We start from the raw sequence: 72,089 nt of genomic DNA, 5'->3' as shown, positions 1-72,089 counted from the left end.
CAAATCTGCAAGGCTGCCCTAGTAACTTGCCTATAAAGCACCATTTCTTGCCTTTCAAGGCAGACCCAAGAGTTAAGAAAAACCTAAAATCCTGAACTCTGAAAATATGAACAACGAAAATAGGGAAGAAATCCATAGAAGGACCGTGCTATCGAAATCCTTCTTTGATTTTCTTAGTTTTCAATTGTTGAAGGTCGAATGAAACTGATGTTGTTTGCTTGGTTTTAATTCTCTGAGCCATTTTGTTGGTTTTAAATTTTTGGAAAACTTCTGAAAGCTAAGAATCTGGTTAAAATGAATTGAGATTGGGCTTGTAGAGGTTTGGTTTGAAGTTGTCGAGGTCATAGTTTAGTCGAATTGGTTTTCTGGTTTGGCTGGTTTCTTCCTAGTTGTTGGGCTCTGCTGCTTTGCTGTTTGACTACTGACCTCCTCCTGTTTCTTTCATTTCATATTTCAGGTACATGTTTCTAGACTCACCTCATATGAGGCCTGATATTGAAGTAAAATGAAATCTGGAGGTCCAAATATGACTTCTACATGTTCAGATCCTTTAGTTTATTTTCAGTTTCTTTGAGTTAATTGATGCATTGTATGTTCGATATGAGAATCCATAGCTAGTTTGCATCTGTTTGAAATTAATAAGGCCTTGTAGTTAAATGTTGTTTGCCTTTGAAATTCCTGTTATTATAGCTGGTCTTGAACTGTTGAGAAACGTGAACTTGACAAAGTATTGATCATTAGTTAAATTTTGTAATTAAGCAGTGTTATATCCTTTATGCCCTTGTAGCTCATTTGAATGTTGAGGCCTAATGTATACCCAGGATTTCATGTTACCGTTTGATAGGTTGAGTTGTATGATATGAATATTAGTTGGGTGTTTTATGTTAAAAATCAACTGCTGGTTTGGAGTTGTCTGAGAATGATGGTCAGGAAAATAAGATAAAGTGAGAGTAGCTATTAACATACTAATACTGAGTTTGGAAATCATGTTAGCATGAACTTGAATAATTTGTTTAGGAATCGTAACAGCAGCCTAATTTGAACAACCATGCTCGTTCGTCGTGATTCTGCAATAGTCATTTGGAGTCTAACTTCCTTACTCGAATTGGGTGACGAGACTCTATCTAGACTCGATGCCGAGTCGTCCAAAAGAAACTTGGGCTCGCCCAGGCCCAAGTCTAAGGCCCTTTTACAAGCAGGACTTGTACATGCATGAAGCTCACATTTTTTTATTTTGTTTGTTTTATTCGAATCGGCTCTCAATTAATGGGTGCATTGGCCCAAACCTCCTCATGTAGTCTAGAATAGGTTCAAACCTCTCAAGCTCGTCTAACTAAGTATCGTTTTTTTAATAAATCAAGATGCGTCTTGACGAACAAATGCCAATTGCATGGCCTTCGTATTAATTTAGATATAAAAATTGACAAATGTACAGAGTTTGCTTATGTACGTTTAATATACTATCCTAATTATGGACACGTTCGCATGACATGATTACGGTTTCTAAAAACGAAAACCGGAGTATGCGTTCGCGCAACTTCGGCTGAACTTTCTTAATAATAATAAAGGGTCAATAATTGTGGACACGTCTGCGTGACATGGTTTTTGACGCGCCAAACAAATGGGTACACATACGCGTGACCCGTTTTCAAGATATTTTATTTAATTTAAAAGTGGTTGAGAGGTGAAAGCACATAGGTTCCAAAATGAGTAAGTAAACAATTTAGTAAGCAGAGTATGATCAAAGCGATCGTGCTAGAACCACGGAACTCGGGAATGCCTAACACCTTCTCCCGGGTTAACAGAATTCCTTACCTAGATTTCTGTGTTCGCAAACCATAAATAGAGTCAAGCTTTTCCTCGATTCGGGATTCAACCGGTGACTTGGGACACCATAAATCTCCCAAGTGGCGACTCTGAATCTTTTTTATAATAAATCTCGTTTCAATTGTCCTTTAATTGGAAAAACTCCCTTATACTTATACACCCTTCCGGGGGTGTAGGTAAAAAGGAGGTGTAACAGCTCTGGCGACTCTATTGGGGATCGAACCCAGAATCTCTGGTTCAGGGTTCAAGAATTCAAGCTTGTTAATGATTTTTACTTGGCTTCATTTATTGCTAATATACTGTATTTTGTGAGTCTTTTGTGCAAAATGTTATTTGTTTACTGCTTTATTATTGTTTGAATTGTATATAAAATGTTTTCTTACGCCACCTCTCTCAGTCTTCTGAAAATGGTGCACACGTTCGCGTGACCCGCTTTTTCTGTAAAAATTATACCAAATAGAATGAGGCTGGCAAGCGACAAGGCCGGGTAGACTTTAGTGCTCCCAAAACGTCGCCCCCTCTTCGGCCCCAATTTTCTGCTCGGGTACCCAAGTCTAGACCAAAACCCCAGGAGTTAAACCTAGAAAAACACAGCTTCATGCCGGATCCCTAATAGGAGCGTTTGTTTGCATCATGTGCATTTGACTTAGGGGACTTAACACAGGGGTTGAGTCCGTCTAGGACAGGTGTTCCCGAAACAACAAACCATCCTGATGCATTCTATGTGCTATGTGTACATTTATTTGTTTTGGCTTGCATGCTGACCGCTAGGGAAAATAAAGCAGAAAGAAAAACCAAGAGTGATGTAGGGAAGGAAATAAAGCTCGATTCTAAAGAAAACCCCGGTATTTGAAAAATGTCCCGAAGCTCTGCCAAAATCTTTCAAAAAAGAAAGTTATTTCAAAAGAGTCAAACACTGTGTTCTTCCAAATGTGTCAAAACTAATCGAACTACACAGATCTGATTCTCACCGGATGTGGGATACGTAGGCAACCTACATAAGGCTCGGCCTTATTTTGAAAAAAAAGAAAGAAAAACAAGAAAAGAAAGTCGGCGGTCGAGTGAATGCAGTCTGGATTCTTGATCAAAATAAGCCGATCCAGCTTCGGCAATGTCTTAAACCATTTTTGCCGAGATAGCCTGAGAGTATTTTTCAGTTGTCGAAAGGCTATTTTCGTAAAAGAATGGACAAGTTTGTGAAGGGTCATAAAATAATCCTCCCCGGCCTCAAAATTCAAGTGAAATTGGGAAGGGGCCGCATTTGTAAAAATAGTCACTTGGCTAAAATTGGCATATAGGGGGAGAAATCATGGTCCTTTGATTTGTTTTTTTTCTTTTCTTCTTTTCTTTTCTCTCTCTTTTTTCTTTTCTTCTTCAAAAACCTATTTACAAAAGGGTCCACTCGAGTCAACCCTAAACTTAACCTTCCACATGAACAGAATGAATACCATCCAGGATCCGCCAGAAGTGGTCAGGGAACATGCTTAGTTGCACTTGTGTATGTGGTGGAATGATCTAGATGAAGATGGTTATAAATGGGTGAAAAAGCAATTGGGTGCTCTTATAAACATTTTTGACATCAAACCATGGGAAGATCTGATCAAGGCTTTGGTAACTTTCTGGGATCCTGTCCACAATGTCTTTCGTTTCTCGGATTTTGAGATCACCCCTACTTTGGAGGAGATAGCCGGGTACATTGAATTCAGACGGGATTTGAGGAAGCAACAACTTATATTTCCAAGGGCTTCATTGGTGCACAAGTTCTTTGACCTCCTGAATATCAGTAAACAGACGAATAAAGAACGTGTGAGCAATGGGTGTTGTGCTTTCCATTTCTTATACTTCAGTTTCGGGCACTCTGCTAGTTTTGAAATGCATGAAAAAGGTCTGAGCAACAAACAAGACAAGGGCCTTTGGCAAATTCATCGTCGGTTCGCATTTATTGTGGCATTCTTGGGGATCATGGTTTTTCCAAATGAGAAAGGGACGGTAGATATTCATATGGCTAGAATTTCACAAATCCTCACTACCAAGGAAGATCATACACTTGCCCCGTTGGTGCTGGCAGATATTTATCGAGCATTGACTTTATGCAAAGCAGGGGCTCAATTTTTTGAAGGTCACAACATCCTTCTGCAAATGTGGTTGATCGAGCACCTTCACCATCATCCCAGATTCATGAGTTATGGTTCGAGCCCGAATAACTTCATCACTAGTTACGAGGAGAGGGTAAACGATTACAACGCACCAGAAGGGTTTGAAGCATGGATCTCTCACTTGAAAGTTCTTAACGCAGGTCAGGTCGAGTGGACTATAGGATGGCTCCCGAGGACATAAGCCATCTATATGACTGCTACCAAAGGCTACCTGAGGTTAATGGGCGTAAGGAGTATTCAGCCATATGCACCGCAGAGGGTCTTGAGGCAATTGGGAAGGTATTAGATTGTGCCTGAAGATGAAGATCTAAGCACCCATGTCATAGAGTTACATCCAGAAGTTGCATTACCCGAGGCTGTAGTTCAGCAGGATTGGAATAGCTGCCAGTATCTAAAAAATGGCACCCAGGTACCAGATATCGCCAAAGGGGAAGCAGATCCAAATTGTGCTGCTTGGTTTGAGAAAATGTCTTATGTAAATAACGAGCCAGAGTCCGAGAGGCCCGCCAAAAGGTCTCATGTTCAAGCCTTTGATGATAAAATTCAGGAGAGGTTAGCCTGGGGGGAGAAGGAAAAGGAATATAAGGCCATCATCCATAATCTATGAGAAGAGTTGAGAAATGTCACCTTCAACAATGATTTGCAGGCACAAGAGGCTGAAGGTGAGAGGAGAAGATTGGTGCGAGAAAATGAAGCTCTCAGAGCTCAGGTTCGACAGTTGAAAATTGAGGCCGAGAACCCAGGCCGAAGCATGAAAGATGAAAGGCTCATTTATAACCTTACTCAAAAGGTACGTGACTATGAAGATGACCTACAGAAAGCTGAGTCTGAACTATCAAAAACACAGGCGAGGTTGGCTAAAAGCACCGAAAGGCGTGCAACTTCCGTTCAACAGATGAAAGAAAGATATGAAAAAGGGGTCACAGGTTGGGAAAAAGCATTTGGCAACCTCGAAGGTGAAATTGCTAAACAAGCCAAAAATTTTAAGGCTGAAAGAGAACATTGATACGCCTTAATGGCATGGCTAGAAAAACACTTGCAACAACTCCAAGAGCAGAACCAGGTAGCCGAATAAACTTTGGAAGCCAGAACCGAACATATTGGGTATTTGTTGCAAGAGAAGGGCGTCATAAGAGAGCGAGTCAAAAGGGTCGCCAACTACATCGCGATGAAGTGCAGTAGCTGTGAGGATATGACTAGATCTATGTTCTTCGCTACTGTGATGATTTTTGTTCGCCGGGTAATGGAAGATCTTTACCACCTCCAAGGGGATTTAGCGAGTCGGCCCGCGGTGAGGCCGAATGATGCCCCGCGGGTCCTGGGGGCAATTGAGGCACTGATGTATTCGTGATTTCTTGTGTCTGTATTTTCTTTCTGTTAAAGTCTGCCAGTTTGTCTCGGAGTCTGTATTTCTTTTATATGTGGGTTGTTTGTTTTCGAGTCTATATTTTGTCTTTCATTAGAGTCTGTTAGTTTTTGTTTAAGTTTATTTCTGAATCCTATTATGAAAAAATTTGAAAATTCCAAAAATGTTTTATTATTTTTATCTCCAAGAACTACGCTTGGTTTGATTCATGCGGGGTCATGATACGTAGGCAATCTCCATAGGATTCAACCGTAACCAAATGAGAAAGAAAGAAATAAAATAAGAGGAAAAACAAGAGAGTAAGAAAAGAAAAAGTGAGGAAAAACAAGAAAGAAAAGAGAGAAAATAAGAAATTAAGAGAGAATAAAAACAAAGAGAGAACAGTTAACTGTTTAGGTGCATTCATGCCCAATGTGCGGTTACCAATCTGTTAAAGACTAATCGCTAACAAGGTTATTGTTTGATATGTTGAGATCAGGCAGGTGGTTAGTTGATTGGCATTCTGGCAACTCACTCATACAATACCTGATCAAAAGACAGGCTGAATATGGCCAACCATGAACCGGAGACAAGTATTGTTGACCCGTCAAAAGAGGTGGAAGAACTAGATGTTAATGCAATGAAGGAAGAGATGTATAAGATAAAGCAGCAGATGGCTAAAATGTACCAAGTCTGGGCAAAGGGGCATCCACCACCAGTTTATCCCGCCAACCCTTCTTATATCCCACCATCAGCCCAACCTCCGGAGCCTCCCACTGTGAACTCATCTCCAGCCTTTCCCCTCTACCAACAATGCTATGGCACCACTTCCCATACTTCTCAAGCTCCACCACCCAAACAAGTCCCATACCCTCCCCCACCAATTACACATGTTTTTGTGGCCCCTCCACCTACTACATTACATCGATCTTCCAGTGAACCTCTGTTCCAAACTCACGACAATCAGTACTATCCCCCTGAACCTACCTTCAAAGTTCCAGAACCATATTCTTGCACCCCTCATCTTGATCTCCCGGCAGAGACCAAGAAGCCACCTAAAAATCCCGAGCATGAAGAGATGATCAAAAAGGTCAAAAACTTAGAACAATCGTTCAGAGATATGAGGGGGTTGGGTGGTCACGTAAGTGTGGCCTATAAAGATTTATGTCTGTTCCCAGATGTTCAGTTACCAGCAGGGTTCAAAATGCTCAAGTTTGATCTGTAGGACGGGCATGGTGACCCAATAGCAAACTTAAGAGGATTTTGTAGCAAGATGAGAGGGGCAGGTGGAAAAGATGAGTTGTTGATGGCATATTTCAACCAAAGTTTGAGCGAATCGGCATTAGAATGGTATACCAGACAAGATCACAGCAGGTGGTACACATGGAATAATTTGGCCCAAGCCTTTGCCTGCCATTTTCAGTACAACCTCAAAATTATCCCAGATCGTCTGTCATTGACAAAAATTTAGAAGAAGCCCGGTGAGAGCTTCATGGAATATGGATTCCGGTGGAGAGAGCAAGCAACGAGGGTTGACCCTCCGATGAAAGAGAGTGAGATGGTTGATTATATCTTGCAGGCTTTGGAACCTACTTATTTTGGTCACTTGGTGTCAGCAGTGGGTAAGTCCTTTAATGAAGTTGTAAAAATGGGAGGCATGGTTGAGGAGGGACTCAAGTCCAACAAGATCATGAGTTATTCAGCAATCAAAGCAACCACCCAGGTCATTCAAAACGGTATTGAAGGTGTACTCGGGAAGAAGAAGAAAAAGGATGTTGCTACAATTGAGTCAGGAGCTTGGGTTGGATCCAGGAACCTTCCACGTTACTAAAACCCGCCTCGACCCTACCACCAAATTTACCCCCACACTACATATTGTCCACCACAACACTACTACCCACCGCCCGATCCCTATTTTTCCGTCCATCACACACAAACCTATACCCAACCTCCCGCTCACGCACAATAGCGTGCGCCAGCTCCACAAAGTCCATACCTGGTTCCACAAAATGCCCATACACCCCCGAGAGCCTACAGAAATCCATCTGGAATAGGTTTTCGGCCAAATTAATCCTTTAAGAATGAGAGGTTGTAGAAACAGAAGACCTTCACTCCTTTGGGAGAATCATATGCTAGTCTTTTCCATCGACTGAGACAGTTGGGTATGTTGAATCCGATCGAGGCTAAACTACCAAATCCCCCTCCCAGAAATCTTGACCGCTCGGTGAGTTGCGAGTATTGTTCAGGGACCCCGGGTCACGACACAGAGAAATGCTGGAAGTTGAAAACAGCTATTCAAGATCTCAATGATACTAATCGGATTGAGGTCCAAACCCCGGAGGCACCCAATATCAACCAGAACCCGTTGCCGGCCCATCATGAGACCAATATGATTGAGATAGTGCATAAGGGAGGGGAGCCTAAGAAGCCTTCGCAAACCGTCATGATGATTCGGGCTAGTGAAGCCAAGCCATTTGAAAAGTCAACAAGTGAGAAGTCTGTGATCAAGTTGAATGGGGCAAATAACGAACCATCTGTAGAGGTCAAGAAGGGGTCCTCAAGTGACGTTGTAGGAAAACATCAAAGAGGAAAAGTGGTTGTGCCAGGAGTGACGAACAAGCCTGTGGTAATTGTGAAGGGTGCCCCCACAGATCCAGTTGTTATCAAACCGGTAACTCAATTACTGATAGTCAACAACAAGGCAGTCCCATGGAATTATGAACGAGTGACAGTGACTTACAAGGGGAAAGAGGTTAAAGAAGAAGTGTGTGAGACTCATGGTTTGACTCGATTGGGGAGATGCTTTGCCCCCGAAGAGTTGAGAAAAGCTAAGACCGCAAAAGATAATCCAGTGTTCGTGAAGAAAGTGGTGACCGAGGAAGAAGCAGAAGAATTTCTGAGAAAGATGAAAGTACAGGACTATTCCATTGTGGAGCAGTTAAGGAAGACACCGGCTCAGATCTCGCTCCTATCATTATTGATCCATTCAGACGAGCAGCATCGGGCTTTGATGAAGATCTTGAACGAGGCCCACGTTCCTGACAAAATCTCAGTAAACCATTTGGAAAAGATAGCTAACAAGATATTTGAGGTAAACCGAGTCACTTTTTCTGATGATGAGTTGCCCGTGGAGGGTACTGAGCACAATAGAGCCCTCTATCTGACGGTGAAATATGAAGATTCCGTGGTTACTCGGGTACTAGTTGACAATGGTTCTAGTGCAAATATTTGCCCTCTTTCCACTCTGAACAAGTTGAAGGTGGATGATGGAATTCATAAGAATAGTATCTGTGTTCGAGGATTCGATGGTGGAGGGAAAGATTCAGTCGGGGACTCGATGTGGCTGTTTCTTACAATATATTGTTAGGACGACCCTGGATTCATGCTGCCAAAGCGGTCTTGTCCACTCTACATCAAATTGTTAAGTTTGAATGGGATAGACATGAAAATATTGTGCATGGCGAAGACAATTTGTGTGTTCCCAGTGATGCCATTGTTCCATTCATAGAGTTTAAAGACGACAAGGGGTCATGGGTTTATCAGGTTGTTGACACGGTATCGATAGAGAAAATCCCTGAAGGGAAGTGCGTGCCGACTCCAAGGGTAGCTGCTGCATCAGTCATGGTAGCCATTGAAATGTTGAAAAATGGTTTTGTACCGGGCAAAGTTTTGGGAGCATCTCTGCAAGGTATCGTACAGCCGGTTTCTCTTCCTTAAAACTTGGATACATTTGGTTTGGGGTTCAAGCCCACAGTCGCAGACGTGAGAAGAGATAGAAAAATGAAACAGAGAGCATGGGCCCTTTCAAATCCAGTCCCGCTTCTTTCTCGATCATTTGTCAAGCCCGGTACTAGAAAGCGCCCAGTGACGGCGGTTCCCATTTCGGTGGTTGATGTGGATGAAGATTTGATGGAGAGGTTCGAGAGGATATTCACCAATGTGAACATGTTGGAAGCTGGAGAGGGTTCTAGCAAGGCGAATGTGCAATTTGTTGGGCCCGGTACAAAGATTAACAATTGGGAAGCTACTCATCTCCCCACTAGGAGGGAGTTTTGGTAGTTTGCTTTGATTTTCTTTCAATTTATCTGGAGTATTCTAGGGTTGTAATTCAGATTCTATGTTCCGTCCGTTTGGATGTATAAACCCCGTTGTCTTTAATTTCAATGAAATGCAATTTCTCTTTTCCTTTCTTCCTGATAGTTTTATTTTTGTTTTCCTTTCTTCCTTGTACAGTTCTTTTTATGCTGGCCTCAATGATATGACATGCATGCGGAATCTCCGGCCAAGTATTAAAAGCCAATCTAATTCTGAAATAGTAATTCAAGAAATAGAGTGTGATGTTGAATCAGAATATGACGAGGATGAAGCCTTTGAAGAGATTAGTAAGGAATTAAGCCATTTTGAAGAAAAACCCAAGCCTAACCTGAGTGATACAGAAGCAATCAATTTAGGGGACCAAGATAATGTCCGGGAAACTAAAATAAGTGTCCATCTTGAACCACGACTCAGAGAGGAGATAATTAAAACACTGTTCGAGTATAAAGATGTTTTTGCATGGTCCTATGATGACATGCTAGGTCTAAGCACTGGTTTGGTGATTCACAAATTTCCCACTGATCCGACATTCCCCCTGTCAAGCAGAAGCTGAGGAAATTTAAAACTGATATGAGTGTAAAAATTAAGGAAGAGGTCACCAAACAGTTTGAGGCCAAGGTCATTGGGGTCACTCGATATCCCACTTGGTTAGCCAATGTAGTGCCTGTGCCGAAGAAGGATGGCAAGACCAGGGTATGTGTTGATTATCGAGACCTCAACAAGACAAGTCTCAAAGATAACTTCTCACTGCCGAACATCCATATATTGATCGATAATTGTGCCAAACATGAGTTTGGTTCTTTTGTGGATTGTTATGCGGGCTACCACCAGATCTTAATAGATGAAGAAGACGCAGAAAAGACAATATTCATCACGCCATGGGGAACGTACTGCTATCGAGTCATGCCATTTGGTTTGAAAAATGTCGGGGCAACGTACATGAGGGCAATGACGACCATATTCCACGACATGATACACAGGGAGATTGAGGTTTATGTGGATGATGTGATTGTAAAGTCTAGAAAGTAGTCTGACCATGTCAGAGATCTGAGAAAGTTCTTCCAAAGGCTTCGCAGGTACAATATCAAACTCAATCCTGCAAAATGCGCGTTCGGTGTTCCGTCTGGAAAGTTGTTGGGATTCATAGTCAGCCGACGAGGTATTGAATTAGACCCATCAAAGATCAAAGCTATCCAGGAGTTGTCGCTCCCAAAGAACAAGACTGAGGTGATGAGTCTATTGGGAATATTGAATTACATCAGCAGGTTTATTGCTCAGCTCACGACAACTTGTGAGCCCATCTTCAAACTGTTAAAGAAAGATGTTGCGGTTAAGTGGACAGATGAATGTCAGGAAGCATTTGATAGGATAAAGGGGTACTTGTCAAACCCACCTGTGTTGGTCCCACCAGAACCATGGAGACCTTTGATTTTATATTTGACAGTCTTGGACAATTCATTTGGATATGTGTTGCGACAGCATGACATCACTGGCAGAAAGGAGCAGGCCATATATTATCTCAGCAAGAAGTTCACATCTTACGAGGTTATGTACACTCATCTTGAGAGGACATGTTGCGCCCTAACTTGGGTAGCCTAGAAGCTGAAACATGATTTGTCCTCTTATACTACTTACCTCATCTCTCGCTTGGATCCATTGAAGTATATCTTCCAGAAGCCTATGCCAATGGGAAGGCTCGCAAAGTGGCAGATCTTGCTCACAGAATTCGACATTGTCTATGTGACTAGGACTGCGATGAAAGCACAAGCATTGGCCGACCACTTGGCTGAGAATCCTGTGGATGAAGAATACAAACCTTTGAAGACTTACTTCCCTGATGAAGAGGTAATGCACATTGATGAGTTGGAATAGATTGAAAGGCCAGGATGGAAACTTTTCTTTGATGGAGCTGCTAACATGAAAGGCGTTGGGATAAGAGCGGTGCTTGTTTCTGAAACAGGGCATCATTACCCTGTTATGGCTCAACTTCGGTTCTACTGTACTAACAACATGGCGGAATACGAGGCATGCATTTTGGGTTTGAGGATGGCTGTGGATATAGGTGTCCAGGAAGTCTTGGTCTTGGGTGACTCGGACCTTCTGGTACACCAGATTTAGGGAGAATGGGAAACATGAGATGTAAAACTCATACCGTACTGGTAATGCTTGCAAGATCTCTGCCAACGGTTTCAATCAATAGAGTTCAGGCATATTCCGAGGATCCACAATGAGGTCGCTGATGCTTTGGCTACTTTGACGTCAATCTTACATCATCCGGATAAGGCCTATGTTGACCCGTTGCATATTCAGGTTCATGATCAACATGCTTATTGTAACATGGTGGAGGAAGAGCTCGATGGGGAGCCTTGGTTTCACGACATAAAGGAATACATCCGAAGGGGAGTATATCTGTTACAAGCAACAGGTGATCAAAAGAGAACAATTTGTCGCTTGGCAAGTAGATTTTTCTTCAATGGAGGAGTTTTGTACAAAAGAACTCCAGATCTTGGGTTATTAAGATGTGTAGATGCCAGACAGGCCACGACTATCATGACCGAAGTACATTCTGAAGTCTGTGGACCGCACATGAGTGGGTATGTGCTGGCAAAAAAGATTCTCCGGGCAGGTTATTATTAGCTCACCATGGAGCGAGACTGTATCAGTTTCGTGTGTAAATGTCATCAATGCCAAGTGCATGGAGATTTGATTCATTCTCCACCATCTGAATTACATACAATGTCTGCACCATGACCTTTTGTTGCTTGGGGAATGTATGTCATTGGACCAATTGAGCCAGCAACGTCCAACAGGCACAAGTTTATTCTTGTGGCAATCGATTATTTTACTAAGTGGGTAGAGGCTAAAACATTCAAGTCTGTAACCAAGAAGGCGGTGGTTGATTTTGTGTATTCAAATATCATCTGACGGTTTGGGATACCGAAGGTGATCATTATAGACAATGGGTCTAATCTCAATAGTCATCTGATGAAAGAGGTATGCCAGCAGTTCAAGATTACACATTGCAATTCTACCCCATACCGCCCTAAGGCAAACAGAGCAGTTGAGGCGGCCAACAAGAATATAAAGAAGATACTTCGAAAAATGGTGGAAGGTTCTAGGCAATGACATGAAAAGCTACCGTTTGCATTGTTAGGTTATTGCACTACGGTTCGAACCTTAGTAGGGGCGACTCCTTATTTGTTGGTGTATGGCACCGAAGCAGTGATACCTGCAGAAGTGGAAAATCCATCCCTTCGAATTGTCGCGGAGGCTGAGATCGATGATGAGGAGTGGGTCAAAACCCGCTTAGAACAATTGAGTTTGATCGATGAGAAGAGACTGGCAGCAGTGTGTCATGGCCAGTTGTATCAACAGATAATGGCAAGAGCATACAACAAGAAGGTGCGTTCACGGAAGTTTGAAGTGGGGGCAGTTAGTATTGAAACGCATTCTTCCACATCAAGTTGAAGCAAAAGGAAAATTCGCCCCAAATTGGTAGGGGTCGTTCGTTATGATTAGAGTGTTGTCCAATGGTGCATTGTATTGGATAGATGTAGAAGGCAAATGTGTAGAAATGACTATCAATTCTGATGCAGTCAAGAGATACTATGTATGATTTCTGTCTTTGATTGTACTTGTTTGTATTTGGCATGTCTCGAATATTGAAATGACAAAGGCATTTTGTTCTGTTATCTAAAAACTTTATCCCTCATTACTCCTTCGAGCCTCATTTATTTTCTTTCATACCCCTCCTTCGGAATTGATAGTAAATATTGGAAACACAGGCGTAAAGATAAGTAAAGTAAGGAGAGAAAAGAGAAGGGAAAAAGAAAAGAGAAAGAAAGAATAAAAAGAGAAAGAAAAGAATGGAAAGAAAAAGAAAAGAATGAAAGGAAAAAGAAAAGAAAAGGAAAAGGAGAAAAGAAGAAAAGAAGAAGAAAACAACAAAAGAAGAACAAAAGAAGAAAATAAGAGAAAGTCACAACAACAAAGTAATTCCTATGTCATGAACTACATTCGACCTGATACCTTTTAAGGATGCGTAGGCAGCCTCACGGTTCGGTCCCATCAAAATAAAAATCCAAAAGTCCTCAAGCAAGAAACTAGGGCAGAAATTGTGGTTGTTGTAAGAAATCTGATTCCGAAGGTTGTAAATTTGAACCCAATCAAATTGTTTTGAGATTTTTATACCCTTCCTTTCTAAACCCATCCGAAAGCCACATTACGGTCCAAAGAAAGACGTTCCGATCAGTCTTCGGGAAATGCCAAGGCAAGCAGGTAGCGGTGATCCACATCAGGGGCAACACTCTGGTCCAAAGAGGGAAAAGAAGTCAAAAATGAGAGTCTTATTGGTGAAAACCCTCCCGGGCACCGTAAGGCGACGGGAGCAGAGAGAAATGAAAATGAGAGAGTTTTATTGGTGAAAACCCTCACGGGCACCTTAAGGCGAACGTGAGCTCACAGATGAAGGAATGAGAGAGGTCTACTGGTGAAAATCTTTCAAGGCACCGCAGGATGAACAAGGTTGGGATTTGAGGTGAAGAAATCAGGTTATGGGAAATTCTGGGGCAACAAAGTATGGCAACTGAAAGTTGATTGGTTGGACAGATTGGGTCGATTAATCCAAATTGCATGTCATGATCATTGGTGTCAGCTGTTCCACTCAGATAAGTCTTTTTTCTTTTTCTCTTCAGATAGTCTTCCAGTTTTGGATTTCCTTATCCTTAACTCTGAAAGTCACTGCATTTCATTTCCTTGGGTTTATTTCTCTAAGATGTTCCAAATGTCAGTTCTGTTTAAGCAAATAAGAAGGAATTTCAAAGCTCACTACCAACTTCAAGATTTCAAAGCACAGTGCGACTAGAGCATACCAAAGATAACATGATGTAAAAGGGGATAAAATTCCAGCAAGAGTTCCATCGGCAAAATGATCTGATCATTTTATGGGAGATGCAAAGGTTCAGTTAAAGGGGTCAGAGATGTGAAACAACGGTTCGGGGGTAGAACACTCAGGTCATTCAAGTCATGGGGTTTTGAAAGTCAGTCGGAAAGTCAAGCGGTTCAGGGCCAGTTCGGGAAAGCCAGTCAAAACAAAACAATGCAGCTGAGAGACCTTCAGCAAGAATGCCATCAACTAACCACCACATTTTAAAACTGACAAAATTTTTCTTTGATTAAAACAGGGGCAGGAAAGTTTTGGTTGTTTCGGGAAAATCCTCCGCAAACAAAGGCGAGCACCAAACAGGTTTGACGGTAAACTCTCAGGACCCTCCTGGATAATGGGATCTAGTTTTTAAGTTTTCAGGACCCACATGGATAATGAGATTTAGTCTTAAGTTTTCAGGACCCTCCTGGATAATGGGATTTAATTTTAAAATTTCAGGACCCACCCGGATAATGGGATTTAGTCTTAAGTTTTCAGGCCCCTCCTGGATAATGGGATTTAGTCTTAAGTTTTCAGGCCCCTCCTGAATAATGGGATTTAGTTTTTAAGTTTTCAGGACCCTCCAGGATAATGAGATTTAGTTTTTAAGTTTTTAGGACCTTCCCGGATAATGGGATTTATTTTTTAAGTTTTCAGGACCCTCCTGGATAATGTGATTTAGTTTTTAAGTTTTCAGGACCCTCTCGGATAATGGGATTTAGTTTTTAAGTTTTCAGGACCCTCTCGGATAATGGGATTTAGTTTTTAAGTTTTCAGGACCCTCCCGGATAATGGGATTTAGTTTTAAATTTTCAGGACCCTCCTGGATAATGGGATTTAGTTTTTAAGTTTTCAGGACCCTCGATAATGGGATTTAGTTTTAAATTCTCAGGACCCTCCTGGATAATGGGATTTAGTTTGAAATTTTCAGGACCCTCCTGGATAATGGGATTTAATTTTAAAATTTCAGGGCCCTCCTGGATAATGGGGTTTAATCTTAAAAATTCTCAGGACCCTCCTGGACGATGTGACTTAGTTAAAATTCAAAACGTTCATGAGTAACAAGATCTAGCATAGGCTTTACCCTGAGGAAATATAAGTTTGGCTTTGAAGTTTTCATGCTTAGGATAAGATTCAATTTGAAATTTTTAAGACCCTCATGAATAATGGGACTTAGTTTAATACCTCTCTTAGATGCTAAGATTTAGCATAAGTTTCACCGTTATGAAGTTGAATTTAGCTCTGAAGTTGTCACTCTTAAGATAAGACTTGATTTTTGATTTTTAGGACCCTCCTGGATAATGGGGTGTAGCTTTAAGACCCTCTTAGATAACAAGATTTAGCGGAAGTCACACCTTTAGAAGATATAACTTAGATTTAAAATTTTTGTTTAGGTAAGAATTGTCATGACCCTTCTGGATAATGGGACCTAGCTTTCGAATTCTTAGTAATATTTGGCAATATGATTCAGTTTAAAACTCACATCTGTGCCCAACCACCAAACTGGGGCAGAAAAATTTCTTTGTTTTTGTCTGTTTTGCTGAAGTCAGGAGCCCGCCTGGATAGCATGGGAATACATTCATGTTTTGAGGTCAGGAGCCCGCCTGGATAGCATAGGAATACATTCACGTTTTGAAGTCAAGAGCCCGCCTGGATAGCATAAGAATACATTCAAGTTCGGCGATCAGGAGCCCACCTAGGGAGTATGGGAATACATATCAAGTTCCGCAGTCAGACACCCACCTGAAGAAGGGGGAAAACATCTCAGTTTACAATTCAAGGCAGTAACAAACGGATGTCACCGAGAGAATAGAGGACAACAAGGCAACAAGAAACACAAGAGCAAGTTTGAAAATCTAGATAGGATTTTGTAAAACATAGATTATAGTCTAGTCTAGCTTCTTTTATTTTTGACATGGTGTAATAAGGGGATACAGTAAGCAGTAGCAGCAGCAACATCAACAGTGAAAGCCCAGCTTCATGGTAGTCCCAGTTACCAAACATTTCTGAACTACACTGACCTGATACCTTTTTAGCCAAGGATATGTAGGCAACCTCGAAAGCAGGGTGCGGTCAAATCTTTCAAAAATGTTTCCCACGGAGTATTTAAATGGGCAAAAATCGCTCGTATCCGATCACTTTATCTTTGCACGAAAACTCTTCGTGTTTACGGGCAAAGAGGGGCAGCTGTGAGCACGTAATTTTTGCCCTATATGAATTACTCTCATAAATTCAAAACAAAATAATTTCTTTCAGTGTTCGTAATATTGTGAATTTTCGTGACATGTTCTGTTATTTGCATTTTGTGTGTGCATTTTAGTTAATGAAAAATACAAAAATATATTACATTTGCATTTAGATTTTAACTTTGCATTTTCTTAAAAATTAATTAGTAATTTAATTGTTTTATAAAAATGGAAAAATCAAAAGAAAAAAAAGTAACTTATTTTGCATTTTTAATTGTTAGCTTCAAATTTTGGTAGTCTTTCTTTTAATTTGGTATCTAATTATTTGTGGTAATATTTATTTAAAGTTAATTAATTTATTTTACTTTGTAGGATAATTTTATTAAGAATTAATTTAGATTTTGAGTTTTAATTTGAAAAGAAAAGAAAAGGAAATAAAAAATTGAGTCTCCTTTGTAAGAACCCAAAATTGGGCCAGCTTTTGTTTCAACAATTCCGGGCCCAACCATTTTTCCCCCTCAGATCCGGCCCAGATTGGCCCCAACCCGGTCCGTCCCACACCCCAACCAAACGGCGTCGTTTCGTTAAGCCTTGATCTGAGCCGTTGATCGTGCCTAATCCAATGGACGGGAACTGGGTTCCCGTTAGTATTTATAGGTCCGAATCCTTTCCCCTAGTTCAGTAATCTCTCTCATGCCGGAGACCAAACCTAAACCCTAATAGCCGCTACCCTTTCCCACCGGCCTCCGGTGGCGGCGCCACCTCCAAACACTACCAAAATCGCACCCTATAGCCTCCTCACTCCCCTGTTTCCAAATCCATACTCCATTACCCTTGAATATTGCCCTAGTTCCTTGAATCTTAGATCAGAAATGAACCCCAGAAATCCCAAGTCAAGTTTTGGCGAAATTTCGTGTCGAATCCGATTTTATTCGTGTGTTCTTCGTAAGAACGCAAGATTAATATCAGATTTGTAGAGAAAATCCGAGGATCTGAAGACCCAGGCCCCCTCTTTCATTTTCTAAACCTTTCTTAGGTATTCTTCTTTTCTTCTCTTGGTTTAATCTGTTCTCCGTTTGTTTTTTGGTTTTCTGTCTCTTCTCCTATTCTTGAATCATTCTTCATTTGTTCCGGAGTTTATTTATTCATGCATGAGTAATTGGAGTCTTATTTTTAGTTAGTATAGTTAGGATGCAATCAGATTAGTTTTAAAACTGTTAGTTTGGTTAAGTTTAGTTAGTAAATCATTTAGGCTAAAGTTTTAATTGTCATGTGGTACTCAATGTTTACAATTTGTTAATTAGATAATTGCTAGTTGGACCGAATAGATTTTTGATCTTCAGGGTTGGGTTTTGGGTCTATTCTGGCTCATTTGGGGCTGAACAGTTGGGTCAACCCATGGCCCATTCGGTCGGTCTAGTATATTAACAGGGGTTCATGGGCAACTTGGGAAGTCTAGGTGGGGGTAGTCTAGGTAATTGGCATAAGAATCTTTAGTGTAACTGATTTGGAAGTTTCTAATGAGGGTTTCTCTGTGAATTTCAGACTTTTAACAATATAACTTGAGTAACAAGCCAATAAGTGAGGGACTTTTAAGCTAAAAGAAGATTTAAAAAGGGACTAAAAAGGTAAAAACAAATCTGCAAGGCTGCCCTAGTAACTTGCCTATAAAGACACCATTTCTTGCCTTTCAAGGCAGACCCAAGAGTTAAGAAATCCCTAAAATCCTGAACTCTGAAAATCTGAACAACGAAAATAGGGAAGAAATCCATAGAAGGACTGTGCTATTGAAATCCTTTTTTGATTTTCTTAGTTTTCAATTGTTGAAGGTCGAATGAAACTGATGTTGTTTGCTTGGTTTTAATTCTCTGAGCCATTTTGTTGGTTATAAATTTCTGGAAAACTTCTGAAAGCTAAAAATCTGGTTAAAATGAATTGAGCTTGGGCTTGTAGAGGTTTGATTTGAAGTTGTCGAGGTCATAGTTTAGTCGAATTGGTTTTCTGGTTTGGCTAGTTTCTTCCTAATTGTTGGGCTCTGCTGCTTTGCTGTTTTAGTACTGACCTCCTCCTGTTTTTTTCATTTCATATTCCAGGTACATGTTTCTAGACTCGCCTCATATGAGGCCTGATATTGAAGTAAAATGAAATCTGGAGGTCCAAATATGGCTTCTACATATTCAGATCCTTTAGTTTATTTTCAGTTTCTTTGAGTTAATTGATACATTGTATGTTCGATATGAGAATCCATAGCCAGTTTGCATATGTTTGAAATTAATAGGGCCTTGTAGTTAAATGTTGTTTGCCTATGAAATTCCTGCTATTATAGCTGGTCTTGAACTGTTGAGAAACATGAACTTGATAAAGTATTGATCATTAGTTAAATTTTGTAATTAAGCAGTGTTAGATCCTTTATGCCCTTGCAGCTCATTTGAATGTTGAGGCCTAATGTATACCCAGGATTTCATGTTACCGTTTGATAGGTTGAGCTGTATGATAAGAATATTAGTTGGGTGTTTTATGTTGAAAATCAACTACTAATTTGGAGTTGTCTGGGAATGATGGTCAGGAAAATAAGATAAAGTGAGAATAGCTATTAACATGCTAATACTGAGTTTGGAAATCATGTTAGCATGAACTTGAATAATTTGTTTAGGAATCGTAACAACAGCCTAATTTGAACAACGAGGCTCGTTCGTCGTGATTCTGCAATAGTCATTTGGACTCTAACTTCCTTACTCGAATTGGGTGACGAGACTCTATCTAGACTCGATGCCGAGTCATCCGAAAGAAACTTGGGCTCGCCCAGGCCCAAGTCTAAGGCCCTTTTACGAGCAGGCCTTGTACTTGCATGAAGCTCACATTTTTTTACTTTGTTTGTTTTATTCGAATCGGCTCTCAATTAATGGGTGCATTGGCCCAAACCTCCTCATGCAGTCTAGAATAGGTTCAAACCTCTCAAGCTCGCCTAACTAAGTATCATTTTTTTTAATAAATCAAGATGCGTCTTGCCGAACAAATGCCAATTGCATGGCCTTCGTATTAATTTAGATATAAAAATTGACAAATGTACAGAGTTTTCTTATGTACGTTTAATATACTATCCTAATTATGGACACGTTCGCATGACATGATTACGGTTTCTAAAAACGAACACTGGAGTATGCGTTCGCGCAACTTCGATCGAACTTTCTTAATAATAGTAAAAGGTCAATAATTGTGGACACGTCCACGTGACATGATTTTTGACGCGCCAAACAAATGGGTATATGTACGCGTGACCCGTTTTTAAGATATTTTTCTTAATTTAAAAGTGGTTAAGAGGTGAAAGCACATAGGTTCCAAAATGAGTAAGTAAACAATTTTGTAAGCCAAGTATGATCAAAGCGACCGTGCTAGAACCACGGAACTCGGGAATGCCTAACACCTTCTCCCGGGTTAACAGAATTCCTTACCCGGATTTCTATGTTCGCAGACCATAAATAGAGTCAAGCTTTTCCTCGATTCGGGATTCAACCAGTGACTTGGGACACCATAAATCTCCCAAGTGGCGACTCTGAATTTTTTTTATAATAATCATGTTTTGATTGTCCTTTAATTAGAAAAACTCCCTTATACTTATACACCCTTCCGGGGGTGTAGGTAAAAAGGAGGTGTGACACATGTATTGTTATGTGCCATCTTATTTTGCACCGTATCTGATCATGCCTAGTGATTCTTTGAGTGCTCCTATTTATGTGTCTACATCGGTGGGTAATTCTATTGTGGTGGATCGTGTCCATCGTTCGTGCATAGTTGTGATTAGGGGTTTTGAGGTTCGTGTATATTTGTTACTATTGGATATGGTTGATTTTGATATCATATTGAGGACAGACTAGTTATCACCTTACCACGCTATCTTGGACTGTCACGCCAAGACTGTGACCTTGGCCTTGCTGGGTTTACCTCATTTAGAGTGGAAAGAGACTCCTGGTCATTCTACCCGTAGTGTTATCTCTTATATGAAGTCTCAGTATATGGTCGAGAAGGGCTGTTGGGCCTATTTGACCTATGTTCGTAATTCCAGTGCTGAGATTCCTTCTATTGATTCTGTGCCTGTTGTTCGTGAGTTTCCTGAGGTATTCCTGTCAGACCTGCCGACTATGCCATCCGACAGGGATATTGACTTTTGCATTGATTTGGCTCCGAGCACTCAGCCCATTTCTATCCCGCCGTATCGTATGGCCCCCGCCTGAGTTGAAAGAGTTGAAGGAGCAGTTGCAAGACTCACTTAAAAAGGGTTTCATTAGACTTAGTTTTTCGCCTTGGGGTGCTCCGGTGTTGTTTGTTAAGAAGAAGGACGGATCGATATGAATGTGTATGGATTATCGGCAGTTGAACAAGGTTACAATCAAGAATAAGTATCCATTGTCGAGGATTGATGATTTGTATGATCAACTTCAGGGTTCCAAGGTATTTTTGAAGATTGACTTGAGATCTGGCTACCATTAGTTGAGGATTAGGGCATTCGATGTCCCTAAGACAAATTTTCGCACTCGGTACGAGAATTATGAGTTCTTGGTAATGTCATTCGGGTTGACAAATGCCCCCATAAACTTTTATGGATTTGATGAACCGAGTATTCAGGCCTTACTTGGATTCGTTCGTGATAGTCTTCATTGATGATATTTTGATCTATTCCCGCAGCCGGGAAGAGCACGAGCAACATCTTAGAGTGGTTCTTCAGACTCTGAGGGATAGTCAGTTGAATGCCAAGTTTTTGAAGTGTGAGTTCTGGTTGAGTTTAGTTGCATTCCTGGGTCATGTTGTATCCGCATAGGATATTCATGTTGATCCGAAAAAGATTGAGGTAGTCAAGAACTGGCCTAGACCAGCATCAGCTATAGATATCCGGAGTTTCTTGGGATTGACAGGCTACTATCGTGGGTTTGTGGAGGGGTTTTTATATATTGCAACCCCGATGACCAGGTTGACTTAGAAAGGTGCCCAGTTCAGATGGTCGGACGAGTGTGAGGCGAGCTTTCAGAAGCTCAAGACAGCTCTGACTACGGCACCGATGTTGGTTTTGCCTACAGGTTCAGGGCATTATACAGTTTATTGTGATGCATCTCGTATTGGACTTGGTGTGATGTTGATGTAGGATGGCAAGGTCATTGCTTATGCTTCACGACATTTGAAGATTTATGAGAAGAACTATCCGGTACATGATTTGGAGTTAGCAGCCATTGTTCACCCGTTGAAGATTTGGAGGCATAATCTGTAAGGCGTGGCATGTGAGGTGTTCCCAGATCACAACAGTTTGCAGTATTTGTTCAAGCAGAAGGAGCTATATTTGAGGCAGATAAGGTGGTTGGAGCTATTAAAGGATTATGATATCACCATCTTATATCATCCGGGAAAGGCCAATGTGGTGGCCGATACTTTGAGTAGAAAGTCTGCCAGTGTGTGCAGTCTTGCTTATATTCCGGTCGAGTGAGAGACCGCTTGCTTTGGATGTTCAGGCTTTGGCCACTTAGTTCATGAGCTTGGATGTTTCTGAGCCCAATCGTGTGTTAGCTTACACGGTCACTCGTTCCTCTTTATTGGAGTGTATCCGTGATCGACAGTATGATGATCCCCATTTGTGTGTCCTTAGAGACACGGTACAACACGGAGGTGCCAAGCAGGTTACTTTAGGTGATGGTGGAGTTTTGAGATTGCAGGGTCGAATTTGTGTGCCTAATGTAGATGGACTTCGAGAGTTGATTTTAGAAGAGGCCGATAGTTCCCGATACTTTATTCATCCAGGCGGCGCGAAGATGTTTCAGGATTTGCGGCAGCATTATTGGTGGCGGAGGTTGAAGAAGGACATTGTTGCATATGTGGCTCGGTGTTTGAATTGTCAGCAAGTTAAGTACGAGCATTAGAGGCTTGGTGGTTTATTCCAGAGGATTGAGCTTCCCGAGTGGAAATGGGAGCGGATCACTATGGACTTCGTTGTTGGACTCCCACAGACTGAGAGGAAGTTCGACGCAGTGTGGGTTATTGTTGATAGGTTGACCAAGTTGGCACATTTCATTCCGGTGGCAGTTTCCTATTCTTTTGAGAGGTTAGCTGAGATCTATGCCCGGGAGATTATTTGTCTTCATGGTCTGCCCGAGTCTATCATTTCGGATTGAGGTATGCAGTTTACCTCCCATTTTTAGAGAGCAGTTCAACGAGAATTGGGCACACGGGTTGAGTTAAGCACAACGTTTCATCCTCAGACGGACGGGCAGTCCGAGCGGACCATTCATATTTTGGAGGATATGCTCCGAGCTTGTGTCATTGACTTTGGAGGCTCGTGGGATCCGTTTTTGCCTTTAGCAGAGTTTACCTACAATAATAGCTACCAGTCGAGTATCCAGATGGCTCCTTATAAGGTTTTATATAGTAGGCGGTGTCGGTCGTCAGTTGGATAGTTTGAGTCGGGAGAGGCTCGGTTGTTGGGTACATATCTAGTTCAGGATGCCTTAGACAAGGTCAAAATTATTCAGGATAGGCTTCATACATCTCATTCCAAGCAAAAGAGATATGCCGACCGCAAGGTTCGAGATTTGGCTTTCATGGTCGGTGAGCGAGTATTGCTTCGAGTGTCGCCTATAAAGGGTGTGATGAGATTTGGGAAGAAGGGCAAACTTAGCCCTATGTTCATTGGTCCATTTGAGATTCTTGATCGAGTGGGAGAGGTGGCTTACAGACTTCCGTTACCACCGAGCTTATCAGTCGTGCATCCAGTATTTCATGTGTCCATGCTTCGAAAATATCACGGCGATCCATCTCACATGTTAGATTTCAGCACTGTCCAGTTGGACAAGGACTTGTCTTATGAGGAGGAGCCGGTAGCTATTCTAGACCAGCAGGTTCGTCAGTTAAGATCGAAGATTTTTCCTTCTGTTCATGTTCAATGGAGAGGTCAGCCTGCTAAGGCATCGACCTGGGAGTCCGAGTACGATATGCGGAGCCGTTATCCCCATCTTTTCCCCGACTCAAGTACTTCCTTCTTATGTCCGTTCGAGGATGAACGGTTGTTTTAGAGGTGGAGGAAATGAATTCTACATTTTGAGGCCTTAAAAACCTCTTTTGACATCACCTCGATTTGCGTGCACAGTCCGGGCGCGTAGCCTGAAAGCCATTATGTGAAAATCTGTGAAAAATGATGAATTTTGCCTTTAAAATGAATTGATTTGACTTCGGTCAACATTTTGGGTAAACGGACCAGGACCCATGATTTGATAGTCCCGAAGGGTCCGTAGGAAAATATGGGATTTGGGCGTATGCCTGGAATCGAATCCCGAGGTCCCAAGTCCGAGAAATGAATTTTTAAAGAAAATTATTTTCTAAAATTATTTCTGAGTTTTGGAAATGAAATGAGTTTAGAACTTGATGGTATCGGGCTCGTATTTTGGTTTCGGAGCCCGGTACAGGTCTTATATGTGATTTAAGTTAAGTCTGTGAAATTTGATAAGAAACAGACTTGAAACGACGTGAATCGGATCGTTTTTGAGAAAATTAGAAAGTTTAAAGTTCTTAAGAAATTTCATGATTTTGATGTTAAATTCATAGTTGTTGATGTTATTTTAGTGATTTGAATGCACGAGCGAGTCCGTATGATGATTTTAGGTTGGTGTGCATGTTTGGTTTGAAGCCCCGAGGATCAGGTGAGTTTTGGATAGGCCACAGGGTGAATTTTGGACTTGGAAAAATTGCAAACCTTCAGCTGTTGCATTGCAGGTCTGCAGGCTTCGCATCTCGCAAATGCGAGTTCGCAAATGCGAAGGCCTTGTCGCAAATGCGAACAATGGCCCAGGCCAGCTACCTCGCAATTACGAGGGACCTATCACAAATGCGATGCTTCCCCCTCTTAGTCAGTCGTCGCAAATGTGACGCAGTGTTCGCATTTCCCAATTCGCAAATGCGAGAACCCCCTTCGCAAATGCGAACATAGCAGAAGTCTGGGTTCGCAATTGCGAACCCTGGTCGCAAACGCGACATCTGCAACCTGCAATTTTATAACTTAGCTGAAAATCTTTCATTTTTCACACTATTTCAAAACCAAAACACTCTTGGACTATTTTTCAAAGACAACTCTTCTTCCAAATCGATTGTAAGTCAATTTTAACTCGTTTTCTTCAATCATTAACATCTTTTCACATGATTTCAACTCAAAATCAATGATTTTCATGGGAAAAATTGGGTGTTTTGGGTAGAACCTAGGTTTTTCAAAAATTGGGTATTTGGACGTCGATTTGAGGTCTTTAAAAACAAATTATATATTTGGGTTCATGGGAGAATGCATAATCGGGTTTTAGTTCGAACCTCGAGGTTTGACCATGTGGGCCCGGGAGCGATTTTTTTTACTTTTTGGGTAAAACTTTAGAAAACTCATTTTCATGCATTAGAATTGATTCATTTAGCATTTATTGATGTAATTAAGTAACTTGTGGCTAGATACGAGCGAATTGGTGGTGGAATCAAGAGGTAAAGCAATAGTAGAGGCTTGAATTGTGTTCGTGGCATCGAGGTAAGTGTTCGGTCTAACCTTAGTTTGAGAGATTAGGAGTTGCGTCCTATTTGCTATGTGATATTTGTTGAGTACGGCGTATAGATATGGTGACGAGTATCTATACGTTGGTGTCAATCATGCCCGTGAGTTTCATACTATGATTAATGTGATTTCGTTTGTATTGTTCATGACTTTTGTGAGGATTTCTATTGTTGAGCAAGGCTCGTGGAAGTAATATTGGAATTTGAATATTGAAGAGCGTTGGCTCAAGTTGTAAAATAAATTTTGGAAGTATAATTGGCAATTGAACCCTATAGAGCATTGGCTCAAGTTGTGAAGTGAGTTGTGAAGTAAATGTGAAAAGGAAAAGAGAAGAGGATTTTTGATATTGTTCCCTCATCAGAATTCGATTGTTGTACTGTTGTTCCCTTGCCGGGATTTTATTGTGACTTCATTTATTTCCTTGCCCTTATTTCTTGTGAGTATTGTTTTGGTAAGAGAGTGTTAAAGCACGAAGGGTGATGCCGTGAACTTGTCCTTAATTTTCCTGAATCTTGCAGATAATTGAGTTATGTTGTCCTTTACGTTTATTTACTGATTTTCTGTTGTTACTTGATTCTATTATGTTGTTATTGATTCCCTTGTCGGGATTTTGTTGTTCCCTTATTGTTCCTTGTCGGGGTTCCAATGTGATTGGTGTTAAATTGTATATTGGGATCGGGTTGCACGCCGCAACAATATTATATTTGGATTGGGTTGCACGCCGCAACAATATTTTATTTGGATCGGGTTGCACGCCGCAACAATATTATATTTAGATCGGGTTGTACACTGCAACAGTATTATATTTGGATCGGGTTGCACGCCACAACAATACTATATTTGGATCGGGTTGCACGGCGCAACAATAATATAATTGGATCGGGTTGCACGCCGCAACAGTGATGAATGATATGGATCGAGTTGCAGGCCGCAACAAAGTTATTATGTTTTGGGATCGGGTTGTGCGCCGCAACAATTGATAATACAAAGTGTTCATAGATTGGTTACGAGTTCCTTATTGTTAGGCTGCAAAATTCTAAATTGTTCTTATGCTTTTCTCTTAATTTACTGTTGGTACTAATATTCCCCCACAACATGTACCCCTCCCATCTTTACTTGTTTATTCCTGTTTTATTTTCCACTGCATATTATAGAACTACACAGGTTTATTTGGTATCCGTGTTCTACCCTCGTCACTACTTCGCCGGGGTTAGGCCAGGCACTTACCAGCACATGAGGTCGGTTATGCTGATACTACACTCTACACTATGTGCAGATCCCGGAGCGGCAGCTTTTGGACCATAGCATTGGGTGGCTGCCTTCAGTCCAGCTAGAGATCCCGAGGTAGTCCTGTAGGCGCGACGTTCTCTTCTATCTTTATATGTAATCTGTTTTCATTTGCTTCCGAAACAGATTGTACTTTCCTTTTAGACATTTGTATGTAGTAATTCGTAGATAGTTTGTGATTGACACCGGATTTCGGGTAGAGATGTATGTTGGTATTGTCGTACTGGTTATGGTTAATTTATTAGATTAAGTCTTCCGCTAGTATCAATTTTTAATATTTCACTGTTATTTCATTGTTAACTTAAATTGTTAAAGAGGCTAAATAAAAGAGTTAGAGATTCTATATTATGCGGCTTGCCTAGCTTTCACGAGTAGGTGTCATCCCTGTTGAATTTGGCAAAACTTTTTGTCCCACATCGGTGGGAAGAGAAGGGTTGGGGGATTTTTCCCCTATAAAAGAAGGCCTAATGTTTAGGATTGAAACACACCTCTCATTTGCCTTCTCATCTGTTTAAGGCATTTGTATCTTCTCTCTTTAGTATTATTTCACTTGTATTTTGGAGTGAAATAAAATATTGGTTGTGTCCGAGGAGTAGGCAAAATTAGCCGAACCTCGTAAATTCTGGTGTTCCCTTTATTGTTGCTTTATTGTCTTATTTATTATTTGGTGGCTGTCATAATTTTTGGTATAGTAGTTGTGACTTATTCACACTATATACATTTGGCTTCCGCAACAATTGGTATCAGAGCCAAGGTACTGTCTTAGTATGCTCTGTGGTTGCAGCATAGTCTGATCTTCCACATCAGAAAAGATTTATCTTGGTAACTGTGTCAAGATTCTGTCTTAGTATGCTCTGTGGTTGCAGCTTAGTCTGATCTTCCACACCAGAAAGGAAATAATCTTGATTTGTGTCGTCAGCTATTAAATAATATTTGTGTCAAAGATGGGAGACAATAAACAAGAAGAATCTACATCAAGTGTCAACAATACGTCATCATTGACATCTTCGCTTATGACAAGAATTGTGTCAAATGCGAAATTTGCGGTAGAAATATTTGACGGGTCCGGACATTTTGGGATGTGGCAAGGCGAGGTTCTAGATGTCCTTTTTCAACAAGGGCTAGATCTTGCTATTGAAGAAAAGAGACCAGATGCTATTGGAGAAGAAGATTGGAGAATTATCAATCGTGTTGCTTGCGGTACCATTCGATCCTACCTTGCTAGAGAGCAGAAATATCCATACACAAAGGAAACTTCTGCAAGTAGATTATGGAAAGCACTGGAGGATAAATTTTTGAAGAAAAACAGTCAAAATAAATTGTACATGAAGAAGAGACTGTTTCACTTCACCTATGTTCCTGGTACCACGATGAATGAACATATCACCAGTTTCAATAAGTTGGTCACAGATTTGCAAAATATGGATACAACTTATGATGATGGTGACTTGGCCTTGATGTTGTTGGCGTCACTTCCTGATGAGTACGAGCACCTTGAAACTACTCTACTCCATGGAAATGACGAAGTTTCTCTCAGAGAAGTTTGTTCGGCTTTGTACAGCTATGAACAAAGAAAGCGAGAAAAACAGAAGGGCGGAGAAGGAGAAGCACTATTTGTGAGGGGTCGTCCTCAAAGTCAAACGAGGACAAAGAAGGGAAGATCCAAGTCAAGATCCAGACCCAGCAAAGATGAATGTGCCTTTTGTCGAGAAAAAGGGCACTGGAAGAAAGACTGTCCGAAGTTGAAGAATAAGGCCAAACATAACAATGGAAAGGCCATTATGGATTCAAATGTAGCTGATTGTGATGATTCAGACTTCTCATTAGTTACAACAGAGTCATCAACATCATCAGACATATGGTTGATGGACTCGGCTTGTAGCTATCATATGTGTCCCAACAGGGACTGGTTCGTGGAATTTCAAGAAGGAGAATATGGAGTCGTCCACACAGCGGATAACAGCCCTCTTACCTCATATGGCATTGGTTCAATACGATTAAGGAACCATGATGGAATGATCAGAACATTAACAGATGTTCGATATGTACCGGATTTGAAGAAGAATCTCATCTCTGTGGGAGCCCTAGAATCAAAAGGGTTCAAAATCATTGCAGAAAATGGAGTGATGAGAGTATGCTCCGGTGCACTAGTGGTAATGAAGGCTAATCGGAAGAATAATAATATGTACCGCTATCGTGGCAGTACAGTTATTGGGACAGCGACAGTGACATCCAGTGACGACAAAGAGGCAGAAGCAACCAAGCTATGGCACATGCGCTTGGGACATGCTGGAGGAAAATCCTTGAAAACTCTATCAGATCAAGGATTGTTAAAAGGAGTAAAGGCTTGCAACTTGGAGTTTTGTGAGCATTGTGTCAAAGGGAAACAGACAAGGGTTAAATTTGGTACAACGATCCATAATACTAAAGGCATTTTGGATTATGTACACTCTGATGTTTGGGGTCCTTCCAAAACACCTTCATTGGGTGGGAAGCACTATTTTGTAACCTTTGTTGATGATTTTTCTCGAAGAGTGTGGGTGTATACAATGAAAAACAAAGATGAAGTGCTGGGAATTTTTCTCAAATGGAAGACGATGGTGGAGAATCAAACAGGCAGGAGGATCAAGTGTATTCGCACAGACAATGGAGGTGAATACAAAAATGATCATTTCAATAAGGTCTGTGAAAATGATGGCATCGTCCGACACTTCACTGTTAGACATACACCACAACAGAATGGAGTGGCAGAACGTATGAACCGGACCTTGCTGGAGAAGGTACGGTGTATGTTGTCCAATGCTGGCTTGGGCAAAGAATTTTGGGCTGAGGCAATTACATATGCATGCCACCTCATTAATCGTCTACCATCTGCTGCTATTGATGGCAAGACACCATTTGAAAAATGGTATGGAAAACCTGCTGTAGATTATAACTCTTTGCACGTGTTTGGCTCAACTGCATATTATCATGTGACGGAGTCAAAATTGGATCCAAGGGCAAAGAAGGCTATTTTTATGGGAATTACTTCTGGAGTCAAAGGATATCGCTTATGGTGTCCTATGACAAAGAAAGTAATATTCAGCAGAGATGTTACCTTTGATGAATCTGCTATGGTAAATAAGGTAACAGAAGACACCAAACAAAATAAAGGTGCTTCTAAGCAGGTGGAGTTTGAGGGAAAATTTATTTTTCCTACACAAGAAGCAGAGGAGGAAACAAATGAAGATTACCCTCTGGAAGGAGAGCCAGTAGAGGAGATTCCAACTCAGGAACCTCAACAACAACTTGAATCAATAGCAACCAGCAGGCCAAAAAGAACAATAACGAAACCTGTTCGTCTCATAGAGACGGTTGCTTGTGCAACCTCAATTGTAGCTGATGATGTTCCTACTACTTATAAAGACGCTGTCCAAAGTTCAGAAGAAGATAAGTGGAGGATTGCCATGAATGATGAAATACAGTCCCTTCATCAGAATCATACATGGAGATTGGCCAATCTCCCGAAGGGAAAGAAAGCAATTGGGTGCAAATGGGTATTTGCAAAGAAGGAAGGATTTCCTAACCAAGTAGATGTTCGCTACAAAGCAAGATTGGTGGCCAAAGGATATGCTCAAAAGGAGGGAATTGATTACAATGAAGTATTTTCTCCAGTTGTAAAACATTCCTCCATTAGAATTATGTTGGCTTTGGTAGCACAATTGGATTTGGAACTAGTTCAGATGGATGTAAAAACTGCGTTTTTACATGGAAACTTGGAGGAGGAAATCTACATGACTCAGCCAGAAGGATTCAAAGTTGCTGGAAAAGAAAATATGGTATGCAAACTTGAAAAATCGTTGTACGGATTGAAACAATCTTCTAGACAATGGTACAAGCGATTTGACGAGTTTATGTTGCGGCAAGGATACAAGAGAAGCAAATACGATCATTGTGTGTATTTGCGCAAGCTTAAAGATGGTTTCCTTTGTATATCTTCTCCTATATGTTGATGATATGTTGATAGCTTCCAAGAATTCGGAAGAAATTGATAAGTTGAAGATTCAACTGAAGAAGGAGTTCGAGATGAAGGATTTGGGTGAGGCAAAGAAAATTCTTGGCATGGAGATAATTAGAGATAGACGTTCAAAGAAACTCTGTTTATCTCAAAAGGAATATTTGAAGAGAGTACTTCAACGTTTTGGCATAGATGACAAGACTAAGCCAGTTAGTACTCCACTTGCTTCCCATTTTAAGCTAAGTACTATTATGTCGCCAATGGATGAAGCTGAACGAGAGTATATGTCAAAGGTACCATACGCAAATGTTGTTGGTAGCTTGATGTATGCAATGGTTTGCACAAGGCCTGACATTTCACAAGCTGTTGGAGTTATTAGCAGATATATGCACAATCCAGGGAAGGAGCATTGGCAAGCTGTGAAGTGGATTCTACGGTATATTCATAATACTGTAGATGTCGGGTTAGTTTTTGAGCAGGAAGACAATCAGTCTGTAGTTGGATATTGTGACTCAGATTTTGCGGGTGATCTGGACAAACGAAGATCAACTACTGGTTATGTGTTTACTTTTGCAAAGGCACCAGTTAGTTGGAAGTCTACTTTGCAGTCAACAGTTGCTTTGTCTACAACAGAGGCAGAGTACATGGCTATTACAGAGGCTGTGAAAGAGGCAGTTTGGCTTCAAGGATTGCTAAAGGAGCTTGGTGTTGAACAAAAAGGTATCACAATTTTTTGTGATAGTCAAAGTGCTATTCAATTAGCGAAGAACCAAGTTTATCATGCAAGGACGAAGCACATTGATGTTCGGTATCATTTCGTACGAGAAATCATAGAAGAAGGTGGAGTCACAGTGAAGAAAATTCATACTACGGAGAATCCTGCTGATATGCTGACAAAGGTGGTGACTGCGGTCAAGTTTCAACATTGTTTGGATTTGATCAACATTGTTGAAAACTGAAGATTGAAGATGAAGACACAATCAAAATTTGTTATTGAGAGAAAATTGAAGATGTGGAATTTTGCCAAGGTGGAGATTTGTTGAATTTGGCAAAACTTTTTGTCCCACATCGGTGGGAAGAGAAGGGTTGGGGGGATTTTCCCCCTATAAAAGAAGGCTTAATGTTTAGGATTTAAATACACCTCTTATTTGCCTTCTCATCTGTTTAAAGTATTTGTATCTTCTCTCTTTAGTATTATTTCACTTGTATTTTGGAGTGAAATAAAATATTGGTTGTGTCGGAGGAGTAGGCAAAATTAGCCGAACCTCGTAAATTCTGGTGTTCCATTTATTGTTGCTTTATTATTTTATTTATTATTTGGTGGCTGTCATAATTTTTGGTATAGTAGTTGTGACTTATTCACACTATATACATTTGGCTTCCGCAACAATCCCAACTCCCGAAGGTGAAAAATTCGGGTCGTGACATACTAACCACAGTAAATTAAACAAAAAACGACAAATGCCGTTAAAATTTGCTCGTAATTTTACACTAATGTTAACATTTTTATACATTGACGTGTCAGCCTAAAAATTGTACCTACTTTCCTATATGCTAACTAGTCTATGCACGCGTTACGCGTGGACATATATCAAAAAGTATGAAATTTAAAAAATTACATAAATATCAACAGGAAACAGCACCAAGGAGATATCATATGTACATGTAACATTGGTTTCTTACGGACAAAAAGAAAACATTGATTTTTATTAATACTTATGAAATTCTTTTATATTTATTTATTATGACTTAATACTAAATTTTTAAAAGAAGAGAACTACTGAAGAACTTTCACCACTACAGATTGCAGAACCACAGAAACAGTACGTACGCCAGCAAAACAATTCTAAGATAATACGTTGTCGAAATTTAAAACTGTTTGGTTTTATTATTAATAACAAAAAGATACGTGAATGAAAAATAGTGGGAAAAGAAATGGAGGGAAGTAAAACTTTGAATTAGTTCACTTTACTAATGAACTTTGTCCCTCGTTGGAAGAAGGAACGAAAATCTTTGAGTATATATATAGAAGCTCATCTTCTAGCTCTTAAAGAGTTAAGAAGAAGTGGTGTCTCGCGCCGTCGTCACCGCTCGCTCGGCTTCGGCAATCAAAGATTGATTGATTAATCTTTTTGGACAAAATTCTTTTCAAATAATTAATTAAATTAATTAACGAAAATTCAATCCGGAATAACCCATGACCCACGACCCGGTCCGGTCCGTTCCGTTTTCTTTCCCGAATTATTTTAAATCCGTTAGTTGTTTCCCCCGATTTTTTGCACCTGTTCCAACAGCTATTTGAGTTTGCCGAAATTCTGTGATTTGAAGTGCCGCTATCACAGAATAGTTATTCCGTTCTATCCCGGGAGGAATTAATCCACAACCTTGGGCATTGTGAGGGGATTAAATTTCTTAAGGAAACACAAGAAACTTGTGGGCTCGAAATTTTCTGCTTTCGTTTTAAAACTAATGTTTGTTCATTTACTGATTTTTTAATACAGAGTTATAAGAAGCTTAAGGAATTTAACGTTTTATTTCTGTATTCAATCTTACTTTCTGCTTTGGGAGACTAAAATCTTATTGATTTTCTATTCCCATTTTGGAGATTAAAATCTTTAGATTTTCTACTCTAGTTTGAGATTAAAGTCTTTGTGATTTTCTACTCAATCCGAGATATAAAAACTCGGTTGTTTGTATTTGGTTTGAAGATATAAAAACTTCACCGAGATATTAATTCTGTTTGTCAATTTCTTTTACAGAAAGATGACAACGAGTGCGGAACAACAGAATGGTTCTGTTGGGACTATTGCTGCAACGACAAATGCGTCTTCAAGTCACACAACTCCTGCACCGGCAGAAAAACCCGAAATTTTTTTCGGTGTGGACTTTAAGTGTTGGCAACAGAAAATATTCTTCTACCTGACCACACTCAGTTTACAGCGCTTTATCAGCGAAGACATTCTAGTTCTGGGAGAAGAAACTCCTAAAAATGAACGATTTGTGGTCACTGAGGCATAGGAGCATTCTGACTTTTTATGCAAAAATTATATTTTAAGTTGCTTGGAAGACGGCTTGTACAATGTTTATAACGTCATGAAAACATCAAGAGAATTATGGAATGCTCTTGAAAAGAAGTACAAGACTGAAGATGCTGGACTAAAGAAGCTTGTGGCCGCCAAATTTCTGGATTTCAAAATGGTTGACGATAACTAACGCAAGTCCAAGAATTGCAAGTTATTGTTCATGACCTCCTTACTGAAGGTATAAAATAAGTTAATATTTTTATTCAGATATTGATTATTGTACTAATTATAAATTTATGATTGAATGTATGGTCATAAATGAAGCGTTTCAAGTTGCGACATTTATTGAAAAGCTGCCTCCATTGTGGAAGGACTGTAAGAATTACCTGAAACATAAGCGCAAGGAGATGACGCTTGAAAACCTTATTGTTCGTCTATGGATTGAAGAGGACAACAAGGTTGCTGAGAAGAAATCTCGTGGAAATTCAACAATAATGGGTGCAAATATTGTTGAGGAAGCTTCAACGAGTAAAAAGAGAAAGAAGCCGTCTGGACCAAAGAATTATCCAAGCAATAAGAAGTTCAAAGGTAATTGCCACAACTGTGGAAAGGTTGGACACAAGGCTAGTGATGAACCAAAGAAGGACAAGAAGAAAAGTCAAGCAAACATGATTGAGAAGAATGATGAAATAGACGACTTATGTGCCATGCTTTAAGAATGCAGCCTACTCGAAAATCCTAGAGAATGGTGGATTGATTCGGGAGCAACTCGACATGTTTGTGCTAACAAGGAGTTGTTCACTTCTTATGCTCCCATTGGACCCAACAAGACAATGTTTATGGCAAATTCCGCTACTGCAAAAATTGAAGGAACGAGCAAGATAGCTTTGAAGATGACTTCTAGAAAGATTGTGACTCTAAAAGATGTTCTTCATATTCCTGAAATGCAGAAGAATTTAGTCTCGATGTCACTTCTAGTCAAGAATGGCTTTAAGTGCGTTTTTGTTTCCGACAAGGTTGTAGTTAGTAAGAATGAAATATATGTAGGAATAGGTTACCTCACTGAGGGCCTTTTCAAACTCAATGTAATTGCCATTGAAATGAATAAAATTTCAGCTTCTTCTTACTTTCTTGAGTCAAATAATTTATGGCATGAACGTTTAGGCCACATCAACTTCAAAACTTTGCGAAAAATGATTAATTTAGAAGTATTGCCTAAGTTTGAATGCAATAACTCGAAATGTCAAATATGTATGGAATCAAAGTATGTTAAGCATCCTTATAAGTAAGTTGAAAGGAATTCAAATCCTTTAAACTTAATTCACACGGATATTTGTGACATGAAGTCAATACCATCTCGCGGTGGGAAAAGTATTTCAGAACTTTCATTGAAGACAATACTAGATATTGCTATATTACTTACTTAATAGTAAAGATAAAGCAATAGACACATTCAAGCAATACAAAAATGAAGTTGAAACGCAATTAAACAAAAAGATCAAAATGATAAGAAGTGATAGAGGCGGCGAATATGAATCTCCTTTTGAAGAAATATGTTTGAAAAATGGCATTATTCACCAAACAACTGCCCTTTACTCACTACAATGGAATTGCGGAAAGATAGAATAAAACCTTAAAGGAGATGATGAACGCCTTGTTAATAAGTTCTGGTTTACCTCAGAACTTGTGGGGGGAGGGGGGAAGCTATTCTTACAGCTAATCCAATACTGAATCGAGTTTCCCATAGCAAAACGCAATCCATTCCATATGAAAAAAAGAAAGGAAGGAAACCCAACTTAAAATATTTTAAAGTTTGGGGGTGTTTGGCTAAAGTGCAAGTTTCTTAACCCAAAAGGGTAAAAATTGGACCAAAAACCGTTGATTGCGTTTTCGTAGGATATGCAACAAATAGTAAGGCATATCGTTTTCTGGTTCATAAATCAGAAAATCGCGACATTCATATTAATACGGTAATTGAATCAGATAATGCTGAATTCTTTAAGAATATTTATCCTTATAAAATGGAATGTGAGTCGTCTAATGAAAAATCTAAGCGACCTCCGGAAGAAGCAAAGAAAAGTACGTTTGATGAGGAAAATCCAAGACTTAGTAAACGTCAAAGGACAACTACTTCCTTTGGACCAGATTTTCTGGCATTCTTATTGGAAAATGAGCCTCAAACATTCAAAGAAGCAATGTCTTCCTCAGAAGCACAATATTGGAAAGAGGCAGTCAATAGTGAGATAGAATCCATATTAAGTAATCATACTTGGGAATTGGTTGATCTTCCTCCGGGACCCATCTCTGTTCCCTTTATTTTTCTTTTCTTTTGCCCCGACATAAGGTTACAGAAGTTCTCCTCTCAGTTCCACGGATATATATTATCTTCCTGCCCTTCAGGTGGGATTATTACTTATCCTATTTCATCTAATTTTGGCTAAAATATTCAGAGGTAATGAACATTACAATGTCCTTATGTTTCTCTATCTCTTTTTTAATTTAAACTCATTTCCTTCAATCATTAACATCTTTTAACATGATTTCAACTTAAAATCAAAGATTTTCATGGGAAAAATTGGGAGTTTTGGGTAGAACCTAAGTTTTTCGAAAATTGGGGATTTGGACCTTGATTTGGGGACCGATTTCAAAACAAATTATATATTTGGATTTGTGGGGGAATAGGTAATCAGGTTTTGGTCTGAACCTCGGGTTTTGACCACGTAGACCCGAGGGGCGTTTTGGTCATTTTACATAATTTCGCGTATTAGCTTAGAAATTAATTGTAGAATCAGTTACTTGAAGTGTTATTTACATTATGCGATTGAATTGAATAGATTTGGGCCATTTGGAGTCGAGTACTCGTGGCAAAGACGTGGTGTTAGGTTGATTTTTGAACCCGGTTCGAGGTAAGTGGCTTGTCTAAACTTGTGTGGGGGACCTTCCCCTTAGGATTGATATATTTGGTAATTGAAATGCCTTGTACGTGAGGTGACGAGTGCATACTTGTGCAAATTCTTGGAAATCCAATTTTCTTTAAGTACTTATTAGTATGTTCCTTTTCCTGCTATTATTATTTATATTATTAAGCTAATTGTTAGTTTAAAAAAGCATGTCTAAGTGATTTAATTGCTTTAATTATTCAATCTGGTTACCTGAACTCTGTGCAGCGTGCTAGGCTAGAATTATTTGTTGCCTTAACATGAAATTTCTCTTCTCTGAATATTTTCTTGCTGCTGATGCTGCTGCTGTGTATTTATATTGGGACTACGGATGTGGGATTCTGGTAGCTCCCCTCCTTGTCTGTTTACTTTGGGACTACGGGTTAGATTTTCGTTAGATCCCCTTGCATATTTACTTTAGGACTACGGGTTAGATTCCCGATAGACCCCCCTGCACAGTTATATGGAACTACGGGAAAGCACCCGATAGATTCCCCCAGTACTGGGTGTTTAAATTTGGGACTATAGAATGGGATTCCGGTAGATCTCCGCGCACTATGAGTTAGACTACGGGACGGTATCCCGGGAGATCCTTCGGATATATATATATATGATGGACTACGGGACGGTATCCCGGGAGATTCACCAGATATGTAAAGATGGGACTGCATGACGGTATCCTAGGAGATCCCCGATTGTTACTATTGGTGCTGAGTTGTATTTCCTTCCATGTTTACCTGGTTCTGTATAGTTGTTGCTGTTCTGTTCACCTTGTGTTATTTTACTACTGTACTCATTTATACTGTTCCGTTCTATACTGTTAACCTTTATATTTTATTTAATATCAATAGGGCCCTGACCTTCCTCGTCACTACCCAACCGAGGTGAGGCTTAGCACTTACTGAGTACCGTTGTGGTGTACTCATGCCTCTTCTACGCATGTATTTCATGTGCAGATCCAGGTATCGCTAATCAGGCCTACTATCGTTGAGGGAGGCGATTGCGTAGAGACTCCGAGGTATATCTGCCGCGTCTGCAGACTAAGGAGTCCCTTTCTATTCCTGCCTTTAGTATTTAGCCCTTTTGTACTTTTCTATTCTTTATTAGAAATTCCGAAGTTAGAGCTATGTAGTATTTCTTTCTTAGCTTGTGATTCATGGGTTTCCGGGCCTTGAATTTATGTTTGGTATTGAAAGTTAAACATGGTGCATGCCGAGCGGCACATTTACACACTGTTATTGCTTGATTTCTATTTTTAAATTGTTTTACTTCCGTAAGTTGGTTATCTTCCGCGAATTTAGGCTTACCTAGTCGTAGAGACTAGGTGCCGTCGCGATGGTTCATGGAGGGCGAACCGGGATCGTGACAAGTTGGTATCAGGGCTCTAGGTTCATAGAAGTTATGGATCACAAACCGGTTTATTAGAGTCTCGCTGATTGGTACGGAGACGTCTGCACTTATCTACGAGAGGATATGTAACCGTTAGGAAAAATTTCACTTCATTCGATTTCCTTGTCGTGCGATATTTTGACACCACCATTCTAAACTTTTGTCTTCTATTCTCTTACATATGGTGAGGACACGTGCTACTCAAGATGATCAGGCACCTGCGCCCCCTACTGCAGTCGTTAGAGGCCAGGGCCGAGGACAAGCCTAGGACGCGCACGTGGTGCATCCAGAGCACCTGCGCGAGCTGCCGCCGAGATACCACTAGCGGATCCAGCCGGAGTCCAGGCACCTGGAACACCTACTACTACTACCACGCCAGCACTTCAAGAGACTCTGGCATAGTTTATGAGCATGTACACCACTCTGGCTTAGGCATGGTTGCTTTCCCTTGCTGCAGCTACATCCCAGGCCGGGGGAGGAGCACAGACTCCCGCCGCCCACACTCTTGAGCAATGAGTGCATGTCGAGCAGGTCCCTAAGATTATTCCTGTACCGCCTACAGTGCCAGCTCAGCCCGAGGATAGGGCAACTGCTTTTGAGGATGAGCAGTTGAGGCTTGAGAGGTTCAAGAAGTACAAGCCTCTTGTATTTAGCAGTTTAGCATCGGAGGATGCTCTAGGGTTCCTTGATGAGTGTTACCGCATTCTCCGCACCATAGGTATCTCAGGATCGAGCGGGGTTTCTTTCACAACCTTCCAGCTTCGAGGAATCACCTATGAGTGGTGGCGTACCTATGAGCTAGACAGTCCAGCTGAGGTTGTTTCACTGACTTGGACTCAATTTTCAGATCTGTTCCTGAGGGAGTATGTTCCTCAGAGCCTCAGGGACGCATGACGTGTAGAGTTTGAGCATTTGCGCCAGGGTGCTATGACTATTTCGGAGTATGCTGTCCGTTACACCAGTTTGGCTAGTCATGCACCAGCCTTGATTGCTACTGTTCGTGAGAGAGTTTGCCGATTTATTGAGGGCCTTATTCCCAACATCAGGTCTAGCATGGATCGTAAGTTGGAGATGGTTATTTCTTATCAGCAGGTGATGAGCATCGATAGGAGGATTGAGGGTATGCAAGCTAGGGAGAGAGAGGCCAAGAGGTCTCGAGAGTCGGGCCATTATTCTGGTGCTTGTACCCCAGCTGCAGGTCATCATGGTAGGGGTTATATGAATCGCCCTGTTCATTATTTTCTTCCAGCAGCCAGTGGTATTCCAGCTCCTCTTAAACCTCAAGAGCCTTATTATGCACCACTGTTATCCAGCGCGCCTCCTGCGCGGGGTGCTTTCAGTGAAAATTTTGAAAATTTTGGTGAAAAGCTTAACCTTTCAATTTTGAAATTCTCTTTTCAGTGAAGCAAACATTTGCTACCATTTATTTCTCCTTTTTTTGCCGAAGTAGTCTCTCTATTTTATATGGACAGGAAGCAGTTCTTTATAAAGTTTAATTGAAAGCTAGTTTTTGTTCTTACCCTTCTTTTTTTTCTTTTCCAGCAAAGTAAAATGGTTTAACCAACATTAAGACTTTTGTTTTTCTTTTACTCTCTTTTCTTAATTTGGTTTTAAGCAAGGCTATCAGGAAATTCAAGATATTGAAGAACTAATAAATGCAAAGATATGTACACTTCGAGAGGAGGTTGTATACATGAATAGATATGATAACATTGGACCTAAGAAAATAATAGCAAAAAAAAAGATAAAAGTAGACAAAAAACAATTTAGGAAGCAAGTAAAAAATTAATGCACTGAAATGTATCCGAAAAACCTATCATATCATTGAAACATGCAAAAAACATAGTTTTAGCCCCCCCCCCCCCCCCCCAAAAAAAAAAAAATCTGAGAATCAATAATTGTACAATGTATGATAAATGAGAGTTATCATGTAAGCAAAATATCATAACATTTTTAGGTAATAAATTTATATGATTACTCTTTATAAGGACTCAACTATAAAGCAAATGTAGATTTCAGGTTTGTAATTCTTCTTAATTGGATTTTTTTTTCACATTCATAGTATTTCGGAGAGTAAATTAAAGTACTTTTAGACGCAATGAATATGTAATTGGAGTCCATAAAGCATTTTTTGGAGTGCAAGTAAGACTTATCATTTCTCCATGATTAATCAACTTGCTATAATTCAGCAATACTAAAAGATAGAGATAAATATAATACAGTAGCTCTACTTTTATACATACATCTTTCACCAAAAGCGAGATCACAAGGAAATGGAACGCTAGTTTACGCTTTTTTTTTGAAATAGAGGAGGCAAGATGTCCGACTAAGTAAACTAGGGGCGAATTTATAGGGAGATGATGGGGAACGTGAACCCATGGTCTTTCCATAAAATTAGATATTTATGTACATATTTTTTAAAATTGATATTATATTAATTGTTCGCACCCATGCTTCAAGAAGACTGAATGATGCAATTGATTGAAGGTTGAGTTATTTACTAAGAGGAATAAGGATCAATTCCCCTTAATATAATTTTTCTTTCTTTTTTAAGTAGTGCACATATGTACTAGAAATTCTAGATTCGCCTGTGAAGTAAACTATATGTTCCAAATAACACAAAGTACAAGAAATTCTACCAATAATCCAAACAAGAACAAGTCCCATTTCTGAAGTGATGAAACCTAGATCTATCTCTTACTATAATTTCCCTCTCATAAATCCTTGAAATAAGCTTAGTAGTTGCATGGCAGTCACTACAAACCCTTAGGTTCTTTACAATTCTAATAGGGGAACCAGAATCAGATGCAATAAGAGCATTAGGAATGGCTAACCTTTCACTATGGTATGAAAGTGCATCTTCCTTCTCTTCCTCTTCAATGTCAAACAACACTTCTCTTGTTCCTGACTTATGACCCTGTTCTTGCAGCCTTCTATTTATCTCATCTAGCTTTAGATATATCCAGTTAGCATGTGGATGAGTCATATCACCAATAAGGAACTCGTGCATAGCACCATCAATATCGACAATGCTACTACCAGGAGCTTTGTCGATTCCATGATCTTTCATCAACTTCCTTATATTTTTCGCATCATCCCACCTGTTCATGCTAGCATACATATTCGATAATAACACATAATTCCTGCTAGTCTCTGGCTCAAGTTGTACCAACTATTTTAATGCTGATTTACCTACCTCTAAGTTACCATGAACACGAGCAGCTCCTAGTAGAGACCTCCGAAGAACTGCATTTGGCTTCATAGGAATGGTCTAAACTATTTCTTCAGCCTCTTTTACCCGGCCTGCTCGATCCAAAAGATCCACTAAGGTCCCATAGTTCTCAAGCTTAGGCTCAATTCCATAATCCTCATTCATTGACTCAAAAAATTCGCAGCCTTGATTAACCAACCCCACATGAGAGCAAGCACATATTATAACTAGCATAGTTATATCATTAGGAATCAAACCTTCTAATTGCATTTTCTTTAAAAGGTCAAGAGCCTCCATCCCAAGGCCGTGCACTGCAAGTCCTCTAATCATGGCATTATAAAAATACGTGTCTCTTTCAAGCAATAGATCGAATAACTGTCGAGCAATATTAAGACGGTCACAATTTGCATACATGGCGATTAAAGTTGTGCCAATGAAGCGATTGAGCTGGAGGGCGCTCCTAAGCACAAAAGAATGAGCCCATATCCCCTGACTAACCGCACCCAAATCAGCACAATCACTAATTAACGCCACCAAACTAACCTTATTAGGACTAGCCAAAGATTTCTGCATTTGATTAAACAAAAGCAAAACTTCCAATGACAAATTAGTGCTATCATAAGCATTATCAAGAATGGCTTCATATTGAACATAAGTATTATGGGCATAAGCTGTAAGTATGGAGTTCCAAGAAGCTAAATCCGGCCTTGTGATTTGATCAAAGAGGAATCTTGAAACCCCAAATTCGCCACTCCTGGAGTAGAAATTAAGCAACGAGGCTTGAACAAAATGATCATAAGGTGGTTCAAGGAATTTCAAGACATGGGTGTGCAAGGCACGACAATGTTGAAGCCATGGTTGAGAACTAATTTTTTTAAAAAGAGACGAGTAAGTGTAATTATTGGGATTCAGAGTGGTTTGAGTGAGAATACGAGTGTAAAGAGCTAAAGAAAAGTGAACTTGATCATCTTTCCTAGCAAGGGATGATAAGATTAGGGTGTTGAACAGGAAAATTGTTGGATTGCTTGCTTGGTTGAAAATGGTTAACGCATAGGAGTTGGTGGAGGCTAGGGTGGAGGACAAAATGAGTATGCAACTAAGAGGATAAGTGTGGAGAATAAGTCCAGTTGTGATCATTTGAGCATGCACTTGCTTGAGGGTGGCTATGTTTTTGCATTGTTCTATGAGTTTGAAAATTGGGTGGGCAGATTTTGAGCTCAACGTTTTCATGTGATGTGCTCGAAGTTTTGCAAGACAAACATAACCTTTCATAAGTCCTTAGTGCAGATTGAGATTTCTTCTTTTGATGGTGCACTTGCACAGGATTAATCGCACGGCAGAACCCAACAACAATTCAGATCATGCCCACATCTGAAAATTAAATAAAGACATAATTAGCTCATCATTTCAACATATACAAATTTAGCACCTATGTGAACAAAAATCATACATCTGGTCATTATGGTCAAGATTTCTTTTTTTTAATCGATTTAGTTACAGATTGATATAAAAATTTGTTCAAATAATCTCACCACCATGCTCAGATCACATAACTTTCAATTAGGATAGTCACAATCTTCCATTATAAATAAAATAAGGAAAAACATAAACATAATCAAAATTTGATAAATAAACTAAAATTCAAAAATCCTTATGAAAAAAACACAAATTACCAATAAAAAGAAAGTGAAAATGTGAATCACAACATCTTTCCATAAAGTGAGAAAGTTAGTACTTCCAGTTATTTTGAACAATATATATCAAACATCACCAGCGTTTTGCAGTCTAGAAGTCATAGTTCATATGAAAAAGCGAATCTAATGCCATAGTCAACTGAGGTGTTCAAGCATTTAGTCTTCTACGGAGCCCAGCAAATGCGCGACATGCTTAGCGCTAGCTTAACAGAATAGAAGCAACTCAGAGAGGTTGTTAACAGCTTGTGCATGAGCTCAAGTTGCCACATGGGAGGCAGTTATATGCAAGTCGCAATAATTTTACTGAAATTAATTAGGAGAATAGCTTATTACTCATGCGGTATATAGAGTAGTGAGTATTAGCAGTAGCCTTGTGTCGGTGATAACTTATACCAGATATAGTTTCCTGGACCCAAATTTTAGCATTCAAACTCATAGTTCCTGAGTTGATGGTCATTGACTCATTGGTACCAACTGGTTTTAGAGTCATTTGAATCCTCGAAACAATGTTGAAATGGCTAAAAGACCGCCAGAATATACTGAAGTGGATGTAAAAAAACTCACTAAGCAGCCTAAATAGTTGCCACCTCACAGGGGTAGATGACAGAATACCCTCGGTCAGTGACCGTATACCAGTGAATAAGGAGACTTATATATTTTTTGATAAGTAAAAAAGAAAAACATCACACGTTTGTTTTGGCTGGAAAGAAATTTTGTTCTTGTCATTTGTATACTACCACAAGGACTCAAATAGATGCACCTACGGAGCATAAGTTTTACAAACCACTCACTGAGGACTTATTAGATGAATTGGATGAACCAAGATATTTTCTAAGGTGGATCAGAGAGCAGGTTACCATCAATTTATAATGACAGTTGAGATTATCTTCAAAACAAATATATTAGTGATGCTATTTGGCCTAACCAATGCACCATCCACCTTAAAAGGCTCGATGAACACCATCTTTAAGCCTTAATCATGTAATTTGTATTATTTTTCTTCAATTATATACTAATTTCCTTCTTCAGTAGTTCAGTAAGAAGTTTAATTTATGCTCTTGATCGTTTTTATTCGGGATTTATTATGGAGACAAATGCTAGTGACCGTGGTAGTAGTAGCAGTGTATTTTCTTATCAATTATCAATTACTATCAACTTACACTTGATCTATTTATGCAATCTTTAAGTAGTCATATCACTTTTTAATTTTCAGAATAGGCCCCCAACCCAAAAAAAAGCTCAAATTTCTGTTAAGCCAAAGGTGCATACTAACTTTCAGTTTCAAGCATTGCCAAGTCAAAGAGAGTTCAAATTCGCCATTTTTATCAAGTGGCTTCAACTATAAAATATTACAAAAATACACTACTTGATTTAGCCATCATATTAAAAAAGAAAACGTCAAGTAATAACACAAGAACATAAATAAAGGGGAAGAGAAGAACGTAGACCTACTTGGAAGAATAAACCTATGAAGGAGTAGCCATTTGACTCTTCAATTTCACTTTAGTCCCTTTTTTATTTCCCATGCACTAGAGATTTTCTCCCCGCCGCCTCCTTCCAAAAATGCCGAGATTGTCAATCTGTTAAGGAGACCAGAGCATTCTTCTCTAAGGGCAACTTTGGCATTAAGGGAAACTTTTTTTTCCCGCCGTGTTAAAAGAGATACTTTACCCTCGGTAGAGAGGTTTTAATAATATTATAGCCTTTAAAATTTGATAAATCCCTTTAAACCCTCACAATCCCTTTCTTCCGTCGACAAATCCCAATCACAGTTCTTTCTGAAGAATTTTTACATTCTCTCTTTGAAATCAACCCTCTTTCTATATTGATTTTATAAGATTTTCTTCTAAAGCTCATAATTTTCTCTAACAATAGAAAAGAAAATAATAAATTTTTTGTCAATCTGAATTTTGTCATGGCCAGACTTTGGAGCTTTTCTGGGTTTTCCCTTTTCTTGTTGGCGTTCCGATGGAGGGATATCACCAGATAGATATTAATTATTTGACTCGATTGTTCGAATTAAAATTGTCAATCAATAAATTTTTAATGTGTTTGACTCTCCACCATTGACAGCCAGGTTTTGAAGCTTTGAAATTGAATTCGGATTTCAAAGAATATTAGTGTTTGGATTAGGTGTTATTACAAACGATTGAAATATTCTATGGAGTTTGTATCTCAATTTTGAGGGTATGTGGTGAGGATTAGATTTGATTTGGGCTGGATTTTCAGAAGAAGAAAAAGAAGAACGCTCGCATACAATATACATACAAAATTGCATTAAAGTTGTATAATAATTGCATGAAATTTGTATGAAAACTATATTTGATTGTATTTTATTTTTAGTTGTATTTTTTAATTGAATATTGTATGAAAGTTAAAAATTAGTTGTATACTGTATGAGTCGTTGTATGAAATTTGTATTTAAGTTATAAATATTATTTTTTTTACATAAAGTTATTGATATGTATCAAATTGTATTAAGAGTCAAAGTTTTGATTGGAATTTCAGAGATGAAGAAGAACACACCACATACAAAATATATACAAATCATATATAAAGTACATACACAAAACATATTGTATAAAATTTGTATGAAAATCGTATATATATATTGTATAATGTTCTAGGTATTTAACTGGGTAAGAACAAGTTATAGAATACTGAAATTGTTAGCATTGTTTACTTGGTTGAAAATGGTTAGCGCATAGGAGTTGGTGGCAGCTAGGGTAGAGGAAAAATGAGTATGCGACTGAGAGGGTAAGTGTGGATAATAAGCCCATATGTAATCATTTGAGCTTGCACTTGCTTGAGGGTGGCTATTTTTTTGCATTATTCTATAAGTTTGAAAATTGGGTAGGCAGGTGAAGCCAACACTAAATACTTCCACGGTCTTATTAGAGGCAGAAGAAGGAAACTCTATATCCACAAAATCAAAGACGAGAATGGATAGTGGATCCAAGGTGATGAGGCTATTGGTAAAGCAACATGTGATTTATACCAAGACCTTTTCACAAATCCAGGAGGAGTCATCAGGGAAGATCTGTTGTCATGCATCCCCTCCATGATCACTCCTGAGGGTAATGTTATTCTGTCAGCAGACCTAACCTTACAGGAGCTCAAAGAAGTTGTGTTCTCTATGAATCCCACAAGTGCTGCAGGGACAGATGGTTTCAATGGAAAATTTTACCAATCTTGTTGGGACATCATTAAGGATGATCTGCTAAATGTTGTATTAGCTTTTTTTGCGGCTGCAATATGCCAAAATACATGACCAGTGCAGGCTTGGTTCTCCTCCCCAAGGTGGAATTTCCAAACACTTTATCTGAATTCAGACCTAGCAGCCTCAGTAATTTCATAAACAAGATCATCTCCAAAGTTATAGGTGCTAGGCTTGGGCCTATACTTTCAAGAATTATTTCTGCTAACCAATCAGGTTTTGTAAAAGGAAGGAATATTTCTGAGAATATCATGCTTGCTCAAGAAATTATCCATGGCATCAAAAAACCAAATGAGGGATCCAATGTAGTCATAAAGTTAGATATGGGTAAAGCATATGATATGGTCTCCTAGAGTTTCACTTGCATAATGTTGAGGAGAATGGGATTTTGTGAGATGATCATTGATATGATATGGAGAACCATGTCCAACAATTGGTATTCAGTCATTGTAAATGGAACTAGGCATGGTTTCTTCCATTCTACAAGACTAAAGCAAGGAGATCCCTTTGCCCATTCCTTGTTCATCATTGGGGCCGAGCTTCTGTCTAGAATGCTTAACACCCTCAATCATAATCAGTTTTTCAATGGTTTTTATATGGAAAGCAGGGACCATCAAGTCAATCACCTCAGCTTTGTAGCTAATATCATCATATTCTCCTATGGTAAAAGGTCACCTCTTCAGAAAATCATGTGGCTATTGAACAAGTATGAGGATACTTCTGGCCAACAGATCAATAGGCAAAAAAGTCATTTCATGACCTCCCTCTGTGTATTTCAGTCAACAATTAGAAGAATCCAAGCAGTCATAGGTTTCTCCAAAAAGCTATCCCCTCTCACTTACCTGCGATGTCCACTGTATACTCGCAGGATGAAAATCATCCACTTCAACAATCTAATCTCCAAAATTGCGGGAAGAATCAGGGGATGGCATGGCAAAATGCTATCACATAGAGGAAGAGCTACTCTGATAAAGCATGTTCTCCAATCTATGCCAATCTATCTACTGTCCGCAGTCTCTCCTCCTAAGACAGTCATGAAACAAATTGAGAAGCTAGCAGTAAACTTCTTCTGGGGCATGGAAGATAATGAAAGGAAATACCACTGGGCTTCATGGAATAAATTATGCTTCCCTATGAATGAAGGGGGTATGTGATTCAAAACCATAGAAGACATTTGCAAATCAATGGAATACAAACAATGGTGGCACTTCAGATCTACTTAATCCTTGTGGAGTAACTTCTTTAAAGCCAAGTATTGTCAAAGATCCAATCCCATCTCCAAAAATTGGGTAAAGTACAATCACAAGCATAGAAAAGATTGAAGGTCAACAAGAAAGAAGTTGAAAAGAACATCTAATGGAGACTCCATTCTGGAAACTACAGTTTTTGGTGGGAGAAATGAAGGAGGCAGACCTAGGAATATTTTAGTCTCCTATTTTTGGAACAATAGCTGGTGGAATCTTCAAACACTCAATGAGAGTACCCCACCTCACATGATCCATTTGATAACTCAGATCCCAATCTTTTTCAATAGCAACTTGCAAGACAAGGTCATCTGGACCCCTACTACTGATGGTAGGTTCACCTGTGCTTATGCATGGGAATTAATCAGAAAAAAAAAGCAACCCAACTTATTCAATAAGATGACATGGCATAAAAAAATTCCATTCAAATGGCCTTTTTGCTTGTGGAGAACTCTCAGAAATAAATTCCCAACTGATGACGGGGTGCTAGTTTTTAGCAATCCTACTGTTTCAAAGTGTGTTTGTTGCTCTGTTCACTCTAGTGAAACAGATGACCACCTTTTTAATGTGGGTAACTTTGCCAGAATTGTGTGGAGAAAATTTGGAGGGCCAGTTGGAATTCAAACTGAAGACATGCCTCTCAGAATACTTTTGATGAAGTGGTGGCTTCTCAGCGGTCACAATGAAGTACAAAGACTCATCTTAAATACCTTGCCTATCATAATATGTTGGAATCTATGGAAGAATATGTGCAATGCCGAATATGGAGCCAAACTATCCTCCTTGACCAGAGTTTTATTTTTTATTAACTCTAACATCAACCTCTTGCTTCGAGCCAACTATCCAGAAATCAAATGGCTTATCAGATGTTCGGATTTATACTCTTTCATTGAGAACCTCCATCACCAAACCATCTCCATCCAGGTAATTTTGAAGAAACCAAGCCATGGCCTTGTAAAGATCAACAGTGATGGGAGTGCACTCATAAACCTAGGAAAGATTGGCGCAGGGGTGATTATTAGGGATGATCATAATTGTGGCTTCATACACGCCATTATTGCACCATGAGGGGAAGGTACCAATAACCTTGCAGAAATTGAAGCAGCTTTCTTAGGTATCCTATGGTGTTTGAGTAATGGATACTCTCAGATTCACCTGGAATCAGATTCTACTTTAGTTCAATGGTTAAACAATGGCAAAGGGTTTCCATGGACCATGAAGATGAAACCTCAACAACTCTCAAACCTCTATCATCAATGTGAGGAGTTCACATGCTCACACACATATAGAGAAGCCAACTGTCCTGCTGACTCTCTGTCAAAGCTCTGCCATCAATTTTCAATTCTTACCAATTATACCTTACTCTCCTCATTGCCAAATCAAATAAGAGGCCAGATCCTGCAGGACTCCCTAGGTACCTCAACATTCAGGCATAAGAAGACAAGGAAAATCAGGTTTTCATCACAACAAGCTACTATACCTGAAGCAGATTTGGTATTGCTACTACGGATGCCTCTTGACAATGATCAACATAGTAGGCTAGTCACAATATTTCAAATTACCACTGACTATGGCAACACCAATAACAACAGTTCCTCCCTCATGTGGAACTGTACAGTTATGAGTTTTTCACTAATTGTTTTGCTCTTTTGCATGTTTCACTATCCTATGACCTATCCAACTTTTTGTTGTTATTTCAGGGTGTGGTTGTGATCATTCTCCTGAAATCCCAACAAAGGAAGGATAAAGGTTATAGAGAGAAGGAGGTTCACCCTAAAAGACATAGAATTGGATCCCACAGATACATGCCCTTTTCATTATCCATACAAGAACACAACAACACCCTATTTCTTTCCCCCAACACACATAAACACTCACATAACCAACCAAACACCTATATACATCAATCAAGAATCACCTACCCTCATCCATGCTGCATCAGTTTACACAAGAACCTGATTGCAGAAAGCATCAAATCTAGAATTCTAGGCAGAAATGATCAATTTCTACCTAATACTGCTCTCTCTTATGCAGTTTCCATCCTCTTCCTCAAGCTCAACCAATTGATTTATCTTCAGAGTGTGGTAGCGTCAACCATGATGTTCATTCATATGGAAATATATCAACTGGCTGAAGCACACCACTAATGCCATAAAGCAACAGCTCCAACTTCAGTCCTTCATAAGACTCATTATATCTACACTTGTACCTTCCCACCTATTTTTCACCTTCTCAACCATAGAAATATCCATCAAACTGTATACAGCCAAAACAAGAACCTGCAAATAGTTTCTCACTCAAAAGCAAAGATACCGTCCCTCTTTCTAGACCCCATAAGAACCTGGAAACAAGGGCTTCTTTCACTAACATATTTGCTATTTTTTGCAGGTACATGGAACTAGCTTGGTCAATTGCTGCACTTTCAGTCAGTGGTATCAGCATCTCAGATGCTCATTTTGCTGAAAGTGCATCAATTCTACCAAGTCTGCCAATCCAACTCCCAACTCATCTCCCCACACCCACAATTGCTTACCTTCATCATTATGTCAACGGCAGCTCCAAAGCAAACACTTCCAGGAGATCCCCGTTTCTATTGATCGCATGAAGCAACAACAATCACAGCAAACTGTCAAACTTTGTTGCCCTATGCTTCCACAAAGAAAACACTAACATGAGACTTCTCATTATCCTATCTCTATGTAGCAGGTCCATTTACAGAAACCTGCCACCAATTCCACTTTTCAGTCACCAACTTTAGTTACCATGCATTTTTTAGTCAGCAACTCTCAACAACATGAGTCTACCCATGACAACCTCTTACCTAGCATTCAACAGCTAGTTGCCAGCATAATCCTTGGTGGACATTTGAAGAAAGATAGTGTTCACCCCCTTCTGTCAATAATAACAAGCAACAGCTCTCCAGTCCAGTTTATTGGATCCTTTTGAAATTTATCTTCTATCTTGCTTTCTTTGTCTCCAATGCCAAAACAGGATTGAAGATAGCCCATTCCACTACTACATGTTTTTTGTCACCCCTTCACGGTCCTTTCTACATTTTTGCTAGGTGTAGGATTTGTAACATAGGGAAGATGATCTTCCATCTCACTACTTCAGTAGAGTTAGGACCACTTGTGTATTTCTGTATAGTTGACCTAGGTTTACATCACTCTAATTTTGTACATCTAGTTATCTACCACCATTGGATAGATAATTGGTATATCACTATAGGTCTTAATCATCACAACATCCAGGGCTCATTTAGTTGTCATGTTTGGACAACTAAATGATCTAACATCACATTTCTGGAGGTCAGGTCCATCCCCCCTCCATTATTGTAATTTTTTTATATGAAAACCAACCCTAGGCACAATGCCTAGTGGCTTAATTTAAAAACAAAATTGGGTGGGCAGATTTTGGGCTCAATGTTTTCATGTGATGTGCTCGAAGCTTTGCAAGACAAACATAACCTTTCACAAGTCATTAGTGTAGAATGAGAGCTCTCCTTTTGATGGTGCACTTGCACAGAATTAACCGCACAACAGAATTCAACAACAACTCTGATCATGCCCACATCTAAAAAATAAATAAAGGCATAGTTAGAACTCATCATTTCAGCATATACAAATTTAGTACACATGTAAACAAAAATTATACTTCTGGTCATTATGGACAAGATTTCTTTCTTTTTTTTAATCAATTTAGTTATATAAGAATTTGTTCAAATAATCTTACCACCCCGCTCAGATCACATAACTTTCAATTAGGATACTCACAGTCTTCCATTATAAATAAAATAAGGAAAACCATAAACATCATCGAAAATTGATAAATAAACTAAAATTAAAAATCCTTATGAAAGAAACACAAATTACCAACAAAAAGAAAGTGAAAATGTGAATCACAACATCTTTTAATATAATGTATATATATATATGTAGAGAGAGATGTTATTACTTTTGCTTTAGGTCCTATAATTTTTTAGGAGTTGTTGAACCTTTAAGAGATATATACTTTTAGAAAATATAAATGAATTAAATAATTTTCTATATGTATTTGCATAATATTGGTTTGAAATAAATTTAAGTAGTGTAATATGATTAGTAACGATTCATAACTAGTTTTATTGTTGTATGTAAGATAGTTTGTTTTATGAAGTAAATGAACAAGGGATTGGTAGCATATTGTAAGTTGTTGCCATTGTCTAGTGTCCTCTCATCTCCTTTCCTCCTGTATTCTTCATTTCTTCTCATCTCACTAATCTGGTTCTCCCTCGGTTACTGTTATGACCTTAGTTTCATTGTAATATTTTCAGTGCTATCAATATTATCGGATCACTTGACTCCCAATTAATCTGATAATGAAATCAATCTGTATGGACTAATTTGGTTGCTCAAGTAATTCTGAAAGTCAACACTCCCAATGAACAATCAGATTGATTTCATTATCAGATTAATTGGGAGCCAAGTAATCCGATAATTGTCATGACCAATTCCCCGAATCCGGTCGTGATAGCGTCTCTCGTGAAGACAAGACCAGCCAGACCAAAACAGACCACCTCTTTTAAACAGTTAAATACCATAAGTAGTTCTAAAACATGATATAATAATCATAATTTTCGGAATTAACGATAATAACAGTAGAAACCATCCCGACACAGCCCAAACCGGGGTGTCACAAGTCATGAGCAACTAAGAAATCCGGATACAAGTCTACAGAACACTAAATCCGATATAATAGTTCTAATAACATGAAAATGATAAGATAAAGGAGGCACAGGGCTGCGGACGTCAACAACTACCTCGTAGTCTCTGAAAACACTGCCTGGATTGGGAGAATCAACACTCAGGAGCGGACTCTGCGATGCTTGTATCTGCACACATGGTGCAGGGAGTAATGTGAGTACTCCGATTCAGTGAGTAATAATTATAAATAATGGCTGAAAGTATGAAGACACGTAAAGACACAAAGCAATTCCATATCAAGTAGTAAAATCACTTAAAACAGTAAATCAGTGAAGAAATCAAATGATATCCCTTTTTAAAACAAGTAAAACAGGTAATTTAACAGGTAAATAACAAGTAGAAATCCGTCCCTCGAGCACAATATCAATCGCTCAGAATATTATCAGTCCATCGGGCTCATTCTCAGATCATAATGGGTACCCGCACTCACTGTGGGTGTGCAGACTCTGGAGGGGCCCCTTACAGCCCAAGCGCTATATCAAGCCACCTCGTGGCATCATCACTCGGCACTCGACCTCACATCACTCAAGCCACCTCATGGCATATAAAGTATCTCAGGCCCTCGGCCTCATATCACTCAGCATATCCTCACATATGTCCCTCGGCCTCACTCAGTCCAAAATCATCACAAGCCCCTTGGGCATTAGTAAAACAATAGTTCTCAGCCCAAAACATGATGTAATCATTTAAGTTTCAAATCTGAGTAAAATTGGCTGAGTTTGTCAAATAGTAGGTACCAACAGGACTGGGTTCAAATAATAAGTCAATCAGTGAGGAAACAGTGATAAAATTCCCCAAAGGGTTCAAATAGTTGGCACGAAGCCCAAATATGGCAGTCAGCCCAAATCATGATGATAACATATGAATTTCAGTCAAATACACGGTAAAATCATCAATCGGGACGGACCAAGTCACAATCCCCAGTAGTAAAAGACCCCACGCTCATCATCCAGCGCGTATCTTGCCTCAATATAGCACTACGATGTGCAATCCGGGGTTTCAAACCCTCAGGACATCATTTACAATCATTACTCACCTCGAACCGGCTAATTCTCTAGCTCGCGATGCCTTTGCCCCTCGAATTGGCCTCCACGCGCGTTGAATCTATCCAAAATCAGAACGAATACGTCACAATATGCTAAGGGAACAAAGCCCAAGCGAAAACATCCGAAAAATATCAAAAATCCCGAAATTAGCAAAACCCGAGCCCCGATCACACGTCTCGAAATCAGGTAAAATTTACATTTTCAGAATCCTCATACCCTCACGAGTCTAACCATACCAAAATTATCCAATTCCGATACCATTTGGTCCTTCAAATCATCATTTTATATTTTTGAAAGGTTTCATAATTTTCTTCCCAAATTACATCCCAAATCATGAATTAAATGATGAATTCAATGATAGATTCATGTACTCTAGCCAAATCTGAGTTAGAATCACTTATCCCGATGAATTTCTTGAAAAACCTTCAAAAAATTGCCAAAATTCGAGCTCTCTAGGTCAAAATATTAAATAAAATCCAAAACCTCGTATTTATAGAGTACCCCTCAGATCTCAGCCTTCCTTTTGTATGGTCCGCGTGGGTGGGTTCTGAGGCCTGCAACCCTTCTGGACCCGCTACAACTATGATTTTGGCCTAAAACATCCCGGAACCTACCCGGAACTCCCGGAACTTCAAACCAATTGTACCAATACATCCCATGATATCGTTCAAACTTGTTCAAAACTTCGGAACGCTCACAACAACATCAATCACCAATTTAACATAGGATTCAAGCTTAAGAACCCAAGAACTCTTAAATTATGATTTCGATCAAAAAGTCTATCAAATCTCATCCGAATGACCTAAAATTTTGCACACACATCCCAAATGACATAACGAAGCTACTGTCACTCTCGTAATTCCATTTCGACCCATATATCAAAATCTCACCTATCAACCGGAACCGCCAAAATATCAACTTCGCCAATTTAAGCCTAAACCTTCTCTACAACTCCAAAACCCATTTCGATCGCGCTCCTAAGTCATAAATCACCTCCCGAAGCTAACCGAACCATCGTAACTCACTTATGAGCCTTCTAACACATAAGTCAATGTCCGGTTGACTTTTCCAACTTAAGCCTTCTTAAAAGAGACTAAGTGTCTCATTTCTTACCAAATCCTCTCCGAACTCGAACTAATCAACCCGATCACATAAAACACGGATAATGAAGCGTAAAGAAGCTAAAATAGGGGAAAACAGAGCGGTAACTCATGAGACGACTGGCCGGGTCGTCACAATAATATTGCTCAGCATTCCTATAAATACTAAATTGCTCTGTTATTTTATCTTGCACGGATTATTCAGGTATCAACTTCTCAATACATTTATACTATCCATTCCACAAAAGTTCATTTCTTAGAATCCTCTCTTCATTGTCATAAAACAGTTCCGGGTTCAAAATAAGTCCAGCATGCAAAGGGCTATGAAGCTTACTATCCCACCTTTTATCTATGATCTCAAAAATTCATTTGTATTTTCTTTGATCATTAAAAGAGGCTTAAATAGCCTCCTTTGACCTATCAATTGCTTTGTATAGGTAGCCCATTGGTGGCCTTTGCTCCCCATCCACCAAACGAAGCACTTTAACTGAAGGACCACCAATCTTCAATGCATGAACCACATTGTTCCAGAATGAAGGAGAAAGTACAATATCTGCAGATTCTCTCCCTCAAGCTTCCCTTCCATAGGCACTGCTAGTGTACTCATCTGAAAAAAACAACTTCTTCAAATTGATTTTTTGCTCATGAATTATATGCAAAATCAAGAAAGCAGTAGCAAATCTTGTCTTTGCAGGTTTCACCAAGCTTCTTTGTTTAGTGAATCTTTTTATCATGTTCAATAAAAAAGCCTTTGAACGATATAGGAATGCGCTCTAATTGCCTGATTAAAGACAGTACTGAAAGGTCTTTCCTTGAAAATGTCACCGAAGATCAAATTAATGGAATGTGTTGCACGCGGAGTCCAATAGATATGCGGGTACCCAACAGACATCAAACCACCAGCTTTAACACTTTCATTGGCGTTGTCCATGACAACTTGAACAATATTTTCTGCTCCAATAGAGTCTATTGTACTCTTGAACAAGGAGTACATTTTGGTTAAATCAGTCGAAGAGTCGCTTGCATCAACGGACTCAAGAAACAGGCTTCTCTTAGGAGAATTCACCAAGATATTGATGATTATTTTTCCATTTCTCGCCGTCCACTTATCCATCATAATGGAATAACCAAACTTGTTCCATTCTACTTTGTGCTCCTCCACGATTTTGTTCACCTCTGCCATCTCTTTTTTTAGATATGGCCCTCTAACTTCATAATAAGTTGGAGGCTTCATTCCTGGACCATATTGGCCTACAACCTCAATAAAAGCAACAAAAGTGTCAGTATAATTAACACAATTAAAAGGAAGACATGCATCATACATCCACCGGGCAAACATTATAACTGCACGATCCCTCAAAATCGCTTTGGCATCAATTTGAGGATTACCACTTTTTCCTCCCTTATCTCCAGATTTTTGCAGAAAGTAGCAATTCATAGGATCTTTGGTCTTGCCAGTAGATCCACAACTAGAAGACATTAGTGGAAGCATCCTTCCCCGTTATTGTGATTTTGGTGGAAGCGACGAAGCATTGTCACCTTCTTCTGTTTCATCATTATCATCATCATCAAGATTATAAAGTTCTTGTTCATGAATCATTTCAGTTTTTAACTGTTTCTTTTTTTGAAGGTATGCTTTCGATTCTTCCTTCACATGCCCCGGAACTTTAGGACAAGCTGTGACATTTGGATCACCATCAATTAGATGCGCTTTTTGACGATAGATTCCCCCATTTGAAATCTTATCACAAAAAGACATCTAATGGCCATCTTGTTGGTCTCGTTAACTCTTTCAGAGTAAGCAACCAGGTCTTTCCTATCTTCTTTTGGCGCCATTAAAAGAACGACTACATAACACATAAGAAAGGCGATAAGAACTAAGAATAAAGGATATAAAAATTAGACAGAAACTGGAAAAATTGGGCAGAATTTTTCTGAAAAAAATTCGCCAGCATTTCGGTGCTTTTTGGACATTTAGAAAGAAAAAGAAAAAGAAGAAGAAGAATTAAAATCAAAAGTGCAGAACATACCTGTTGAAAGTTGTTGTTGTACTGTTGAAGAAGAAGAAGAACAACCCTAGTTTGAAGAAATCGATGCTGTTGTTTGAAGTTAATGAAGAAGAGAGGAAGAAATCGTTGATGTTGTTTGAAGAACCCTAGTTTCTCGCTGTTGTTGAAGTCTAGAAGAAGTCAAAGAAGTCCAGATTGTTTAGAATACCAAGTTTTTAATAAAATAGGGCTTTGGGTATTTTAAACAAAGAAGCAGACGCTTCTCTCGCTTCACCGCTTCTCGCTTTTTACAGAGAAGCAATCGCTTTTTCGTACCAGAGTCGTTTTTAATGACAGAAGTGATGAACTGTGCGCTCTGCTTCGCTTCTCGCTTAAATCGAGGAAGAGCTCGCTTTTTTAATCACAGTTCCCAAGTGCCTACTGCTGCATGTCAATTATAAATTGAGATATATTCAATTATATGGGAATTTATGTTAATTGGTGCTAGTTTTCAAATTTCATAATTTTATTAGGTAAAACCTCTTTCAATTTTTCTGTTCCACATGAGCGTTTGCAGTTTTGGGTTCAGTTTTGTGCCACTTTAGATGTTTTTCAAAATAAGATATTGAAGTGGATCTTAAGGTTATATCTTCATGGATTGCAATTGAATGATCATTCTCAATGTGTTTTGTTGGACTGGCTCAAGCTGTTGCAACCATAGTCAACTAGATTTGATTCCCTTTTTTATGTCCAATTCCTATATTCACATTCAAATTGGTAGAGTTTGTTAATGCTGAAGTTTCACGACAATATACTCAATTTTCCAGTACAATTGCATGAAAAAACTAGTATTGAGATTCTGTCTTTCATTGGACCTGCAATGTACTCATAGGAAATGTATTCAAAGACCGTGTGATAATAGGTGAATTTAACTATAATTAGGCCCTAAATAACCACTGTCTTGTATAGTTTGGATGATAAAAGTGATAATAAAATGCTCTTATTAGTGTTTTTCATGCTTTGCAGGTTATATATGACCAGAGAAGGCTATGGAGTACTTTTGGGATCAAATATGGAGAAAAAGAGGCCGATCATAAAATTTCGTCAAGTAAACCACGCGAAACAGCTCAAGTCAGAACTGAAAGATGATTGTCGCAGTTCCACCGCGACCGCGGCAGAACCGCGGTAGAAGAGGGCTACAGACAAGTGAGAATCATAGAGCATGTGTGGCCGCGGTTTGATGGCGACCGCGGCAGAACCGCGGTGGAGGCGGAGAACTTCAGGGACTAAAGTGCAAAACACGAGATTTTTAGCCCAAAACCCTATTTTAAACACTAGACTCCGCCCAAGAAAGACATGTATTGTTTTTGGAGAGTTTTTTTTGGCAAGAAGAACAAGTGTGAGAGATCACCCAAAACATCTTAGTTTTCTTCTTCTCTTTATTTTTATGATGAATATTGTTTAGTTTATTTACCCATAGTTATGAGTAGCTAAATCCTTTATCTAAGGTTTTGATGGAACCTATTTGGGGATGAACCTCTTGTTTATGTTAATACAAATTGCTAGTCTCAATCTTTATTTGTTCAACTTTGTGTATGTTGTAGTTAATTGACAGGATCCTCAATTAGCTGTGCCTATTTAGTGTGCATAACTCGGGAGAGAGTGCTTATTTAGGTTATTGTTGAACAACACCACTCCCAAAGTATAAGAGAGATCTATAACTGCGGGTTTAAAGGCGGGATTAGGGATAACAAAGCCTTGAGTGTAATCTAAAGTGAACCGTATTAATTAGAGCTAGCTAGTGTACCTCGGGAGAGTGCATTAAGTATATTACTGTGATTACTCGGGAGAGAATTACAGTAAGATGAGCATTCATGGTTGATAGAGAGGTGTTGGTCAATTTTTATGAAGCATAAACAGAAGGGATTCCATCAATAGGGGAAGTCATTACCTTAGCGTCTTCTCATTATTGTTTACAACCTTAGCATCTTTAGTTTACAGCTGTTTATTTACTTGCAATTTTAGGTATTGAAGACACCATCAACTGTGATTCAAACATTTGGGGAAATTGGTTCTCAAGAGTTTAGTAGTTCTAAAGATAGTGATTGATAGGTTAATTCTCTGTGGATTCGACTCTGGGCAGAATACTCAGGTTATATTTTCCACGTCTGCATTGGCTTTTTTATATGGCATAGTTGGGCGTGATCAAATTTTGGCGCCGTTGCCGGGGAACTAATGGAATTATCAGTTACCATTGATAGAAATACAAAAATTCTTAGTGTAGTCAGTCTTCTCTACACCAAGTTTTGATTGAAAATTTTGACGGTTGTTGACGTGGTTGCACATGTGTATGCCTAGAAACTCTACGAGGACTGGAGAATTACTTGAAGGACTCTCAAACCCCGAGAAAACATTCCAGATATTGAACCGTGCCAACAAAAGACTTCAACAACCTCATCAAATACACAACCTCGAAATTGACATGGGTGACGTAGACAACGTCAACGGAAACGTCAGAGATAGGGCACCTCCTGTGCCTGAGGCTGCACTATATGACTGGGCACAACCCACAACTGACAATATGGCCACTGCCATTGTTGTGCCCGCGATACAATCTGAATTGTTCCAGATCACGAACAACATGTTGCACTTGCTGCAAAACAAGGGACTATTTTCTGGGACACCAGCCGAAGATCCTCAGCAGCACTTGAAGAACTTCCTGTCGATTTGCAAAACTCAAAGGCAACTCAACATAACTCTAGAAGCAATCAGACTGTTATTATTTCCATTCTCGGTGACAGGAGCTGCTCAGGTCTGGCTAAACTCACTCCCCATAAACTCTATAGAAACTTTGGATGAGTTAGTCAAGCAATTTCACATCAAGTTCCACCCGCCCAACAAAACAGCTCAACAAATTGATGAGATCGTGAGCTTTAAACAGAAACCAATGGAGACACTGCATGAGACATGGAGCCGGTTTAAAGGAATGTTGGTTATATGTCCACACCATGGTATTCCAGATCAGATGTTGGGACAACGGTTTTACATGGGACTGTCAGATAACATGAAGAACATTGTAGATGCCTCGGCTGGTGGGGCATTTTTGAGCAAAACTTGGAGAAAAGGTCAGAGTCTGCTTGACAAAATGGCTCAGAATTCGGGGTGGATGACGAGAAATGCACCTATCACTCCAGTGGTACACTCAGTGATATTGTTTTAGTTTATTTACCCATAGTTATGAGTAGTTAAATCCTTTGTCTAAGGTTATGATGGAACCTATTTGGGGATGAACTTCTTGTTTATGTTAATACAAATTGCTAGTCTCAATCTTTATTTGTTCAACTTTGTGTATGTTGTAGTTAATTGACAGGATCCTCAATTAGCTGTGCCTATTTAGTGTGCATAACTCGGGAGAGAGTGCATATTTAGGTTATTGTTGAACAACACCACTCCCAAAGTATAAGAGGGATCTATAACTGCGGGTTTAAAGGCGGGATTAGGGATAACAAAGCCTTGATTGCAATCTAAAGTGAACCGTGTTAATTAGAGCTAGCTAGTGTACCTCGGGAGAGTGCATTGAGTATATTACTGTGATTACTCGGGAGAGAATTACGGTAAGATGAGCGTTCATGGTTGATAGAAAGGTGTTGGTCAATTTGTATGAAGCATAAACAGAAGGGATTCCATCAATAGGGGAAGTCATTACCTTAGCGTCTTCTCATTATTATTTACAACCTTAGCATCCTTAGTTTACAGCTGTTTATTTACTTGCAATTTTAGTTATTGAAGACAGCATCAACTGTGATTCAAACGTTTGGGGAAATTGGTTCTCAAGAGTTTAATAGTTCTAAAGATAGTGATTGATAGGTTAATTCTCTGTGGATTCGACTCTGGGCAGAATACTCAGGTTATATTTGCAACGTCCGCATTGGCTTTTTATATGGCATAGTTGGGCGTGATCACCGTGCAACAAAAAAGGTGACATCACTTGTAAACCTATTATAATGTTGGTATATTTTAAACAGCTCTGCTATAATTAGAAGATATTTATCTAGCCTCAAGTGAATTTGAGATGTTGATGTCCTTCTTTCAGATTTTTTCACCAAACTATACCTTTCAGCCTGAAAGCAGCAACCCTGATGTAATGGCAATTGATATCAGGTGAGTGGCTGTTTGGCATTAGTTCTCTTGCCTGCATAATGTCTATACACTACTGGTTTCTGGAATAGATCAATATTCTTATCTTCATCTGGATCACTATCACAAATTAGGAGGAACTTACTATAACAGATGAATATTTAATAAGTCGATTGGATTTTTTAATGGTAATTGTTTGGTTTTTGATGTAAACATTGAAGGCTAAATATATACCTCCGCCATTACACATTTGGGTCGAGTTTGCCCTTTTTCTAATGGAAATCATCTACCTGAATTTAAAATGTTTTCCTATTTTAAAAATAAAATAAAAATCCAATTGGCATTCTAATTAACCCCTCACCGACCTAATGAACCATAACACACACACCTCTTGTTTCACGGTTTCACCCCCCACCCCCATGCCCAACTCTCATACTAGCCCCTCACACACGCGAACACACAGAGAAAGGAGTTGTGTGATGGCTGTATCTGTGCATCAAAGATGAAGAACACCAGCAACAACACTGAGCTCCCAGCGATTACATTATCCGAACTAGATCTTTTTCACGAACTGCCTGAAAATACTCGTAAACCGCCTCGCCGGAAGACGAAAAATTTCGCCGCCGCCCGAGTGGAGTTGCGGAGAATTATTGGAGGAGCGAGGAGCAGGCCTGAAACGCCTCTTCTCCAGTAGAAGTTTAACGAGCATATTCATCACAATGCTTGTATGGCGGAGGAAAAGCCGCCGTCGAAGCTTGATCGGCAGTGTAGCCAGAATGTTATTAGAATCCCCTAGAGTAGTAAAATATATCTTTAGCTCATTTCATATATAACTAGCACTGGACTGTTTACGCAGCAGCTACACAAGAACTCCACCACTGAAACCACCTCAAACTGCCACCATCTCCTCCTCTGCTTACGTCACCTGAACTCCATTTTTTACTGGCAACGGAACTCCAAAATCAGCTGTTTTCAGTAACCAGAGATCCACCCCTTTTCATCTTTCCGTATGCGGTTCTTTTCAGTCGAGTAGAGGTAGGGTTTGCCGTTCGAGGTTGGCGGCGAGGAGTTGGGATGGGAGAGTGGATTCTGTGATTTCTGTTAGATTGGAGTTGGGGGTGGGGTGAAAGAAGGGGTGTGTGTATATTATGGCTGTCCAACGAGACGGGACGGGACGGGATCAAATTAACGGGACGGGACAGGATGGGACGACATTTAAGCGGGATGGAAGCGGGACGAGACGAAACGGGACGGTACAAACGGGACGAAACGTTCGTCCCATCGCGTCCCGCTGACAAACGGGATGGGACGGGACGGGACGGGTTCGTGGGCCTTAAGTGTATTTTTTTTTTTAAAAAACGTCTAATTTTTGAAATTTACTATGTTTTTAAAGTTTGCAACGGCTAGATTTTTGACTTATTTAATAAACTTAAATGTTACTATGTTAAAATGAAAATTAGAAAACTAAGTAAAGAATTATAAAATATTAAAATAAAAGACTTGTAATGAAATATTCTAGTAATTATAAATTTATAATAGAGTTATAATTTATTTAATATAATTTCAAAGTATTAACTATTAAGTAACTAAGATAATTCATAAATAAAATTCAACGCTTAGAGCCTTTTATTTTATTAATAGAACTTTCAAATCTCAAATACAAATAGAATTCTTTTGAAGAGCACCTAATCTACGCAGCCACCTTCTAGGAAGGGTTCTGTTTGAACTAGGCCTCTTAGTAGCCAATTACAAATTATCATACTAATATTTGTAAGCTCCTATATAGTTTCTTTGTAACTTATCAATAATATCTCTCGGACATTCTACTGGAATTGGCAATGTTGATTGATGTTCCATGTGCTCCATGCCGCCATCGCTCCCAGTGGTTAGTATCTCATTGTATTCTTCTTCTTCCCTAGTGGTTAATTTTTCAAAACCAAGATTTCTTCTTTCTTCATTAATCCAATCTCTGAATAATACGGAAATCTCTAGACTGTCCTCCGCTAATGAATGTCTATGATCTCCAATTTGAAATCTTGTCGCGCTAAAAGCACTCTCCGATGCTACTGATGATGCTTGAATAGCCAGGATATCTCGGACCATAATTGAAAGTGTTGGAAAAGCCTTGCCACGCTCCCTTCACCATGACAAAAGTTGTTCCTTGCCTTCTTCGTCTTTAATATTTTCCAATCCTTGATTAAGATAAGAATCAAGTTCATCATCAATAGAGGAATCAAAACCTATTATATCATCCATATCTTCCCATAAAACTTCGGCTCTAGACTTAGAAGTAGAAGGAGCAGTTTCACAACCAGTTGTACCCATAGATTTATATTTATCAAACATTGATCTAGCATAAGAATATATGCTAGCTTGGCAGTTTTCGAGAGATGGTTGTTCATTTTCTTGGATTTCTAAATTCTCATAAATTTTACGAACAAGTCCTTTTGCACCTTTTAGTTTTAAAGATGGGTTAAGTAAAGTAGAAATTAAATAAACTTCGAGAATAGGGAAAAAATACTTTTTAAATTTTAAAGTCATTTCTTTAATGGCCGGTGCATAAGTTTGATTTTTTTTATACTTACCAAATACAACAGAAATTCCACAAATATACCACAATATTTGTGTAACAGTAGGATAATATTGAAACTTGAAGAAATTGCCCAAAATATTGCTCCAAATACTTGACGAATTAATTTGAAACTTGAAAGTTGCTCCAAAAAATTTGCCCAAATACTTGAAAATTGAAACTTGAAAGCTATCACTTGATAGTTGATACTTGATAGTAACAAAATTGAGAGAATAATATAGAATATAGAATATAGATAGAATATTAGAATGTAAGAGATTTGAGAGAGAAGATTGATTTTTTATGGGAAAAAATGAGGAAGAATGGGGGTATTTATAGTAGAAAATAGGGCCAAAATGTAATTTAATAAACTTAGGGGTTATATTAAAAGTTTGTGTGGGGGGGGGGGATAGGGGCTGTTTGGACCGTTGGTAACGGCTATTTTTGCAATTTAAGTCGTTGCCCAACGACTAGTTTTTTTTAAAAAAAAAAACTGGCGGGACGGGACGGGACAAAGGGGACGAAATGATCGTCCCGTCCCATCCCGTGTCCCGTTTAACATTAGCCCATCCCATTTAACTTGAAGCGGGACGGGACGGGACCGGGACAGGATGCGAAACGGGACGGGACTTCCCGTCCCGTTGGACAGCCATAGTGTATATTAGAGTTAATTAGATTAGGGCTATTCGTACCCCTGCCTTTACACTTTTTGCTGGTATTTGCCTTTTTTGCCACGTGAAACAGGGGTATGAATAGACCACTTTAAATGGAGGGTAAATCTGCTTTAAATGAAATACTCTAGGGGCAAAGTTAGACCTCTGCCCAAAATAAATTACAATGTCTCACATTGGTTGAGGGGTGAGCTATTGTTTTATTATATGGTTTTGAGCAATTCATGAGCTCTTTTGGGTGCTGGTTAGCTTCAAGGTTCATTTTCTTTATGTGGTATCATAATCAAACTCATCCTTATTTTTGGTTTATACAATGTTGGGGCTCATCAGATACGGGTCTAGGATTTGAATTATATGGGTTCAACTTTTAAGAGCTTTAACATGAAACCAATTATATTTTTAAAGTTATAGGTTCATATTTACTATTTTTTGCAATTTTAATAAATTTTTTACATATAAATTTTTACTCTGTGTCAAAAATTATGGGTTCAATATAATCCATTGCTAACACACTACATTTGCCCCTAATCTCGTATTGTCACATTCCAAATGTCCAGTCCTGGGAGGTGCTGGAATGTCTGACATTTAATGAGGGAATTTCTTTTATTGTTTTGGGCTATCCTCACGTCACTAGCTAGCTTTTGGGGTCAAGTTAGGTCTCCCTCAATTTTCTTTACATAATAGACACTTAAAATCTTGTTATGTGAAATTTTATAAGTAGATCTGATATTAGTGTTCTGTAATCTGGGCAAATGATCGAGGTCCCAAAGTTATATGACTATAAACCCAGAAGTTAAAATTCACTGAGGAAGGGCTGGGGGAATGGCATGGTTCCGCTTTCTCTGTTCTTTGTCTCAAAGAGTCGAGATTTATAATCATGTGTAGTTTTTTTCTTTTTTAATTTCTCTGGGGCCAGAGGCATTGGATTCATGAGTGTCTGAATGATATAGGTGTGGTGAATCATTTTTGAACATCTAGGAGCTGCTTCTGTTCTAAGCTCTCCGTAATGAGAACTCTCTCATGTTGGTCGTGTTGCGGAAGCCAAATGTATATAGTGTGAATAAGTCACAACTACTATACCAAAAATTATGACAGCCACCAAATAATAAATAAGACAATAAAGCAACAATAAAGGGAACACCAGAATTTACGAGGTTCGGCTAATTTTGCTTACTCCTCGGACACAACCAATATTTTATTTCACTCCAAAAATACAAGTGAAATAATACTAAAGAGAGAAGATACAAATGCCTTAAACAGATGAGAAGGCAAATGAGAGGTGTGTTTAAATCCTAAACATTAAGCCTTCTTTTATAGGGGAAAATCCCCCAACTATTGCTAACCCACCGATGTGGGAAGCTGAAATATTTGACATTTCAACAAATCTCCACCTTGGCAAATATTCCACGTCTTCAATTTTCCCTCTATAACAAATTTTGGTTGTGTCTTCATCTTCAATCTTCAGTGTTCAACAATGTTGATCAAATCCAAACAATGTTGAAACTTGACCGCAGTCACCACCTTTGTCAGCATATCAGCAGGATTCTCCGTAGTATGAATTTTCTTCACCGTGACTCCACCTTCTTCTATGATTTCTCGTACGAAATGATACCGAACATCAATGTGCTTCGTCCTTGCATGATAAACTTGGTTCTTCGCTAATTGAATAGCACTTTGACTATCACAAAAAATTGTGATACCTTTTTGTTCAACACCAAGCTCCTTTAGCAATCCTTGAAGCCAAATTGCCTCTTTCACAGCCTCTGTAATAGCCATGTACTCTGCCTCTGTTGTAGACAAAGCAACTGTTGACTGCAAAGTAGACTTCCAACTAACTGGTGCCTTTGCAAAAGTAAACACATAACCAGTAGTTGATCTTCGTTTGTCCATATCACCCGCAAAATCTGAGTCACAATATCCAACTACAAACTGATTGTCTTCCTGCTCAAAAACTAACCCGACATCTACAGTATTATGAATATACCGTAGAATCCACTTCACAGCTTGCCAATGCTCCTTCCCTGGATTGTGCATATATCTGCTAATAACTCCAACAGCTTGTGAAATGTCAGGCCTTGTGCAAACCATTGCATACATCAAGCTACCAACAACATTTGCGTATGGTACCTTTGACATATACTCTCGTTCAGCTTCATCCATTGGCGACATAGTAGTACTTAGCTTAAAATGGGGAGCAAGTGGAGTACTAACTGGCTTAGTCTTGTCATCTATGCCAAAACGTTGTAGTACTCTCTTCAAATATTCTTTCTGAGATAAACAGAGTTTCTTTGAACGTCTATCTCTAATTATCTCCATGCCAAGAATTTTCTTTGCCTCACCCAGATCCTTCATCTCGAACTCCTTCTTCAGTTGAATCTTCAACTTATCAATTTCTTCCGAATTCTTGGAAGCTATCAACATATCATCAACATATAGGAGAAGATATACAAAGGAACCATCTTTAAGCTTGTGCAAATACACACAATGATCGTATTTGCTTCTCTTGTACCCTTGCCGCAACATAAACTTGTCAAATCGCTTGTACCATTGTCTAGAAGATTGTTTCAATCCGTACAACGATTTTTCAAGTTTGCACACCATATTTTCTTTTCCAGCAACTTTGAATCCTTCTGGCTGAGTCATGTAGATTTCCTCCTCCAAGTTTCCATGTAAAAACGCAGTTTTTACATCCATCTGAACTAGTTCCAAATCCAATTGTGCTACCAAAGCCAACATAATTCTAATGGAGGAATGTTTTACAACTGGAGAAAACACTTCATTGTAATCAATTCCCTCCTTTTGAGCATATCCTTTGGCCACCAATCTTGCTTTGTAGCGAACATCTAATTGGTTAGGAAATCCTTCTTTCTTTGCAAATACCCATTTGCACCCAATTGCTTTCTTTCCCTTCGGGAGATTGGCCAATCTCCATGTATGATTCTGATGAAGGGACTGTATTTCATCATTCATGGCAATCCTCCACTTATCTTCTTCTGAACTTTGGACAGCGTCTTTATAAGTAGTAGGAACATCATCAGCTACAATTGAGGTTGCACAAGCAACCGTCTCTATGAGACGAACAGGTTTCGTTATTGTTCTTTTTGGCCTGCTGGTTGCTATTGATTCAAGTTGTTGTTGAGGTTCCTGAGTTGGAATCTCCTCTACTGGCTCTCCTTCCAGAGGGTAATCTTCATTTGTTTCCTCCTCTGCTTCTTGTGTAGGAAAAATAAATTTTCCCTCAAACTCCACCTGCTTAGAAGCACCTTTATTTTGTTTGGTGTCTTCTGTTACCTTATTTACCATAGCAGATTCATCAAAGGTAACATCCCTGCTGAATATTACTTTCTTTGTCATAGGACACCATAAGCGATATCCTTTGACTCCAGAAGTAATTCCCATAAAAATAGCCTTCTTTGCCCTTGGATCCAATTTTGACTCCGTCACATGATAATATGCAGTTGAGCCAAACACGTGCAAAGAGTTATAATCTACAGCAGGTTTTCCGTACCATTTTTCAAATGGTGTTTTGCCATCAATAGCAGCAGATGGTAAGCGATTAATGAGGTGGCATGCATATGTAACTGCCTCAGCCCAAAATTCTTTGCCCAAGCCAGCACTGGACAACATACACCGTACCTTCTCCAGCAAGGTCCGGTTCATACGTTCAGCCACTCCATTCTGTTGTGGTGTATGTCTGACAGTGAAGTGTCGGACGATGCCATCATTTTGACAGACCTTATTGAAATGATCATTTTTGTATTCACCTCCATTGTCTGTGCGAATACACTTGATCCTCTTGCCTGTTTGATTCTCCACCATCGTCTTCCATTTGAGAAAAATTCCCAGCACTTCATCTTTGTTTTTCATTGTATACACCCACACTCTTCGAGAAAAATCATCAACAAAGGTTACAAAATAGTGCTTCCCACCCAATGAAGGTGTTTTGGAAGGACCCCAAACATCAGAGTGTACATAATCCAAAATGCCTTTAGTATTATGGATCGTTGTACCAAATTTAACCCTTGTCTGTTTCCCTTTAACACAATGCTCACAAAACTCCAAGTTGCAAGCCTTTACTCCTTTTAACAATCCTTGATCTGATAGAGTTTTCAAGGATTTTCCTCCAGCATGTCCCAAGCGCATGTGCCATAGCTTGGTTGCTTCTGCCTCTTTGTCGTCACTGGATGTCACTGTCACTGTCCCAATAACTGTACTGCCACGATAGCGGTACATATTATTATTCTTCCGATTAGCCTTCATTACCACTAGTGCACCGGAGCATACTCTCATCACTCCATTTTCTGCAATGATTTTGAACCCTTTTGATTCTAGGGCACCCACAGAGATGAGATTCTTCTTCAAATCCGGTACATATCGAACATCTGTTAATGTTCTGATCATTCCATCATGGTTCCTTAATCGTATTGAACCAATGCCATATGAGGTAAGAGGGATGTTATCCGCTGTGTGAACGACTCCATATTCTCATTCTTGAAATTCCACGAACCAGTCCTTGTTGGGACACATATGATAGCTACAAGCCGAGTCCATCAACCATATGTCTGATGATGTTGATGACTCTGTTGTAACTAATGAGAAGTCTGAATCATCACAATCAGCTACATTTGAATCCATAATGGCCTTTCCATTGTTATGTTTGGCCTTATTCTTCAACTTCGGACAGTCTTTCTTCCAGTGCCCTTTTTCTCGACAAAAGGCACATTCATCTTTGCTGGGTCTGGATCTTGACTTGGATCTTCCCTTCTTTGTCCTCGTTTGATTTTGAGGACGACCCCTCACAAATAGTGCTTCTCCTTCTCCGCCCTTCTGTTTTTCTCGCTTTCTTTGTTCATAGCTGTACAAAGCCGAACAAACTTCTCTGAGAGAAACTTCGTCATTTCCATGGAGTAGAGTAGTTTCAAGGTGCTCGTACTCATCAGGAAGTGACGCCAACAACATTAAGGCCAAGTCACCATCATCATAAGTTGTATCCATATTTTGCAAATCTGTGACCAACTTATTGAAACTGGTGATATGTTCATTCATCGTGGTACCAGGAACATAGGTGAAGTGAAACAGTCTCTTCTTCATGTACAATTTATTTTGACTGTTTTTCTTCAAAAATTTATCCTCCAGTGCTTTCCATAATTTACTTGCAGAAGTTTCCTTTGTGTATGGATATTTCTGCTCTCTAGCAAGGTAGGATCGAATGGTACCGCAAGCAACACGGTTGATAATTCTCCAATCTTCTTCTCCAATAACATCTGGTTTCTTTTCTTCAATGGCCAGATCTAGCCCTTGTTGAAAAAGGACATCTAGAACCTCGCCTTGCCACATCCCAAAATGTCCGGACCCGTCAAAAATTTCTACCGCAAATTTCGCATTTGACACAATTCTTGTCATAAGCGAAGATGCCAATGATGACGTATTGTTGACACTTGATGTAGATTCTTCTTGTTTATTGTCTCCCATATTTGACACAAATATTATTTAATAGCTGACGACACAAATCAAGATTATTTCCTTTCTGATGTAGAAGATCAGACTAAGCTGCAACTACAGAGCATACTCAGACAGAACCTTGACTCAGTTACCAAGATAAATCTTTTCTGATGTGGAAGATCAGACTATGCTGCAACCACAGAGCATACTTAGACAGTACCTTGGCTCTGATACCAATTGTTGCGGAAGCCAAATGTATATAGTGTGAATAAGTCACAACTACTATACCAAAAATTATGACAGCCACCAAATAATAAATAAGACAATAAAGCAACAATAAAGGGAACACCAGAATTTACGAGGTTCGGCTAATTTTGCTTACTCCTCGGACACAACCAATATTTTATTTCACTCCAAAATACGAGTGAAATAATACTAAAGAGAGAAGATACAAATGCCTTAAACAGATGAGAAGGCAAATGAGGTGTGTTTAAATCCTAAACATTAAGCCTTCTTTTATAGGGAGAAAATCCCCCCAACTATTGCTAACCCACCGATGTGGGAAGCTGAAATATTTGACATTTCAACAGGTCGTTAGCAAACAATTGACCCTATGCATGAGCAAGTTCTTTACCTTGATAGGCTAATTAGGTTGTTTGTGTAGAAATGATAGCGTTGCAATGAATTTTTTCTGAAATCAGTAGCTAAAGAGCTTTCACGAGAATTCTTTTCGGAACTCAATCCTTTTGAATTGTGATTTAGAACTCATATTAAAGGTTGTTGCATAAATTTCATACTTATATATTACAGATAGATTTACAACAGAATCTCCTATTGTTTTATTAATATCAGTGGTCAATGGTGAAGCAGCACAGTAGGATCCAACTACACTTATGTATATATTCTTAAATGTCATGTTTCTAGTATCTGCCTAAATACTCTCTTTCTGATTGAGTTTTCAAGCTTTCTGACTTTTCTTCCGTCCTATTGTTTGTCACACTTCGATTTTACCATCCTAGATGGTATACAAAATAGTTTTTTCAATTAAAGTGACATTATTCGAAATGAGATTATTTAATTTAATTTTTCAGAGTCGCCATTTGGAATAGTTTATTTGGTGTCCCAAATCACCAATTTATTTTAAAATCCCAAATCGAGAAAATTTTGACTTTACTTTATAAGTCTGCGAACCAGAAATTCTAGATAAAGAATTCTGTTAACCCAGGAGAAGGTGTTAGGCATTCCCGGGTTCCGTAGTTCTAGCACGGTCGCTTAAATTACTAATATTGGCTTATTATCTGATTTACTACATGTTTTAAAATTATTGTGCATTTTTAACTTTATAAACCGCTTTTAATTATTTATTATTACATATTACAAATCATATCACGGGAACCATGCCCACGATCTACAATATGTTTAAATTATTAAAGATTAAATTGTGGCGGGGTCACATAAATGTACCCCGAATTTTAGTAATTAAGCGTCACAACTACGTTACGGGAACTATACCCGTAACTATGACAATTATTTAATTAACGCGCCTAAATCAAACTACGAAAGTTCAAGGCATTTTCTATACTAATCTTGTATTTATGTGAGGGCCATGGGTTATGGGTTTCAAATGGGGATGACACACCTCAGCTTATTTTAAAAGAATTGTGCTCAATTAAGGCAAACTAATAGATGTTCATATTTAAAATTAATTAGGTATCACAACCACGTCACGGAAACCGTACCCGTAGCTGTAGCGAGCTACAAATATTTATGAGTTATTTATTTACTATGTTTAGGCTTAAGTGTGGAAGGCTAGAATTCATGGATGTTGATATGTGGAGAGTCGTTCATTCTTTCAAATTATTAACAAAGCTATTATGGAGCAAAAGCATTAGAATTACTAGAATTGCGTTGACAATTATCTATATTATTATAAAAGCATAAATCTTAATGTCGGATTACCAAAATAACCTTAAAATATTAAGTATAATAACTCACAATAAAAGGATATAATCAAAATTTTAGACATTAACTTTGTAATCCTATTAGTTTTAGGACATAATACTACAAGAATTCTATATGATTACCTTTAGAAATCTTATTAGTATAATTATTTTCTGATATAGATATTAGCCTTGTAATCCTTTTAGTTTTAGGACATACTTATGAATTTTAATTAATATCCATGGAATTGAAAACAAGTAGGTCGACCATCATTGGTTACCAAACACATAATAAAATATTTTAATAATATTTCTTTAGTTACAACTTTTAAATAACAGAACCTGATACAACCATAATATAACTACTGATACGAAGTTGTACATTAAGCAATTGAATTTAATCATTATATTCTACTTTTTTAATTTTTTATTTTTTTGCATTTATTGAACAAGCGATTCTCTGAATAAAACGAAAAGAATGTGGAGGATTTCCATGAGCATGTCGGCCCCAAGCTTGCGGATGGAGAGTAACCATTGCTGATAAGGTAAAAATAAAAATAAAAATCTATCTATCTATATCTATATCCATATCTATATTATTATAAAGGCATAAATAAAATATTAGATTACAAAAATAACCTTTTAATATTAAACATAATAACTCACAATATAATAAAAGAACATAATCGGAATTCTAGACATTACCCTTGTAATCCTATTAGTTTTAGGACATAATACTACACGTAATCCTACATGATTACCTTTAGGAATTCTATTACTATAATTATTTTCGGACAAAGATATTAGTCTTGTAATACTATTACTTTTAGGATATACTTCTTAAAAATTCCTATTACTAATTTAATTTGAAAATGTATTATATTATTTTAATTTATTTAGAAATAGGAGAGCCTATATTATTATAAAAGTACAAATATAATATTAATCGATCAAAATAGCCCTAAAATATTAAATAGAAGAACTCGTAGGGAAAGGACATATAGTTGTAATAACTTATTTTTTTGGACTACAATAACTTCTATATAATTTTTTTAATGTTTAAGATTTTAAAATCAATATAATCTTGTCTATTGAATTATTATTAAAAATACGTAGGAAGGTTTAATAAAATTAATTTCATAAGAATTCTCCATATTGGTAATACATTACCACTTTATAATATTCAATACCAAAAAATAAAAGTAATGCTAAACAGACTGCATAAAGTGTTGAAATTGAGAAAAAAATTCCCAAGATAATACACTATTATATTATATTTGAAGTGCTTTCTTATTCAAATAAAAAAATTATTATTAATTTTTCGTGTAATATAGAAAATTATACCCAATTATTAAAG

The 72,089-nt window shown here is 38.9% G+C and overlaps 2 protein-coding genes and 1 pseudogene across 2 annotated transcripts; 1 reads left to right on the top strand and 2 right to left on the bottom strand.

Moving 5' to 3' along the window:
- Positions 1 to 40,366: 40,366 nt before the first annotated feature.
- On the bottom strand, positions 40,367 to 42,214 carry LOC104229682 (pentatricopeptide repeat-containing protein At5g43790-like; annotated as a pseudogene).
- Positions 42,215 to 46,233: 4,019 nt separating this feature from the next.
- LOC138872020 (uncharacterized) lies at positions 46,234 to 47,007 on the top strand. Its single transcript, XM_070149963.1, has one exon. It carries the CDS (start codon positions 46,234 to 46,236, stop codon positions 47,005 to 47,007), a length of 774 nt encoding a protein of 257 aa, XP_070006064.1.
- A 270-nt stretch (positions 47,008 to 47,277) lies between these two features.
- On the bottom strand, positions 47,278 to 55,465 carry LOC138872019 (uncharacterized). Its single transcript, XM_070149962.1, has 5 exons — positions 54,767 to 55,465; positions 49,631 to 49,687; positions 49,307 to 49,376; positions 48,184 to 48,252; positions 47,278 to 47,438 (listed from the first exon to the last, which is right to left on the bottom strand). The coding sequence occupies exons 1-5, from the start codon at positions 55,463 to 55,465 to the stop codon at positions 47,278 to 47,280; spliced, it is 1,056 nt and encodes a 351-aa protein (XP_070006063.1).
- Between the last annotated feature and the right edge of the window lie 16,624 nt (positions 55,466 to 72,089).

The sequence above is a fragment of the Nicotiana sylvestris genome, chromosome 6, assembly GCF_000393655.2.
Source record: "Nicotiana sylvestris chromosome 6, ASM39365v2, whole genome shotgun sequence".
Taxonomy (NCBI): Eukaryota; Viridiplantae; Streptophyta; class Magnoliopsida; order Solanales; family Solanaceae; genus Nicotiana; species Nicotiana sylvestris.
Note: the sequence above shows the minus strand (reverse complement) of the source record. Positions and strands in the feature narration are given on the sequence as shown.

What these genes read in the sequence shown, in the direction of transcription:
- LOC138872020 (XM_070149963.1), top strand. Translation starts at nt 46,234, where the DNA reads ATGGGATTTTGTGAGATGATCATTGATATGATATGGAGAACCATGTCC.
- LOC138872019 (XM_070149962.1), bottom strand. Translation starts at nt 55,465, where the DNA reads ATGTCTTCTAGTTGTGGATCTACTGGCAAGACCAAAGATCCTATGAAT. An exon ending in GGTGAAAAATAGGTGGGAAG is followed by an intron (nt 48,253 to 49,306) that starts GTACAAGTGTAG and finishes ATCTGATTCCAG; the next exon opens with GTGAATCTGAGAGTATCCAT. An exon ending in GCTGCTTCAATTTCTGCAAG is followed by an intron (nt 47,439 to 48,183) that starts GTTATTGGTACC and finishes GCATAAGCACAG; the next exon opens with GTGAACCTACCATCAGTAGT.